The sequence below is a fragment of the Spea bombifrons genome, chromosome 13, assembly GCF_027358695.1.
Source record: "Spea bombifrons isolate aSpeBom1 chromosome 13, aSpeBom1.2.pri, whole genome shotgun sequence".
NCBI lineage: Eukaryota > Metazoa > Chordata > Amphibia > Anura > Pelobatidae > Spea > Spea bombifrons.
Genome location: NC_071099.1, coordinates 13,654,682 through 13,726,770, shown reverse-complemented (window position 1 = coordinate 13,726,770; position 72,089 = coordinate 13,654,682). Strand labels below are relative to the sequence as shown.

Below are 72,089 nucleotides of genomic sequence, written 5' to 3'. Positions count from 1 at the left end.
GTGGTGGATAATGGCCGCCACCAGGACAGTTTTATTTCCTGGAAAACTAGCAATAAACCACCCCAAAAATTAAGTAAGAGCCCATAATGGTGTCCTACAGAAATAGATTCATCCAACGCACATTTACTTTTAATGGAGAACATCCCTTAAAATAATGAATTCCACCGACTGTATGAAGCCAGATCCGGGCCTCCTCTACACAGGGGACTTTGTTTCCCATGCTGAAGGAATTATTTGACTGAACCGGTATGGGGTACGGCCGCAGTATGACCAGAGAGACAAGAAAGAAATTCTGCCGCTTATCGCTATAATTACTCTCCGTAGGATTCTTTGGCTTTGATTCTTGTTGTCGGTTGTTTTCATTCGGTTTTCAGCGGAGAATTTTAATTAAATAGGGGCCGCAGAAATGATTAGGACTTGGCAAGGCATCTACGTGACAGATTACATTAGGAAGTTACTAAAAGCGAAGCTCTTTAATAAAAGAAAACATTGGCAGGCTAATACGGAAGCGATCAATCATAATTCTCCACTTCTAGTTCTTACACATCTTGACGGATCTGTAGAATATTATTTTTTTATGTGATTTTTAATATTTCAGTAAAAATCTACGGACTGGTAGAAATTTCGGTTTGACCCGAGACTACCCTCCTTGGTGTTTAAATCGTATAACAGCAAAGGCATTTATATATTTACTCAACCAATCAAAGGTTTGGGGTCACTCGGCTGTTTTCATGGAAAACAAGGGAATTTCTGGCTCTAACATAATCGCAAAAGGGTTTTCTAACCATCAATTATCCTTTTAAACTTAAAGTTGGATCAGCGAACACAACGTGCCATTGGAACATAGGAGTGATGGGAGTGATAAAGGGCCATTGGAACACAGGAGTGATGGGAGTGATAAAGGGCCATTGGAACACAGGAGTGATGGGAGTGATAAAGGGCCATTGGAACACAGGAGTGATGGGAGTGATAAAGGGCCATTGGAACACAGGAGTGATGGGAGTGATAAAGGGCCATTGGAACACAGGAGTGATGGGAGTGATAAAGGGCCATTGGAACGCAGGAGTGATGGGAGTGATAAAGGGCCATTGGAACACAGGAGTGATGGGAGTGATAAAGGGCCATTGGAACACAGGAGTGATGGGAGTGATAAAGGGCCATTGGAACACAGGAGTGATGGGAGTGATAAAGGGCCATTGGAACACAGGAGTGATGGGAGTAATAAAGGCCCATTGGAACACAGGAGTGATGAGAGTGATAAAGGGCCATTGGAACACAGGAGTGATGAGAGTGATAAAGGGCCATTGGAACACAGGAGTGATGAGAGTGTTCCAACACTGGAAAACCGCGTTGTGTTGGGGTTAGAGAGGCGACACATTTTTCTGCTTTTGCAGGTGTAGGGATAATTTTTCAGATTCTGTCTACCAGGAGTGGTTTTTAATTTATAAGTATGGCTATTTAGGTCCGTGAAAAAAAAATTGTTTTCAACTAAACTGCCAAGTTTTTGTCTAACCTAAAGATTTTTCATCGCCCTTTAAATCAAGGCCTTATCGTCCAACATGGCTGGCACGGATTGAAACATTCATCACTCAAGCCCCGGCTCGGGATCTCGAATCCCGCTGTATAGCGAATTACAATACATTTCCCACGGGAATCCGGTCTGCTACCTTTCTCTTCGCGGTCTTAGGCTTTCTATACGCCTCTGAAAAAAAAACTAAATTCAAAATGGGTTTAAAAATAGACGTTTACTCATTCACCCCCAGACCGAAGAACCAAAATCTTTTAATTTTAAGGTTGACTTAATCTTTCTAACTGTGTAATTCACACGGATCCATCGATCTTGTTTCTATCTATTTAGTTATTATTTGTCTCGTTCGTCGTATTGTCCTGTTCAATCTAACGCGCTATATGTTACAGTCACCGCTCAGAACGCTGTGTCGATTACTTTATTTTCTGCTGAGAAGGCGCTGTTCTCGATAAAGCCAGAAAACATTTATATATAGAGCCGTAAAGACCCAAACCTTAATCAGTCGTTGGTCTCGGCCTATCCCATGCGTGTTTACATTCCCTTAAAAAAAATATCTCACCAAACATACTAAAATTTCAATATCTCTATATTTTATTTATCGATGTGATGGACAGAAAGCTAAAAAAATTAATTCATTTTTTTTTTATTACGTGTCTCTCTTTTCCACAGGACGACTCACGCAAAAGCCAAAGCCGAAGGGGCAGAGCAGGCTGCGCAGGCGGCTAACAATGAGTCCGGCATCGCGAGGACAATGGCCAGGGAACTTTCTCCAGACTTTCACCAGCCTGGTAATGCATACAATAAGAAATAAATACAAAATAAATAAAAAATAAATAAAAAATGCGTCTTCCAGGCTACAGATGTTCCAAGGTTTTCTTTGGAAGATCTTCCTTTATACGCAAGACAATGACTTTCTACAAGACCAGAAACTCTGGTTAGATCATGAAACCCCTGAGTCAAAGTATTGACACAACCTATATGTCCCCTACCTTATTATCCTTTAAGGTCTGGGAGCTGTGTCTTTTTAACCAAAGTCTTTTTTTTTTAGCTGTCTTGAGGTTTTTGGATATCCTAGCTGGTTGTTGTGCACCCCCCCGTCATGTAGAGTTAATTTATCCTCAAAAGGTTAAGGAGAAGACTCCATGTTCTTAGAAAAACTTCTCAACTCTCTCAAATTCCTTAATTTCTTTACTTTTTCCCTTAAATTTTTCTTCTGTCCCTGAAATATAGAGGACCAAAAATCTCATAAAAGCAGACTTGGCTCTGGGTAAATCTCTTATAATTGAGTTTGTAAAGTTGACGTAGGGTTTTGCGTCCACGTGCCCAAGGCGACTAGCACCAATGGTATATCCACATACCTACCAGTCGTATACGTCCAAATGAAAGCAGTAAATCTCAAGAATTAATAAGTAAAATTGATTAAAAATGTCCTTTCTGCCATTACTATATAACTATACATTCATTCTTCATCCATTTGGCCACCAACCTCAACTTTTTTTTTTATTGATCATCACACAACTGCGAGAGTCCATAATTTTTTACCTACTCCAATAAACCTTTGAGCCAATTTGTTACAAAATCAACATTTTAACTAAAGCGTCTCTCCTTTTATTATTTATCATCTTCTAATCACCTATTAAAAAAAGAGCAAACTTTTAATGTGTGTTTTTAGCACCTTAAGATTTGACCACAAAGACAACAGGTTCTTAATTGTACAATTGCCAAGATCATTTTTCGGATCGGGGTTTACGCGGCTTCACAAACAAACATTTTTAATGCATTTTCCTACAAGATATCCTTTTTATCTGTCATTGATCTTCTTCACAGCTATAATTTTGTGAACAGAAGCATAAAGGGCTTTTTTCCCCCTCCAAAGTGCTTTGAAAGTGTAACATAAGAGAAGAAATGTGTAATCCGTGGAAGGTCAAGAAAATATAGCCAAGAAAATATTTTTTTAATGTATATCCTGTAATAACGTAACATGCACCATGTCCACAATGCCAAGGGTAACAATGAATGCATATGAAAGTACGTTGTCTACCATGAATGAATAAAACTGTTAAACAATCCATTTTCAGACATTGTTCAATGTTAAGACCATGCTGATCACTTATCTTCTTGCATTGTTATTGCCTGTAGGACCCGAGTATATCAAGAGGAAGCTGCTTCAGGAGATCATAGAAAATGCAGAACAAATGGAGCAAAAAGAACCAGCGGCTTCAGCTAATAAGGAACCACCTCCAACTCCCCCGGAGAGCCCTCAACTTCATGATAAACAGCCGTCTCCCCGCGATATGTCTCCGGTGCGAACGCCGTCTCCGGCCTCTGCCGAAGCGCCAACAGATGCAAAAAGATTTAAGCAGAGCTCAAAGAAAGAGAGGTTGTTGACCCCCAGCAACTGGAATGGAGAACAGAGCCGTGGTGGAAGTAGGGCTGCTACCCCGTCGAATGTCACACAGGGTAACACTGGCTTTCCGGCTTATAGTACATCGAAGCCGAGTAACAGAATGCCTCCTGCATATGACAAACTATCAGATACCGATGTGGAGTTTCATAAGGGCTATCATAGTTATGCTGTACGGACCTCGCCAGTGACTCCTCCGCTGGACCACGAGGAGAGAGAAGCATTCCCGTCACCTCAATTGTCGCCTAAGGTCTTAACTCCAGACCTGAAAGAACCTGTCAAAGAAACGCTACCGTCTTCCCAATATGGCCAAGAAAGGAAGACCATGGTGGAGCCCCTTATGAAAGCTGAACCTATCAAAGACCTCAAGCCTGATACGTATATGGAGAAGCCTCAGACCAAAACAGTCTCAAAGGCTGATTCTAGAAATGATCTTAACATAGAAATGAAAAGAGAAAGGGTTTATGAGACCAAGACAGTCCAGAAGCCTGAGCCTAAGACAATCCAGAAAACGGAACCAAGAATTGTACAGAAGGCACCTGCACTTAAACCAGACACTAAAGCTGTGCCAAAAGCAGCTCCCCAAAAATCTGAACCAAAGGCCGGACTTAAGTCGGAGTCTAAAGCAATGACAAAACCTGAAGCTAAGAGTCTAGTTAAAAAGGGATCCCAGGCTGCATCGGTAACAAATACGCATGACGAGGTTAAAGAGGTGAGAATTATCATAATATTGTTTTACTTGAAAATAACCGGCGTGATTCCCCACGTTACATTATGATTACGATTAGATAATATCTAAATCAGTGATATTCTACAACAAAAACTAATTTACTCGATCAGCAACCCAAAGGTTGACACTAAAAAGACTTCTATGAAATGTCCGTCTACTTCGTAGCTCCATAACTAATAGAATACATTTCATTAGACGCTTAACTCCCGTAACATAGTTTCCATGGTAAAGCCTAAACGGAAATTGTTCTCTGTTGAGATGACTGTATTGTGATGTAAACATATATATTATTAACGCACTAACAGAAGCAAGTTTAATTATTTTTTTGGCTCTGTGTCCTCACCCGGAATAATCTAACAACACTGAGTAAATTAACCTGAGCAACCTAGTTTGACGAATTGAACCTATCAAGGAAAGTGGTTCTTCCACCGTTATTGTCCGTTCAGTCAAAAAACATTTTCTAGCTCTTGGTTGTAAAATATATACATAGACAATACCTAGGCCAACTCACATCTCGGTGGGGTTCCTTCTCAAGAGACCCCGCCAAGCTCAAGGCAAAGGCCAATGAAGGTTGAGTTGAATTCCGGAACCAGAGGGAGTTCCAAGCGGAACATAGTTGCAGTTGGGTTTCTCTTGAGTTGAGTCCCCAACCAAAGCAAAATGGCAAATGGAGAAATAACGTGGAAATACTGAAGGTTCTCCAGCAGAGATTGTACAGAGGGTTCGGATTGGAGTCGACGCCGATATGTTCTTCATTTCAGCTACCTAATATTTAGTGAATAAACCAAGTCCATTTAGATCTCTCTAACACAGAAGCACTAAATATGGTACTATGGAAGACAGTGAGGCCTAGCATGGAGAAAGACCAATGTAACCTTAAAATTTAGGTGATCCGATACACCCTCTATCCACCAGACTGATAAATAATGGATTATTTCCACATAACGGCGCTGAGACTAATGTCCAGTGCTTCTGCACACATTAATGTAGATGACTTGCAGAACATTTTCAAGACTACGACATATGCTAATAAAGGTCAACGAAGGACATTTGTCTGCATTCTCTCCGAGACAAAGAATATTCATGCAGAAGGCGAGCACGGGATTTACCATTGACCTAAATAGTTTCAAGTATCATGCACATTAATGTAATGAAAAAGCTGACCCAGACGATACACTAATACAATATCATTTATTTCTCTAGTAATGAAAATGAAGGATAAAAATATATACATAGAAACAAATTTAAAAAAAAAATATAGAAAATTGAACGAAATTGGAAATCATTTTTCCGCTTTTCAGGTTTTAGTTTTTCTATATATTCTCTAAAATCTTATAAAACCAGTATAATGCAGATTCATAGAGATGTAGCGTACGGTATGAATTCGAGTGATCAGCTTCTTAAGTCCCGGAATCGGCATATTTTTACTGGGAAAAAGCATTTAATATTGAGAATAAGTACTAATAGTATTCAGCGGAACGTTTAAATAGGTCACATCGGCACTTCTTAGCATAACCCCTATAGTTCCACATACTTTGTTCTGTTAAACTGCCTCTCTCTTATACTTTAAGACATAATTTAATATAATTGCATTTCCTCATTAAATGACTCTGTCTTAGCGTATTAACGGAATTTGGTCTTTTTCTTGGTAAGTATAAGAGCCATACATCATCTTGGTATACATTTCTTGAGTGTCCCTCTCTGAGAACACCCCGTGTCTTTTCCTCGTTGAGCTCCCCAATCTCTATTTCACGTGGTGGCGGAGCGAGACAAATACCGTGAAGGCGGGGCTAGGACAGGAAGTGGAAAGACTGGCCAATGCAAAGATGGCATCTGGCTGGGCATGGGAGGAGCTAAAAGCAGCATGTCAAATATTAGTTTATTTATTGCCATGTTTATCCATGGGTAGCAAAGAAGCAGCAATCCAGCTGTCTGGGATTTGCAAGTTTTACGATGCCCTACAAAACTTTGGCCGACAAGAACATCATGGGAGATGAGGTTCCACAACAGGCCTATTTATATTGTAACTATAGCAACAACATCTGCTCCCATTTATTTTTGTTTTGTTTTTTTTTCTCCATTTTTTCCAGAGACCCGACATCATCATGATCTGCATGGTCATTTTATTGAATATCGGCCTGTCCATCTTATTTGTGCATTTATTGACATGAAGACACACTGTAAGTATCGGCTCCATTAACGGTTCCTCTTCTGTTACCCATCATGTTCCAAAAAGGAATGGTTTAAACGTGTCTCTAATTGAAGTCCTCCAATTCCCAACCATTTCTAAGCCCAGACAAATAGTAACTTGATGTTAGAACCAGTTGACGCTCTCAGTGGTTGACCAAGTCCACCAGTAGATTTAGAACATGGACCTTCGATACATCAATAGATTTGGTTCCTTACAAAATATATTCCGTTGTAACAAGATTGGAATTATATTTATTATAGTTATAAGATGAACAAAAAAGAAAACCCATTAATCCCTCTTCTTTGGCTTATTTCTCCTCGTCACATTGCTTTTCCCCATTGGTTGAATCTAGTTGGTCATTATGAGAAAAAAGAAGTAAGTTCTACTGAAAAAAGCCATTTATTAAACATGTGCTGCCTCGTATACTAATAAACTCCATTGCTTTCATCTCAAATATCTTTTAAACAATCCCACTGTATTGATAAACCAAAAAAAACCCCACAATTTATTGGCAGTTTAGGTAAATATATTAAATAGCGCTAAAAGCTGTGCTCTACGAAGAAGCGTTTATCGATGTTTTTTCCTTATGATAATTGATCTTTATCAAACGCCGCTGACATATTGGTTGAAATGTTTGCTTACGCAGGGAAATTTGTAATGCAAACCATGGATTGTCGATGCAGCTTTTCAGATTCATCACACGGGAAGACTCCAGGACAAGCAAAGCTGGTTTGCACCTTGACGGGTGTTGAAGAAGTTGACCGATGTGAAGAGATGTGGACAGTCGATGTATCTTCACGCCATATTTGCCTGTTCGACTAAATCGACGGTATCAAGCGGATTTAGAATTATTCTTTTTTTTTTTTTTTCGGGGTTGTCACATGGCCTTGTTTGCAAAGAAAAGTTAATAGCGTTAATCACTATGGCAACAACAACAAAAAAATAGAATTTCTATTTTACCTGTGAATTCTAGTAATAAAGAGAAACTGTATCTTTGCAGCACGTGGGTTAGGAAATTTTAGAAATGAAAATATTTATACGTTACGGAACAAAAAGGTGTCCAAAAAGTGACTCATCCATTCACAGCTATTTATATTTTTTAATTTTTTTTTTTTTTTTTTCTGCACACATAATTTAGGTTAGAAATTGGATGTTATAGGAACAAAACAGAGATGATATGTTTACACATTTTCACTTGCAAAAAAAACTGTTAACACATTATCTAACCCCATGTCTTAAAGATAGAATTTCTAATAGGTAGAATTTTTTTAATTATAATTTTTTTTTTTGCATGGCTTCACGCTTTGTTAAAAAAAATTAAAAAACAAAGGTTATGCAAATACAGGAGTGAAGAAAGTGCACATTTTGATTTTTTAAGATGCACATTGCATTGAACACTATTAAAAAAATAAAGAAAACATATATTTATATATATATATTGTCTGACAGAGGTGAAGTCTGCCACTTCTCCAGAAAAGTAGGTTTTTTTTTAAATAAAACACTTATTTTGGTGTTTTCGCGTTTCGGCCTTTTCAAGCTCAGATAGTGGTAAAGATTAGGCGTTACAGAGGACATATACTAAACTACCAATTGGTTAGCAAACCCAAATAATAAAAATAAAAAATCTGAATATTTTTTCTTTTTTTATTCTCCATTTGCTATTGCCTGGCACAATTCTGTTTTAAAACATGACAAAGTTCCAAAACATATTAATTCACAGTGGCATTTCTTTACATTGCTCTTTTTAACCAATTTTCCTTTTTTTGGGTGGTTTAGTACATGGCCCATATAACACTTAAAAAAAAAAAAAACTTTCCATAAGCCACACCCCCTATTGTATTTGGACTCCTATTGGTTGCTAGAAAGTGAACTCATAGCCATACCTGGGAACTTCTGAGCTCCGGCTACCTTGCGGTACACGGCCAACACTGCCCTCGATGGGCAGTCCCATGATGTCAGTGGGCAGTCCTGATGACATCAGTGGGCAGTTCAGATGACATCGGGGCATTCCCGCTGATGTTAGTGGAGCGTTCCCGCTGATATCAGGGGAAACACCCCCATTTTAAGGGGAAATGGGCGGGGTGCAGGGCGTGTCAAGACCCCGCTCCCGCAACAAGGGGGATTCAGGTGTTGACCAGGAGAGTTCCCAGGTATGCTTATAGCAACATACAAAAAATAACAGAAAATTCTATAAAGTAAGTATTTTCAAATGTAAAAACTAAATAATCCCGCAACCCACTGATTGTCGTTTCTGAAAATTAGGTTAAAATGTTCTAAATTCTAAACACACAAACTTTGCATGTTTTATTTTTTTTTATACTTTGTTTTGCATCTGTCATGTTTAAATTCAATATTGCGTGAATATAGTTATTTATATTAGATAAGGCTGAGAATAATTAGCGTTGTTTAAAATGGTGTAACAATTTATGTAGAATTTTCCACTTTTATTCTCACTCCTGTTGGGATATGAATAATATTGTTGCTATAGTTAGATTATTCTGGAAAGAGCTTGAATGTAGTTGACATAAGGAATATCCTTCATTAATGATCTTATTTAATAAAAATTGTGATATAATGGTCATTATTAAATATTTGAATCCCTTTCACTCTGGCGGAACACAAGAACCACTAACCACATAAAGACAGTTGCCAAATACGCAATTCCACTAGCAGTATAATTAAAATAATTAAATTAATTACATTAGAAATCTAATTTTTTTATTTTTTTAAACGCAACGGCCTCATTAGTTTAAGTGAATAAACCAATTAACAAAAGTCAATTAAAATGACCAAACACAAATAAAAACCCTGGAGTAATAACATGCCACGGTACATTCAATCTGCTGTTTAAGATTTATATATTTCTTTTCAATTATGTTTATGAGAAAAGGTATTTTTTTAAAAAAATACAATTTAATTGGAGGGGTTACATTAAATAAATCAAGTTGTAATTTATAAAGTAAATTCCGCAAAAAAAAAGTTGTAATTTTCAAAGTGAATTATTCAATAAATTTCATTAATAAGGACTGAAATTTACTAGAAATCATTCATTCTTCATTGTTTTTGTCTGCTGTCATTCTTTTTTTTTTTCTATTTGTCGGGTTTATGATGGGAACCACGAAGTGTTAATAGTAGGATATCGCAGTCCAACCGGTGGGATAAATCACTGTCCCTTGCCTATAATATTAACCCTATAATAGTTAGGACTGTACCTGGGAACTTTGTAAGTGAGCTGACCCTGAGACTCCTGAAAAGTTAACCCTTTAATAGCTGAAAATGCTGAAAACCGTGATTGCATTATTTATTATCATAAATTTGTTTTAAGGAAACATACGTTATGATGTAACGTACACGGTATCTGTGTCACAAACAATTATGACATAAATGTTTAATGTAATGTAACAAATTTACTGGCCAATTACGGCCCCTGGACAGGTGCTTAATCTGCTTATATGGAAGCACCTTTCCTGGCTGTGGGTATATTAGTTGTAGGTAGGCCCGGACTGGCTATCTGGCACACCAGGGCTGCCTAGTTACTGTTGCTATCGCTCCAGTAGAAGTTTGGGCCCTGCAGAATGCGTCTGCATTCTGGGTAGTCGGAGCCCAGAAGTTCCTAGATATGGGGATGATTCAAGCAGATCTGTATTTCCAAGCCTTGTGGTGGCCCCCAAAGCTAGAGGACTTGGACAATGCCGGTGGGCGCAAGATCCATGTCATCGGGGAAAGCACTCGCTCTGGTTTGACCACAGTAGATGCTAGCCCCCTGGTCCATCAGTGGGCTAGCAAAAGATGAACCAGTTCCCACCTACTTAAATGGTTAAATCCCTTTTCCCAGAATACTTACATTAGTTTTACTAGAAATACATGAAAACTGGACAATTTCCAAAATCGAACAATAAGCTTTAAACTGCTTCCCTAGATACAATTCGATACAATTTTTATTTGGCTTGAATTTTATTCTTTGTCCAGAAAATGCAATTATCGTGTTAATTAATGAAAGCAGAAAGACTCGGATGATTTACTAATAACCAAGGTTAAGTAGATGAATTCAAATATACAGCAGATATATATATACTGTATATGATGAAGAATTTGGGGATATTTAGGGATTTAGGGATCTTTAGGGACGTGGATATCTTTGATGTATGGGTTTAAATGACTGGCAAAGCAAGTATGTATTTATTTTTAGGTGTTTTAATTTAATGATGGGAAGTTTTAGACAGGGATGTCTGGCATTCTGATTGATATGAACGATGGCTTTCATGGGGAGTAGGCGAAAGGTTGCTTATAAGTTTGGCCACAATGTCTATCCTGACGATTCGCCCACGTTTGGCTTTTATATGGCTGCCATAACCAGAATTCTTGGACTTCGGCAAGCGTCAATGCACTTGGAGGGCACAGTGAGGGCATTTCATGGCTGTAGCGTAATGTGACATCACTCCTTTGTCAAAGTAATGGCAGTAAGATACTACCGTATATTATTTTTTCCTGTATATGTTTATACTGTTGAGCTGCATCTAGGCTGTCCTTAGGCAGGGGCAAATAGGAGTCGTACTGTGGCATGTGGTCTCCCCAGGTCTGAGTGACGCTGAATGCTGAGGTATGATGTCATACCCCCGCACTCTGCACGTGTTAACTATGTGTATGTGCTCGCCTGCTGGATACAAGCGTCCGCGTGCTACGTTCTTTCATCACCCGGCTAGACTATTTCTGCTGCGTCCGCGTGTATCCAGCAGGCAGCCATACACGTAACCATTGGATCGGTCATACGGGTAGCGCTTATTGTGGGCGAGAGGTGCAGAAGGCATCGCCCAACCAGGTAATTGCCCAGTGTGCCCAAAATGTCAGTCCGAGCCTAGCATAATTGCAAAATACTGTGTCGTTAACTATCAGGAAATATAGCATATGGTTCATTTTAAGGTTTTCGTGATGTAATAGCGCTACAAAATCTACTGGAGCGCTATAAATAAAAAAATAAAATAATAACAGTGACATCACATGTGGGTGGTAGCGTGATGCTAGCTCTCGTTCCACCTTACAAGCTATGACCTCATAGCCGGAGGGGAATTAAGAGAGAAAGAAACCCGACATAGAAAATCTTTCAAGCATTTTAATTATTTTCTTTTCATTTCTTAATAAGAACTGAAAGTGCCCAATTTGCAATTTTAAGCCCAGAAAAACTTTCAATCTTCTGTATCTCCGAACGAGATAGATACATTAAGATTAATTAGCAATGTATTTGTACTTAAAAATACCTTTTCTCCAGAGTAAGCAAATTACACTTCATAATGGAAATGATAAAATAAGTACATAATGGGTGGTTTGCATTCTTGACTTCAGATTTAAAGCCGGACACCTCAAAAAAATTCTTCAAAATATTTTAATGCCCCCCAAAAATATATATGCGTCGCTTTATTGCCGTATAAAATGTCTTCTTTTAAATAGTAATAGAATTTGGTCTATTTATGCAAAATAGATAATTATAAGATTTGCCAATTATTGCCAAAAGGTCATTTTACACAGAAAAAGGTAGCGCTTTGTGGCAGCTGTGTAACGTCCGCGTGTGCACGAGTGGTATTATATTGTTAGGCGTTTTCATTCATTTAAGTATTTTTCGCAAATTAAATTATTTTACTGATAACACAGGGCAGATTTTTTTTAATCTATTTATTCATTCATGACAGCATCAGCTTTTTTTCCCCTTGGTATTGAAATAACGGAATAAATAAGACTTTCTTTTATGTTTAGTTCTACCAGAGCCTTAACGATTAAAGAATTTGCTAATTTTTGTGCTTTGATGACTTGTGTCTCCACGTTTTTTTTGTTTAAAACCAATAGAATTCTTACGTCTGTGATAAACCGATGGGATTTTGAGATGTCCAATGTAAATTTTGTACATGGTTACCCAAACATGACAACGATTCCCTACAGAATATTGGGAGAACTGAACGGTTCCTAGTTAAGTAATTGAATTCCCTCTTCTCGATGAAATATCAATTTTCCCAATTCTCAAATAAATATAAATGTCATTTATTCTAGAGCTGGGTAAGACGTTGAAAAATGTTACCATGGAAATTGGTTTTCACCCGAGAGTAGTCGTTATATTTGGACATGGTCCTTCTATAGACAATAGTCTACCATGTGACCCGAGAGGACAAATCCATTAACGTATTAACGCCCTGCACAGTGTAGAAAGGAGCTTCAATCTCTTAGGAGAAGAGCCTCGTTCCATAGAGGTAGCTACCATGTATGGGTTAAGTGGGCCTCCTCTGGCAGTTGGGCATCAAACAAGTTACATTGGATGGAACTAATGTCTGTACCCTGCTTTACCTCAGGACGAGACCTTTTTAATGTATTTTCAGGTCTTACAGAGACACAAAGACGACACTTTGCTCATCAAGTAAAGAAACTGTCTCAGATTTCACATTTGTACTAAAACGTTTGTAAAAAGGTCCATAATTGTTCTGTCGTGTTTTTGGACCACATGTAATAATAAACTGTTGTATGCTCACGTTAGAACACGTGTCACGTTTTCTCTTTTTAATTAGACACTAGCGTATCATGTTCGAAATGTACTCACTTGCCACCACACCATTCAAGAACAGCCCCGTAGGGAAAGAATTGGACGGAGGGGCCCCATGAATGAAGTGCCGGACAAGGTACCCCGTGGAAAGCCTAGTGTTAAGGGTTAAGGCATGACTAGGCAAAATTTTAGCACCTAAAGTGTTAAGCCTTTCAGGCACGTGCAAGACCAGACGGGAGGGGGTAATTGCCCTCCCTGAGGGGGTATATAAAGGGGGGGGTTTATGCTATAGGGTCAGCATTTTAAAAAATATTTTCCCGCCCATCCCTCCCTGATTTTTGCATTAGCCGGGGGCTCAGGTTTTTACGCTGGTACGGTGCAGGAGTTAACCATCTAGGTGTGGTTACTTGTGGTGCACAGAGGTGTAAGTGCAGGACACTCCGGGGGCAGCTGCCCCTGTGAATCGTATGGTCGTGTGACTGCCGCGCTGGGGGACGCCGGCAGTTCCAGCAGGGATACAGGTGGATACGCCCATACCAGCAGGTTACTTCATGGTTATGATTGGTTATCATTGTGGTTGTTATTTTGACGGTGAAATGTTTATATACTGGGCCAAAATATGTTTGGCTAATAAACGGTTATAAAGTTATCAATGTTGTAAACATTTAATAAAGGTTGAGTGTCGCGGTGCTGTGTTATATGCGGTCCGCACCGCGGACAAATAAAATCCATAGTTGACAATTAATAAAGTTTTTGAAATAAAGAATTGTCTCTTGTTTTATTTAGAAGGTGGGGGGGGACCGAAACTGGACGCTACTTCATTCATGAAGTAGGAACATCTTCATGGAGTCCATCATCCCGTCACATTTTTCACCTGCTTTTTATATCGTCTCCCTTGGGCAGTTTTGTTTTGACCTGATGAAGCAGGTGATCCTTCTATAGACGATGGTCTTCCATATGACCTCAGAGGACACACATGTGATCACATTAATACCCTGCATACTTTAAGTGATTGACCTAAGAACATGTGGAGATGGATAACCACTGGGCAGCACTTGTGGGTTTAATGATATGTGTCCCACCTAAACATCTAGAGTATTGGGAGATGTATAAGATAGTTGGAGCACAATTTTTTGGAGACGCTCAGACCTTTTTTGGGTTCTTGGCCCAGAGACACCATTGTAGGATACAAAAGTCTAAGGTATAAAGATGCACCTCAGGTTTTGTAATGGCTGACAGTACAACCTACACATAGCAGAGAATATTTCTGTGCTTCCTCAATGGGCTTCAGTGAGCAATAGTACAAATATATGTTGTCATGTCCCAGAACCCTTATTAAATCTCATCACAGAGTGACTCAAGGGATCAGAAGAAGTCAAGAGCCACAGACCTCGCTGTTCAGATGGCCAACTGGTGCTTCTGAACGTTCCTACTCCTATCCTGCGTAGGACATCTTTATTTGATGACCTCAACATTAAAGTTCATGTTGTAAATCTAAATTAATATCTAAGGACTGACCTTTTCGGGACGTACAATAAATTAAGAAAAATAAAATAGACAATTTTATTGGCATTGACTAACTGTCTGGACAGCCCTTGGGCATCCCCAAACATTTAAAAGATGGGAATAAAGAAATGAAATGGTTTTGAATTAGGAAAATGTGATACATTTTGACTTTAGGGCAAAGGTCTACCTAATCAAACGTCTGCCTGGAAGTCGTTTGCTGTTATTATGTATAAATCTTCATTCATCTCTTGATGACATCAGCTTCATCTGAGCATGTCGGACGTGAAGAGGATCACGACGTGGACAGGTCCCTTTTGATAATTCAAGTTTCAATGTGCTGACATAATTGGTATAATAAAGTCCCCAAAATAATAAAAAGTAAAATTAAATAAATTTAATTAATTAAGATAAATCATATCCATGGTGGACCAGAAATGTGCCAAATTCACCCCATTGTTTTAGTAGGAGGCCTCTCCTTCCACTAGTTGGCTGCTTCAAGCAGAAAATCTGGTATGTAAACCGGACCACGGATTGGGCATTTTGCTGCAGCTTTGGGGCTGCAGCTTCTCCTAAAGGTAATACATTTGCATTTCTTGATGGTAAGACTGACCCTTGTAAAGAGTAATCTGGCAGCTAGATCTTTAATATATCTGTTATTAGTTAGGCTTTTTAGACTATATTTATTATTTGTCGTTTCTGCATGTAAGCGTCCATTTTGTCTTCATCAGGACCGCCTCTTCTCCCGTGGGAAGCTTCATTCACTGTTTTGCTGCACAGTAAAGTAGGACTACAAATAGATTTTTGGTGGCGGGTGAATATGGAGCTAACATTTCCAAGCAATTATAAAATCCAAGAGCCACAAATATCTTATTTTAATGAAGTCTTAATTAAAAAAGGATCCTGCTAATAAAACAGGAGGAGACACTAAAAAACAATAAAAAAAAACAGATTTATTATTTTTTATTTATATTTTATTTTGGATCAGATCAGTTGGAGGAATCTGGTAGAATAATAGTCGGATAGGAATGACCTGAAACATAAAATATATTAAACATGAAGCTATTAATATTGAAATGTATTTGAGATTTGTTTGAGACTCAAACTCTTTCCCTCCAAGAGAACTTTTAGAGACTGAAATTAGTCACAGAACCAATTACAACGTCTGCGAATGTGCTGATAACGTCTAATAAAATCCACCGGGAAATTGATTTTTAGGCTGTAATTGAGCACAGGTGAAAACCCCAAGCTGCATCAGCTGCATACTTACCAAAAGGTGACCGTTGGCTTTACCTCTTCTGTTCGGCAGAGATAAGAGTATTACATAATTAATAAAGGTGTTTTCCCCCCAAAAAAGTGTATATGTTAACCCTTGCTCGGCTGGGTTCCGTTACTTTAGCTTAGTTTGTATAAAAGAAAAGGCTAGGATGGAATACCAAATAAAAATAATGAGATGGGGCCACCGCCTTACCCAGCCAAGCGCCATCATGGAAGATGTTATGCTGTCTTCTCAAAGAGATCGTAATGGATATGGAGGCAGCCAGTGATATGGTTACCCCAGCTGAATGGTTGACGGAACAGACACAAAGGTTTCAGCAAGTGCCTTCTTGCCCCATTTATCCATAGGACTCCCAGCTTCTTTGATGCCACATTGCAACTTTTGCCCACCTTGTGCAACCTGAGGGCCAGAGAGCAACAAGATTCCTTAGATTAGTATTTCATGTGAAATTAGTTAATTCCGTAGAAATATTAGAGAATCTAACATTCAAACAGATATGCATAATATAACATAAGGAGAAGAGGGCCCTGCTCTTGAGAGCTTGCAATCTATTAGGATAGGGTTGAAGGACAGATGGTTTCGTTCAGGATGCAGGTTTTGTGTATTAGGAGGATAGATTGTAAGCTTCTACGAATAGACTAGAATAGGTAGAGGAACTTCTGAAAGAGGTAGGGAATTCTAGAGGACTGCATGGTGAAATACTGGAGACACGAGCAGGAGAAATGGTTGAAGAGAGACATCTTGGACAGAATGAAGATACAGGGGCAACCACCGGAACAGGGCTGTGGGCAACTGGACGCGCAGTTGGGACATGGTGTATTTAAGTTGTTTTCTTTCATAGAACAATTTCAATTGAAGTTGTTCCCCCTTTAAATTTCAGTTTAGTTAAAAGACTAAGTTTCATATTTCTTAATTTTATTGTTTCCCTACTTACTGAGTGATAACACCTAAGGCTTTAATTGGAACCCAGACGTATACAGATGGCCGATGTATAAATAAATCCTAATGTCTTCCACGGAATTAAATTATTCTAGGAATCTGTGCGTTAAAACCAGACCGAGTTGTTTATGCAGTATTAAGACTGACATATGGGTATCAAGTCGCACCTTAGGGATTTTTTGAAAAGCAAGATCTTAAATTAGGGTTGTCTCATTTCGAGGCCGCGTAGCTATAGTTACAGTTAGGAATACGAGCGGGGAGTTATTCCCTGAATTTGCTAATTTATTTATAAAGTTATCAAGGAATACGCTTATTTCAGTTAGGATATACACTCAATAGAAATCCTTTTCCGCAAGGCTTTAGCTATAGAAACAGTCGCCCGTAGGGGTTCACCCTCCCCAAGTAAGGACAGTCTAAGGAAATGTAGTATATGCTTTCATCTTACTCACTTCTCCCTTCATTTACAGGTTCCTAATAAGTTAAAAATATACTCCTTTCATTTAATCCCCAATTTGCCCGTTTTTTTCCGGCCAAAATTCAATAGGGAGGTATGAGTTCTGACCATGTCAGCAGATGCTCATGTGTCTTGGGTCAATCTTGAATGGTTGACCAAGTATTCTTTTTTTTAATAAACACCTCCCTGGAAAACAATTTATTGATCTTTATTAAGAACAATCTCTGGACCGCTAGAAAATACGCAGGTGGACATGTGTTTTTTTTTTTAATTATTTTTTCATTATTTGTCTCAACCGAATAGGCTCCATTTTTAGTGGACAAAACCAATGGTGGGATCGCTCGAGTCCAAAGAGCTATAGACTTCAAAAAAAGAAAGGGACAAGATCCAGCTTCTTATATGTACGCAATGTCAATTAGCATGCTTGTTCTCAACGTTTGAAATACTTTGACAAGGTCATCTACTAAGGTGGACATTGTTGGCAGTAACACCCCATCCAGCCAGTGTAAAAGCAACACGTATATCATGTAATGATCTCACTAGGCATTGACAATATCACTAAAGGCTTCTCTCCATTTATGCCCCACCACATCTCCACCCATATGGCCCCCCGCAGAAGATACTTGACTCTAAGAAACATAGAATCTGCCGGCAGAGCAGACCCATTTGTCCCTTCTCGTCGCCAGTTTCTCCTGCTGTAAAGACTTAAACCTTTATCAGTTGGTAGTGCCTTTATCGCATGCACTGGAATAACTTATACCACTTCCACTGGGAGGCTGCTCTATGTTTCTAGAGTTTGCTCTATGTATCCAACAGCTTGAGAAAAGAGGACATCAGTTGGGAGTCCCAACCAACATTGGGTGGGATTGCGAAGGGCGGTTGGGAACAGCTGGCAAACCTTGTGAGCAATAATATAAATAACATAATAAAATAGAACATTGGGTGGGAAAGACATGAAAAAGCTGTTGGGACTGTCGTGCCCGATTCAGGATAGCAGGCATTTATATAGGCACTAGTGTGTACAGCTTCTTTGTATTTGTGTATGAGGCTCCAGACCACAATATTCTCGCAGCTCGCCCGCGCGCCCTTAAAAACATTACATTCTAGTTTCTTTCAGATGTTAGCGATAATAGACATATGTTTAATGATAAGACACCAGCCAATTACTGCTCCATCACTCCGGCTGGAGATCCCTTTGATTACCGCCAAAGTAAATTTCTCAGCCCTTTCATCGGAATGACCTTGTCTCAGCATTTTAAAACGGAATTCCAATTGGAAATATTCAAATCCGATCGTGCTGGAATTAAAATATCAAAGGGCAGTATAATGATCATAAAATTACATCAATAAAAGAAAAAAAGGATATGAAAGCCATGTTTTTGATAGTTTCTCATGCTTCAGCAGCATGCAAGCCTCATTGCTTTTTGACCATAATGACTATCATCTTTTCCCCCGCCATTACGGTTTACTTAACCTTGCTGGGAATGACGGGATTTCACATTTCACCGAGAGGGTCAAATATTTTGTTGTTGGGTGCCTTTAGGTACATCTGCTCCTGACCTTTCTGTCAAGTCTTAGTCGATAAAAGGCACTCTGCAGCTTCCCATACGTCCCCACCAACATAGGACGTTTCACGTACTTTAATAATTGTGGAAAGAAAACCAAATTTTGTCCATTAAAGTAACATGAAAAGGATCAGAAATCCAGCGCAGACGTTGTAAACGACTATTTGTAACGGGACATGCGTTTGGCCAAACACATCTCCTGCAAGCCCAGGAGCTGGTGGGGAGCTGACCAGAATCCAGTAGCTGCCTGGGAATACCAAGCAGCCAGGACAGTCCTGGCCAATTCAGGACTGCTAGCAGCTATGCCTAAATCCTTGTCCCAGTCACACACTGTTAACAAAACCAAGTGTCTTCTGCCAACCTGATTGTCTTATGATAGAATTCAGCCAACATTATCCATTGTAACATTCTAAAAAATAAATGCCCCCAATGAATTGTGAAACGCTGCCTGACTTTTATGGAACAAATGCCCATTGTTGGCTAAGCATAGATGCAGCAGTAAAGTGTTTTGGCCCAGTTTGGGGAGGAAATACTTCTTCCTGATTGGAATCACATCTGAACGTAAGAAAACAATTACCCTGAGAGACTTATTCCAAGACGTATGACACAGCCGATCCTCCGACTCTAAAAATCTTTCCTCATAATCACATTCTTTATATATATATATATAGACGGGGAATTTAACTCCACCCTCTCATCAGCTATTTCCATCCAATGGCCAACTGGATCTGCTTCCAGGCTCCTCCCCTTCCTGATTTCATATCGGCACTGATAAATGAAGCCCTGGGGAGCGTAATTAGCAAGTTACACATCAAGAAGTGAATATTATAACATATTGTATTGAATGAACATAAACGTATTCTTTAATCAAAGCACCTTAAGACCAGACATGAATATTCCTCAGCCGGATTAAGACGTATAATTAAATTAAGCCACAACCCTCGATTCCGAGTTCCGTGTAATTGCCGTGGCTATAGTAACACATAGCGGTAATCAGTATAATTATGCCGGCAGAAATCATCTTGTCAAGTCTGGCTATACCATCGTCTCTGTGATATGTTTTAATTGCCCTTAATGCTATTAAGCGTGCCTTGAAATAGCGGCAATATCCCAGCTAGAATACATTAGGTCAACAGAAGTCGTGAACCGATGCTATCAATATAAAGGAAAAATCAAATTTTAATTATCTGAACTATTGAAAAGTTACTTTTTTGCGTTGAATATTTTGTCAATAATCTGATCCACTTTAATACCCTCCCCCGGTATAAACAGTTAAAAAAAAAAATATATATATATATATATATATTTTAGTCATATTTTTAAACACATTCCAAATGCTGTGCTTTATTTTCAAAATTTGCTTTGTTTCTCACAAATAAATTACATAATTCAGGCCTCGTTTGAAGATTTTCCCCTGGAGGCTGATATTCGAAATATTCTGTTTCTCTCCATTCCTTTCTCGGTTCTACGCGTTAATTTTCATGATTAACGTGAGCAAAATATTTAGTGATCTTTGCTTGGGGCTTTTAGGCCTCAAAACAACGGCTCTGCGTCTGATTTAATTAATCTGCATTTATATAATTATGCATTTTTTTCAACCTCCTGAAACCAATTTGCTCCTTTCCTCGCAGTTAAAGTATACATATCAAACTGAAGAAGACATCTGCGTGTCTATACCAGGAGTTCCTGAACTCTTACTGTTGAACGCTACTTCTAACACAACCCCCACATTTTGTAGCTATTGATATATTAATGTTGGTCATTACCATAGACCTGCGCCAGAGAAGGAACAAAAACTCAACCGGGTCTCACTTCCATGGCCACCGTCCTTTACTGTTATGGAGGCTTACATGGGCCAGTTGAGGCGATTAGAGATCACTTGGTGATCTTCTCCTGGTTTTACTCTAGGACTGGACTGACTATTTCATTTCTATAGTGCCAACTAGACTTATGCACACGGACAATGATTGTCCCTTCTGTAAAAATTAAATTAGGAAGACTTTTTTTATTCTCACTCACTCACTCACTCACTCCCTTACTCTCATTCAATCACTTTCTCTCACTCTCTATCAACATCCCCCTTCTCCATCTCCTTCTCTGCATCTCTGCTTCATCATCTCCATTTTCTTCTCCACTGGTCCATCTACATTATTCTGCCCTCTGCCCTGTACATCCGCAACAGAGTGGCGCCTCCGGACACACCACGGGGCCTACCTCTCCAGTCGGGCTAGAGGAAGTCTCTGGACTCACCACGGAGCCTACCTCTCCAGTTGGAGTAGAGGTAGTCTCTGGACACACCACAGAGCCTACCTCTCCAGTCAGAGTAGAGGAAGTCTCTGGACTCACCACGGAGCCGGCCTCTCCAGTTGGAGTAGAGGAAGTCTCTGGACTCACCACGGAGCCTGCCTCTCCAGTTGGAGTAGAGGTAGTCTCTGGACACACCACGGAGCCTACCTCTCCAGTTGGAGTAGAGGAAGTCTCTGGACTCACCACGGAGCCTACCTCTCCTCTGACTGGAGAAATAAGCTAGTGGTTGTCCCTGTCTTGTGTACGGAGCTTCCTCCCTCTTTACAATATTATGGTCCTTATTATGCTCTTCCACAGTAAAAAGTCTGTTGAAATGTTATTCTTATTTTCTTATTCTATCTAGCGACTGAACTTTTGCCCCTGCACCAGAGACTGTGGTGGATTTGAATTGATAACGTATTTGCTAATATGCATCAGAAGACTGATAAATGAGGAAAAGGAATGGAAAAAGTAGGACAAATATAAAACTAATTAACGCTCTATTATTTACTTAGGTATAGAATCACATTATTTCAAGTCTAAAGATGCATCAGCAAATATTACTCCGTTCATAATGTTATGAGGTCGTCAGATGTCAAGTAGATTAAATATGAAGAACACGTTTTCATAAATCCTCCTCTGTCTTGTTCAGCGGCCATTATTATACATTCCTTTCATAAAATGAGTCTTAAGGGTTCCTTAACGTGCATTACCGGCCTTTCAGCAAAACCACTCAAGCTTTGCCCAAATTTACTGTGAAAATCCGATAAATTTGTTACGGAACAATAACATTAATGGAATTCGGTATTATGTTGATTTCACAAAGATCTTCCATGACAAAAACACATTTGTGCTCATAACTCTGAAAATATTTGTTTTGATCTGTAAATTGATTTTTTGTTGTTGTTGTTGTTGAAAGCTTCATAAGGCGGATCTGGATTCACGGGAATGAATGACAAGAAGCCGGGATCTGATGAAAACGCAAGAACGTTGGGTGTCCTATTTTATTAACTTAATAAATATACATTTCCAAAACAAACAAAAAACTTGTTGGTAAGTAAAAAAGTTGGTAATTTGGGATATTGAAAAAAAATCACCTATACCATGGGACAAGCTGGTGACCCTAGGTCAGTTGTGGATTAAGATCCATCGAGGAACACACTTGCACTCGCTTACACTTATATTTCACATACCTGGTTCTACTTTTTCCAGCCATGTGCCCAGTAGATAATTTGACAGCCCCAGAGATCAGGGCCTCATAGACACGCGCCCAATGGACAATCTGACACTACTGACGTATGTTGCCCATACATTAAACATGTGGACAGACGCCATTCAAGAAACTCATGTAATGGCATTTATGTATTTAAATAGGCAATATATATGTATTATTATTATTATTATTATTATAATGTGTATACCACGGGATCATTCATCTTAACGTCCTGTTCTTAGGATCTGCATGATTTTTCCGCCCCATTATACTGTGAAATAACTGCCCCCCTTTTTGTTGCAAGCCTTTTTAAGGGATGGAGTGGCCAAAAAGAACGTTGGGGTTGTAATGCCATTGACACGTCGCCATTTGTCCAATAGATGTAAATGTAATATTTTATTATACAAAATATAATACAATCTTTTATTTAATAAAATATTTTATTATATATTATATAAAATTCCCACTTTTTAAAGGAGAACCTTACTTTAACTTTGAAATTTATGAATGAAACGTTTCTTTTTCCATAGATATCACTTTTAGATTCCTGAAGTTTTTTTTTTATGAAAACATGCAAATATACTGGAGGCTATATTGCTTTATTCAGTTTTGAATGAATTAATTTATTCTGAATTAATTTATTAATTTATTCTGATCATCTTTTGACTTCAGCCTGCATTAAACTCAACATTTGAATTGTCTTTCAAAGTATAAAGAACAGAACATACCTGAATCCGGATTTTACAAAATTGCTTGATGTCTATATTGGCAAAAATACAAATTTTCCAACCTAACAATATAATACTTGGCATTAAATGCCAATTTAATGTTTTAAGCGTCTAATTAGCTGATTATTCATCAATTTAATGTCGTTACCGCTTTTAATTCACAAGCCGTAAATATATTTTGATCGTCGGATGTTAGGTCAGGCTCCAGCTAAGCCGTGATATCCGAGATCATATAAAAACAGTCATTTATGATGATCCGGGATGTCTGCCAAATTGCACGGCTGACAAGTTATAAACTAGTAGAATATTTGGCCAAAAGAGAACAGAACTGGAAATATCACTTTGCTGATAACCAAAGAAATACCAAATCTGATTAACCTTTAAAATGACTAAAGGGACCCTGTTAGAACGACCCATCAGATGAAGAACTTTAAAGTGTTCCCTGACACTCTTAAAAGTACCTTAATAAGGGACACGGACACCACTTATGTGCATATACATTAGGTCGGACCTGAAAGAGTTAAAATAAAAAAATAAAAAAATAAAAAAAATAATAATAGTAATAATAAAACAATAATAATAATAGTAATAATAAAAATAACAATAATAGTAGTAATAATCATAATAATAATAATAAGAAGAAGAATACGAATTGGAATGGTATGATTGGTCAGATGGGAATGGAATAGGAGTGGGAAATGTTCCGGAACACATTACTAAATATAGAAAAATAGGATTTGATTGATATCTAAAAGCATATGAAATGATGCGTAGATTCCGTACAATAGATATAATTATTTCTATGAAATGAAATTCGTAAACAGATAATGAATAATATAAGAAAAAAAAATATTTATCAAATATCATTTGTCACTTTTGTCAACCGCGTCAATGAAAGTGTATCTGTCCCTTTTCCTAAACCTTACATTTGACAGTTCCGTACATTAAATACACATTTATAATGGATCTATAGATTAAATTTAGCATTGATCAGACAATTCTAAACGAAATATCTTAAAAAGCACAAGCTAAAGTTTGGATGAATAATCCCTCCACAGATTGGCAAATGGTTAATTGTTACTAAAGCGAAACGCGTTTACAAGTAAGGAATTAAAAACTGCGTTTTGGCTTTAAATTTAAAAAAAAATGACCAACATACCCTTCATTAACCAGTGGTTTGGGTTAAACGCCAGCGTTTCTATATTAGAAAAACCATAAAAAATCCCACATATGCGGTAATTCTCCTTTAATACGGCTAAGAATTCATATTTTTAATCAAACCTCAAACAGATGCCTTCCTGTTCTATGCTGTAATGACGATATTGTGATAGCTATGTAAATTTACACAGTGTGTCCATGCCAAGTCTGAAAGATACTCGGGTAATTAAACCTTAATTTATTGTTGTTTAAAATCAAACATCGTAAATCCTCGGTTCGTGACTAATCCGTCAACACTATCAAGTCCGGCAAGTAAAAGGCTCGACCTGAACGAAACCTCGTGGAGGATATTTTTAACGTTATAGTCTGTATGGAGGTCTGATTTTTTTTTATTATTAAATATTATTTATTTTAGTAAAATAATGATAATACGATGTTTTAAAATCCTAAACACTAAAAGGTGAGTTTCACGATTTTCACCTATTGTCTGGATTGGCAGGGATGTGAAATCAGCTTAATTAACTAAATTAAATCAAACTTTAACATGGAATATACAACCTATCATCTAATTGCTGTAAAAGACATTCATTTTACTAATTTTACTGAAAAAGGAAAACTATTTTTTTTTTGAGGAAATGAAAAGTGATTATTTTGAGTTTTTTAATTCACCAGAATAACCCATTAACCACAGATAGAATCGTTCATCTCATCCATTTATCCAATGGGTTTACCAATTTAATTTGTCAAAAAGACATTGAGAAAATAAATTGGTGGTGGAGTGGTGGAGATTTAATGATTTGTGGTTCTAGTTAATGGTGCAATTGTCGGGTTCAGTGGACCTTTCTCTAGGACTGACCCAAGGCAGTGCACCAACAGCCACCCCTTCCCCTGCCGCCATTTTTTCTGCTCCATGAGTATTTATGGAGTAGAGTATGGAGGCCATGCCAAGCCAGCACAACCTTCATGATGTAACCAGCCCATCGAGAAGCACACTGGGGACTCAAAAGGACAATGCCCCCATTTTGCTGCCGTCTTTTCCGGACCCTAGACCTGTGTCACTGAAGTTGAAGGTCTTATAGGCTGAAATATTTAGAACATAGAGAAAAGTTTAAAGTTCATGGTTGAAAATGAGGAGAAAGTAGACTAGAAAGAGCAGCGGGGAAAACATTTAATTTTGTATCTGTTTATATTAGATAGAGTGTAGACAATTTGTTTCTCGAAAAAGCAGCATTTAACCAAATGGAACATAAACCAATTCATTAATTAATCTACGGGCCTGCAGTCAGTCGTGGGGCATAAGATGGAGCTCGAGGGACTTCTCTTGCCAACCACAGACCAAACCTTAGGGAGTTACTGACAGAAGTGAAATGCCACCCCATCAATTATTACAGGTGTCTTCTGCATCAGGGCGTCTTTCATTGTCATGCGCACCCCCTGCCATGAATGATGATCCCCCCTGGGAAAAGAAAATTAACTGTGTTTACAAAGCAGTGGAACATGTTCGATATATAATAAAAATGAGGCCAATTTATGACATCATAACTCTGAGTATGAATCTGCAGGAGATGGAAGGAGCAGGAGAAGAGATCTAGAATTTAAAGTAAGAGTGATAGATAAGTGGAACAGCCTCCCAACAGAAGTGGTAGAGGGTAAAACAGTGAGGGAATTTATGGGATAGACATATGGCTCCTGAATCTAAGACGAGACCAACAACTGATTAAGGTTTCAGTCTTTACAGCAGGAAAAAGGAATGGGTCTGATCTGCCGGGAGGTTCTGGGTTTCTGAACTTGATGGCTATTGAGCCTTGGTCTCTCAAGCCAGGAGATGATGGAAATGGTTCATCCTATGTGCTGTACCTACAGTCCTCTAAACTTGACCATAAGTTCCAATATTACATATGAGCTTGATGTGACATTTTCCTTAATCCATTACATTTATATTAAACTCGTATCTCTAGAACCTCTGGGGGGTTCCTAGAAATAAACCCCAAATCCATCTGCTTTAACTGCCATTGATTATTTTCCATCAAAAAAGATTAAAATGGAATTCATTCCAACGCGAGGACAATGCAATTTTTAAGAACCTCCTTCACATCTATCACCCAACGGGAATGGATATAACTTCTTAATACGCTTTGGCTGTTGTGTCAAATAATCTCTTGATCCTTAATTATTTCTATATGTTGAAAAGCATTTTATTTTAGTGCGAACCAAACATAACATTTTAAGGCACATATCGATCATGGATGATATCTTAGTTTTTCTATGCTTGGCTTAAATTCAACCCACTTGGAATTCTTGTAGGTTGCCAGGTTTTGTGCAGTCCTGTAGACCTTAGTGGTGTTCTGGGTCAACTTGACTCATCCCGAGGAGTCCAAATGATTTTGTTGAGTTAAAGTACTTTTTCAGCTCCACAGATTGAATCTCTGTGGACAGATGAGTTGCTTTTCATAGCGATTGGGTTGAATTGACTCGAAGTGGTTGAGTTGACAGTTGAGCTCACTTTAGTAGATTGATGTGTTCAGTTGAGCTAACCAGAGCAACTCTGCTTGAACGTTTGTGAGTAGACCCCAAAATGAACGGTCAAGCGAGCACGCACACAAAGAGACAAAACGTGAGACAGCCAAAGTACTGTATAAGGGAATAGTTCCCGGGAAATTATTATTGTCAGCTTGTGTATCAGCCACCGAGCGCACAATGATCCTGTTTGCGGTTGGACCGCGACGAGAAGCTAATCTGTTCTATGCAGTTAATTCACACTTCAAACCTTCTATTAATCTGCTGATCGTAGAGCGAGGGGTGGATCGGGAGCGCACGGTTCCTTTTATCAGCCAGCTACCCCGCTGTGTGCCAAAATATCCAAGTCAGGATTAAGGGGAAATGGGTTCGAGTTTAAGACAGACGCAAATAGTAATTTCTTCTCGACTGCTGCTGTACAATGTACACAAATGACAGTATGTTCATTGTAACAGATCCTCGCTGCAGCTCATTATAATCACAGATGCTTCTAGCATACATTGTACACAATATGGCTTTTTAACCCCTTAAGGACAATGGGCGGTCCCTAAACCCATTGAAAACAATGCATTTTGAGCCCGTACATGTACGGGCTTTGTCATTAAGGGGTTAAATACCCCTCATACCCCTCCGGTACAATAGAGGCAGGTGCCTCTTACTCTCCCCTTTTGCCAAACTCTCTCTCTCTCTTTTTGCCTTACGTTACTTTTTCGCATTTCGTTGCTCAAAAGGTGGAGAGATGGAGGGATAGGAGAAAAAAAAATGGGAGACATAAGCTAATGACACGTGAAATAGCTTCCAGGTAGAGATGGTAAGGGGAAAACCTGGTGGGAGATTTAAACAATTTAGGGCAAATGTTAAGGATTTTTTTTTTTTAAATTGCAAATTGTTGTATGCCTTATATTATTAGGAAAAAAATTAATAGAATTCTATTTATTTATATAAATATAACATTTTTTATTATTATTAATTGCATTTTATTCCTGGTCATTATCGCACATCTACCCCAGGCATTTTGAACTCTTGCACCTTACTTACCCCTACCACCTGAGCTTGAAGGCCGTTCCATGTTTTGATCACAACATTTTAATGTTCTAAAAAAAGCCGTGATCCTGGCAGTTCCCCCTTTATCAATAAATACACTAATATTATTGTGTCTTAGAACGAGAGGCAATAATACACTTAAAAGTCACTTTTTATATTTCATGCACACGCAGACACATACAAGTAACCAAAAAATATATTAATTATTTTCCTTTTTAATAATGTGTCAAAAATGGTCAAAAATTAATCGAATCTGTACGGAATAACTGTTTAACTTCAAAAAACAAAATATCAATTAGAGCTGGAGTGTTCGAAATAAGTTGACCTGCTAAATTTTCCTTTTGGCTGCGGTGTCTTAATTAGTATTTTAATATTGAATGAGAAACACAAGGACTTTTCCAGGATTAGCTGTTCTGGACTCAATTAAAATTCCTCTTGTATTTATTTAGTCGCTATTATTTATTTATTTTTTTTGTTGATTTTGCACAGTTTATTCTAAGAGAATTGGTTCCCCACCTGCTGCCCCTTGTTAAAAAAAAAATCAGATATTTAAAAACATTTTTTTTACTTATACTAATTTAATTAAATAGTATTGTTACAAAACAAAATGAAAAATAATACAAAAATAATAGGAATTATACGTTAATCCATATATATGCCCAATAATAAAATGTCTTGCATTATGTATTTAAACCATTAATTGCAATCAAGTGAAGGAAATAAATGTATTTAATTTATTTCATTTATTTTATATTAATTTTATATGTATTTCATGTTGCATGAAAACAACACTCATGTTTTATAAAGTATATTTTATTTTATTAGTATATTTATATATTTTTTTATACTTTCTATATTTGCTATCAGAGCATGATATGTTGGCCCTAATTATGAATACTTAAGTATTTTTTTTTATGCATCTCCTAATTAAATAAAACCGTCTGACTATTGTCTTTTTTCATTTTGAAACATTGATAAGGCCTCCTTTAGAGCAGAAACACATGAAAGAGCTTTTTTTATGCTAATACAGTTCAGCCGTCATGCGTTGGAGAAAAGAAATTGGAGAAAAGAAGGATCAGTTAATTAGAGCGGATGTTGGGTTTTCATGTGACATTAAATGGAAATTAGGCGTATTGAAAGGATAGGCGTTAATATTGTTTACTGTTTCACATCGAAATGCCTATTTGAGTGTGACATTTCAAATATCTGTATGCTGCGCAAGATATTTTGTTCTTCCATTACTTTCAAAAGGAATGTATTTGCAAAGTGAGCATTTAAAGCGTTTTTTTTTTACTATTTAGAAGAGTTGGAAAATATTTTATCTTTGTGTGCTTTAATGGGGCCATTATGTATCCATCACAGAACTAAGAAGTCGAGACCCCCCTATCGTTCCTATATACATGTCCTGGTAGGGCTAAGGGAGGCAGATCCTCAAGTATATAACATTTAGGGGATAGACCCTACCCCTCTAGGTAAGTTCCCTTCTAATATATGTGCTTTAATGTGGCCATTATGTATCCATAATCATAAGTCGAGACCTCCAAGTTCTAGAAAGAAGCAAAAATAAATCTTCTGAGCTCAACGACATATAAGTCATGGAGGTCGTGATGGCCCATGACTTTTCATGACTTGTGGCATGATGTCGGTGAATGACATCAGGAGGTTGTGATTCTCAATGCTTCCTCCAGCTCTATTCTTATCGAAAGACAGAGATGTCCCTCCACTCTTCCTTCTAGAAGATCTTCCCACCAAAAGATGGTCATCAGCCTAGTGTTACTCTGATGTCAATCAGCTTTACTGTGATAAAGAACGCAACCATTGTGACAATGAGATAATGGCTGGATGAGAATCATTATATATTTAAGATATGTCCTGTATAATCTTAGATCTTTCAGCTCATGGTGGCTGCTTCAAGACCTGTTGAACTTGAAAACATAATTGGATTTTGTACTGTAGGGGCACATATTAAAGATACATTTAACGATGGGGTAGATGGTTGGAGAAACTCAGTCAATTAGGGTTAAATAGTTGGGAAAAGTTTGAGGAACAACAGGTAACTAAATGCTCTTATCATATCCCATAGATGATAAGCTCTTGGAAAGTTGACTTTTTTCAACCTCATTAGCGGAAGATTTTTTTTTTTTATATAATGTAACAGAAAACCATTTGGCTTCGAACTTTTACAGATATAGAAACACAAATTAAAAGCAGGTAAGAATCCCAGGCTGTCTCCGTTGGCTTATTTCAGTTGGCATTATACGCACCAGAACTCCATTCAAAATTAATCAGCATAAAAAATTAACGCGGCATAGTTAGGGAAATAAGAGCCTTGAGAGTTTGAAAGTTTGTCAACTTTTAATATTGGGGACAAAGTAAAAAAAAAAAAAGAATAAATATTCATTGTGGCAGATCTAAATTATCCATACATAACAAACGCATCAAAAATTCTGACATTCTTCTAAAAAGGTAAAGAACAACTGTGAGTGCATTATTTTATTCGGAAATAGCTAAAATTTGGGAAAACTTTGCAAAACATTTTAAACTGTTTTAAACAATCTGAAAGTATCTTACCAAACACATTTAAACTTGACATTAATTTAGTCTTTATGTCAAAATGGAATTTAAAGCACCTTAATTCACCTAAAATGAACAAAGTTTAGCATAACCTTTTCCATGAGTAACATAGAACTTTTCTTATTGGGGAAAAAAAACATATTTTATTAAAAAAAAGAAAAGTTTTGCGGTGGCTGATGGGGTGTTGCGGCCCGTCTGCTGCATAAGAGGGGGCAGATTGTCCTGTTGGGTGATCAGGCTCCCTGGTGTGTCACTGCTCCGCGGGCAAGTTGTAACCGGCCCATGTACAGTATTGAGCACAATGCCTGGTATATTACGCAACACCATGCTTCTCTAAAATGCAGCGGGCAGGGATATGACGTCATACCCCAGCACTCAGCATAAAGGACAGCACCCGCGGAAGTAAGTGGTGGGGTGTCAGCCCTAGGGTGGTGCTGAGCCACTGTCAAAACTTTTCAGGAAGGAATACATGTAGCTCCATGTGTAGCCAATGGTGCCCTTAGAAAAACCAAGCATTGAGGCAACACTTGGATCTATTCTGTGCTTTTTCAACAAAAGTTGGATGCAATATTTCCCTTTGACCAGGATTACCCACATGGTGAAAGTTGCCAGCTGCAATGTAGTGGATGGACTTTTTCTCCTACGTTGGTCGTAAGCTATGTTGGGTTTTGTTTGTGAATAGATACCATCGTGCATGGTGGACTTGCTGGTGCACACAATGCGATAAAGAAACATATGGAAATGATACAACTTTATGAAGAACTGATCTAATGCATTACATAATGGCTTTTGTCTACAGTCACCATCCTTTGAGTCATCCACATTAAAAAGGTTGAACATTGCTCTAGAACAACAAATAAATAGTTCAATGGTTCCCACCAGGTTCCACCGTGTAATTATTGTCTTCTTCACCATAAAAATGCAATAGAAACTATAATTGGACACAGCTCATGGCACGGCACGCAATATATCTTTTAAAAACCGACTGATGGTGACTCAGCTTGAGATTTCGGCGTTCATTCCTTTGTTCATCCTTCATTCTAATTCATCCGCTTAAAAAAAACATTTCCAGAATTGAGAGCTTTTTAATCCTCATCTTCAAAGCATTGTAATTAGAAGCCACTGTTGCACTTCAAAGATATCAAGGAATGATGGATCCATTAACCTTTGTACTGTTTGTCTACAAACTATAGTTCTTTAGATAAACAGCGTATAGATCTATAATAAGCAACTGTGTTTCAGAACAAATGTTACCCAATTATTCTGTTGGTAACATAAACAATTAGGAACATTTCTAATCCCTTAGTAGTGTTCCTATACTGTAGTTGGTTGATCACGCCTATGGCTTATAATGTTCTAGATCACCAAAAAGTCTTTCTAGCTTCAAGGAGCAATCAAGATGTCCTCTCTTGAGCAGGGCTCACGAAAAATAAAAAAGTAGACATCATTGGAGGCGTATCGTGGTATGGCTGTGAGCAACCACCAGTGCCAGACTGAGGAAGACTAGGCAGCCCTTGGACCAGTTGCCATATGATGCAGGTGTGGCCACCAAAGGATACTTATGGTAGCACTGTACATTTTTATACTCCCACAGCATGTGGCCATGTGTATCCAGCCAGTGGCCACACACTTCCTGACCCAATGTGCTGCTGGAGCGGCCCTACTGGCCACCGGCCAACTGGGGGTGGGCCCGACAACCACTGTGATCCAGTGGACCACTCTCCGGTTGTGCAATCTTTGTACTCGGTGGTTCATGGGGTAGCAAGAAGATCTGTACCTCTGTAGGTTCATGTATAGTCAGGCTATGTATAGTCTCGAACACCAGCTAGATATAAAAAATAATAAATATTGAGAAAAGTTTGTTTAATTCTTATATTTTCCAGAAACTTACCATGGAATTAATTCCTACAGGTGGACAAATGTTTATCATCCGCACAATAATGTTTCTTGCAAATTTAATAAAGGCTATTTTTATTTCCTTGGAAACCAATATTTGTTCTGCCATAAGCTCCATACCCTGTCAAACTTGTAAATTTAGATTAAAAACCTTCCGTTGGGCTCGCCATTATATTGTTATTAACTGAGGTTTGCAACGCAGGTGGAACACGGCCTAATTGTTTTATTTGTCACGAAGGTGTTTCTAGGAGGCACGAAATCCACTCTAGAGCGGTAGCAATTTCATAAATTTGTTATTTTTATTCACTGTTACATTTTACATAGTTATACCATTTTGAAAGAGTTGTGGGGGCTGGAGATCGGTGGCAATTTCCACCCAAAGTATCATACAACACAAATTAGAGACGCTCAACCAAGAACGGAGAGCCTCTTCATAGCCTGTCCTACGGCGGGTCCCAGCTTGGGAGCATCTCAGGTTTTAGACCATTTTAGGCCATTACAGAGGAAAAATCTCCATCAACATGTCAGTCTGATCCTACCCCAAGGGCAGTCCAGAACTGAGATACGAGGCAAATTTCCCCTCCACGAAGGAACCAACAAACCCCAGACATACGTTTCGGCCTTTGTTGGCCTCATCAGTGGGGTACTTTTTTTAATTCAAGAAAACATTAAATAATAATAGGGGATTGTACCCATTATTTGAACCTTAGAACCTTAACTATCAAGAGACGCTCCATTAGTGTTTGAATTTGTGACACCACCATGTTAATTATCAAAGTTCCTGCACCACTACTGGAGTTGGTGATCCTATCGAAGATTTTCCAAAAAGTAGAAAAGTCAAGAAGTATTTGTGAACCCAACACCAACACTAATCAAGCTCCAAAAGGGGACCTTTAAATTTGAATGAATTTAATGGAATGTTCTAAAATAGTAATATTTCAATGGTTTCTGAAGGTATCACTCTAGCATCTACACTTCGGGGTCAAAAAAAGATATTTTTTGGTTCATTTTGTTGATAGATACAATCTTTGCAAGTAAGTTATTTTGCAAGATTTCTTTTTATAGATAAAGATATTTTCTCGCATACTGCATTAAAATGATCAAGACATGTTTGTATGCTTTATGTATAATTTGTAGCTTATGTTTTTTTTAACCCACTATATTCTATATACTTTTTTACTTTTTTTTTTTACAAAAAATGTGGATTGTGAATTCCTTAATTCCTTACCTATCAATCCTTTCCATCCATCCTTTCTAACCATCCCAACATTTCTATGCGTCTCTATCCATATGTCAATAAATGTACTAACCCCTTTTTATATAATAAAATCAAGAATCATTTTTCTTTCAAATTCCGAAACAGAAAATATATATATTATTGGAACAGACCCGTTAAATTCAATGATTTATTTTTTTGGAAGATCGTTATCATGGACACAACATGGTTACTTCTTATCAACAGAGCGAAAAGGTTACCGGTTACATTTTTTATTCATCCCTAAGGGCTACAACGCAGAAGCCAAATATTTGTTCTTCTCAAAAACCAATTACTTCCCATAGGATCAACCGTTTCATATAAAAATAAAAAAAACCTTAAAGGTCTTTTTTTACAAAGATAGTGACAACATCCAGGGCAGACTATTAAACAATAGAGGTTTTAGACATTATGGCCGCTGGCCTTAAAGTGCCAGCGCCATCGCCAGTTCGAACCCTTGATAAGTCATTATCGTAGACGATATCCCGTGTTTAAAGTTCTATCTATAAGACAACAAACCTTTGGACTATTGTACCTGACAGTTTTTCTGACCACAATAATTTATGTTGTAATTAAAACAGTACATGGGGGGGGGTAATTGAGGTTCATAAAGTGTGCCGGGTCCTGTTTGCAATTGTATGATACAGATGGTTTTAGCGCTTTAATGTATTATTATCATTGAAGTACATTCACCAAGGCTTTATCTTACTGTCCTGAGATTAACAAAGCTACATCTGGTCTTGTTTGTCCTCAAATACAGTGATTTCTCATACTCTCGCTCGTTGATCTATGGGTCCCGAAATAGGTTATCGTAGCCCAGCATTCCTCTGTCCCTAAATGAGAACGGGTAATCAGAACATTGTGGGTCTCTCTGTCATGGGTGAAGGAAATCATTGCTCCTTATGTTCCTCCCTTCCAGGTAAGAGATTTACTCCGTAGGTCTCCTAAATTGAAAAGGATGTTTATGGTTCGTCTACAAGGCTCTTGAGAAAGTGAGCAGTTAATTGTTCTTTTATAGGTTCCCAGCTAGCGATAAGGAGATTAGTTATTTTCATATTCCAGGAGGACCCGAGGTTTTTTTAATTTCTGATCACCAAGACTATGACTGTGCCTTCTGTAGGACCCCTATGGGCATATATAGCTGGAATGGGTTCCACTGCAGGTAATGCAGATAATTTTTGCAGGTAATTTTTCTCATTTCAATAAATAGTTCTGCCGGCTGAGATAACAATGTACTTTCGAAGGGATAAGCGTATCATGAGAACATAAAGTAACAATGCCCCAGTAGGGTGGCTTTTGTTGAATGGAAGCTTTGAATAGCTCTCTCCGGGAAAGTGAATTCATGGGCTTTCAATTAAAATGAAAGTAATCTTATGAGATTCTAACGTATTTGAGGATCGTCCCACTAAAATCTGACACTCACCAAGTTAAGAAAGACCAAAACACCCAAATACATTGAAAATTAGTTCAGACCACCTGGAAGATGGAGTTTGGAGGAATAAGGGATAGTTTGTCTTGGGTTGTTGTAGACACATCTCAACCACTTGGTCTAGAGCCATCTAGAGCTAGATTGTTATGCCAAGTGCCTCTGCCTAGATTCTTGTCACCTGCTCTTGCCTCAAAAATACATTTTTAAAAAGATCTTTAGGGTCACACACTGGAAGATTTTGGGGGATGCTTGAGTATAAGGTGTAGTTAATGGTCAGTTGGATGGGTAATGTTACCATGAATGTTACAATTTAGGTGGACCTCAATGAATGTATGGGTCTACAAGATCTTTCCATCTCTTCTAAGTTGAGCCTAGTTATATCCCCATTGACTTTGACAAGAAACCTGTGGCAGACCATCTTCAAGGGACCTCCGTAGCAGCTATACACTTATCTTCCAACTACTAAGTCTGGGCTAAGTACATCCGTGTATAGATTACCCTGTACCTAGTTACCATGTACTCACATTTACATATAAATTACTCATGTAGCAAAGTTCACCAGTCTGTATGGTTGGTGGCCAGCTTTATGGTCATTGAATTCCAGATTCAGCCAATTCAAATGAATATCTAATTCAAAAATATATAGTTTTAAGATTACCATGTGTTCCTTTCCAAGCAATTCCAGGGTAGCATCGTTTACTGTTGTCGTCGAAGAGACACCGATTTTCTCTTTCATTTCCTTCTTCTGAAGATGGTAGTACACTTAGCACAACGTTTCCCCCCCTACAACAAAATAATGCCAAATAGTACTTGCTGTTCACTTAAATTCACTAAAGACCCAGCAGGATTTGTAATCTTGGAAATGTCCATATCGCTTAAGCAGTAAGTGAGTTATCTACCGGAATCAGCAGAGTGTGACATTTACAATTGGAAAGAGTGAAAGTTTTATTGATTTTTGTGGAACTTAATAGCTATGCCTAGCCACGTCTGAATATTATCGCCATAATTCCCTAAGTATACCCTTATCCCTTTGTTATCCATATCTTATGGGGCTCAAATAGAATTAACTTCAATTGGATAGTGAGGGATTTTCTAAAAACAAGTTTATGTCTGAAAAGTTCTGAAATAACAATAATATAATTATTTTTTGCACACAAAAAAATGAATATTTTAGACCTTAAGAAGGTTACTATCCATCTATAAGTTCTGTCGCAATCATAGTATCTATTAAAAGAAAAGAAAAAAAAAACTGGGGGCAGCCATTTTGTTTTGTAGAAAGTTCTGAGATGTCTCATAGACATCTTGTGTATTTTTGTAGTGGATGACTTTCACGCTGCCCAAACAGAATAGCTTACTGAGAATAGATAAGTTTTAAGTAAATAAAGAAACAGGATGGCACCCAAAAATTATATAAATAGCTACAATGACAACAAGATGGACGCCTAGAGCACAACAAGGTTGTCCTCCTACAGGTCAACCCAATACACAAGTATAAGTGAAAAGTCACTATTCTTGGGTATTGTAAAGCATTATATTGTGAATATCGTCCAATGTACATGGACATATACATACCAGTCCACTTAGAACATTAGATATACGACATTTAGAAAGCAAGTACCCATGAGATCTTCCCCAATGTTGGGCGAAAAGAGGCCCGTGAATATATATCATTTTGATGCATCAATATATATACATATGTTTTGTTTTTTTCTATCTCTAGAACACCTGTCTTTATATATATATCCCATGACGCAGGATTTCACATAGCACTTTAACGAAGATTATTTGCAATAGATACATTCCACTTGAGGACAATAGACAAGCGATTCCGCGGTAAAGAATGTCATTTTAACAAACGCTCCTATCTCCAGTGTTTAACCCCTTAAGGACAATGGGCAGTCCCAAAACCCATTGAGATCAATGCATTTTGAGCCCGTACATGTACGGGCTTTGTCATTAAGGGGTTAAGCTCTGAGGCTTAGTGATACTATAGAGATCTGGCTCTCGCCGTCTTTGAAAATCTGGGGCTATAATTAAGAAAGAAAAAAATAACACACAAAGCAAGACGCGACATAATAGAACTCTTAAGAGATGAAACACGTGTACGCCTCGATCAAACGGGTTGTAATGGTGCTGCGGCGTGCACTTAGAGTGCAAATTATTGGTATGTACATTATTCACGTATATAAACACAGCAATTGTCTGTATTTACAACATTTTGCTTCCTCCGTGAGCGTTCTCGGAACAGCTTAATGTGATGTATTATTTAGGTTTTTTTATAATCTTTTTTTTATCTTTAGAAATAGCTTTCAATAGCGCCGCGTATAAGTCAATTTCAGAAAAGATGTAAATGTGAAAAAATAAAATGTTTCCTTTTTTTGTTGTTGTTTGCTTGTTTGAATTGTTTTTTGGCTTTCGGTTTTCATCCCCGTTGAATTCTTCTGAATAGAGCTGAGAAATTCTGATTTAGAACAGGGGGCTAAAAAATTAGGTTTAAAAAGATTAATTGCATCCTTTTTGGATGGTTATTTGTCATAGTAGTCTGGCTGTTTTATTACTTAGAAACACTTAAAAAGCCTTTTACTGTTTCTATGCCAACAACCTATGAGTTCATCCCTTTGTGCGACATGAAAAATAAGAATTCCCTAAAACTAATTCTGAATGATTCAAAATTTCACAAAATAAAAAAATATTTCCGTTAGATTCAGTTACAAAAGTTTTTATTTTTAATTCAGCGCTTATAGTAGAAAAGTATCTTTTAAAGGGCCACCTTGTGTCTTATGTGATAAAATGGTTTGTATAGACACCGACGCAACTGGCCAATTGGTTTTGACCGGTTTGTCTTATGGACAGTTTCGATCTGGTGATATCCAAGCATTCACCCTTTTCCAAGCTTGGTTAGATTAGAGCCTGGGGGAACTCTGAAGAACTTGGGACCTCCAATGGAGGTCCTATTCAATATATCCAATATCATAAGTTGAAGCCCAAAAGCGTATCTAAGAAGAAAACCTCTCAAGTCAAGCTTCCAACTATTTTGAAGAAGAGATCTGTTAAAATGAAGTCCCTTCCTAAAGACCACATAATGGTTTCTACTCAAATTGGTTAGAATTTTAAGCTATTTCAGTTCTTCTTGTATAATGTTGCCCTTTTATTCTGTATTCCATCCTTTTTTATATATATTGATGTTTAATGAGCGATAATTTGCCATTGACGTACTGTATTTGGTATGATTATTCTAGAAGTTTCATTATGTCTTAGGATACAGGGATCCAAGGATATTCCCTATCATCACTTTCAGGCTGTAGAATTCATATTTTTCTAAGTAGCAATTCCCATCAGGAAAATGAGGATTGCAAAGAAGAAGAGACAGGCCCTTGTACAGTGCCATGCGGATATAATGAAAGGTTCACGGAACGCCAGACATAAATTGATTTGACCTCCTGCTTCTCGAAGGCAGACAGAACACAGAAAATGGATAAAGCAGACATCGAGAATTTTACTTTCCAAAGAAATGCCCTTGAGAGCAGGCGACGGATAAAGAAATGAAAACAATTTGAGGAACGAGACAACGCAATGGGTGTTATAAAAATGACACTAAAATAATTTGACTTGAATGTATACACTTAAAAATAAATTATTCATTCTCATCTCCCACAGATGGAAAGGAAATATTTACGCTATCAATGTATATGGCATTTTTATGGTTAATACAACTCCAGAACTTCAAGTAATAAACTCTGAGAGTCTGGGAACATGAAGGATATACCTCCATTTGTTTTGACGTTATGAGCACCACCTGCCTCCCACTCCTCGCCGGTTTCCTTTCTACTGGGAATCGAGGTATGATGTCATATCCCGGTGCTCCGCTTTTTAAGGAAGTATGGCTTGGAAGGAGACCATGGAGGATGATGATCTCCTTTTTTCACTGACCCAATAGGGTAATCAGACTCCCTATTATGTAGCAGAGGGGCTTTCGCCTCTCTTGACCTGCTGCCCTAGGCCAAAATACGGCACTAGGTATGAAACCATTCTAGCTTTTAATGGTTTGGCCACCACTAGCATTTTTATCTATTTCACCCAGCCTTCTCTTTTTTATTTGTCACACAGATCTTAGTTTTTTGTAATTAAATTTACGTTATTAATGCTATTTTTGATATTTATTATTTTAGAACTTGAGCGTGGCTTCTACTTACTGTGAACTGTGCCGTTTTGTCGTCTGTTGTAGCAGGTGGTCCTGTGGGAGTCTGAATGAGAAATTAATGGTTTTGGGAAGATATTTTGGTTTATAAGCCTTTTTTTTGTTTTAATGATTCAGTCATGGCTGTTCTGGTCAGAGAACATCTGGTGCTATTTGATATTCTGTGTATTTTAGCTTGTTTTGTTCAGGAAAATAATGGGATGCCATAATCACAGGCTTTCTCCACAGAGAGAATGCCAACAGTTAGATGTTAGCATGGAAACCAAAGGACCCAAGGTTCTACACACTGGATCTCTTCTGAGAGGCCAAAGGCCAATGAAAGGAAGATCTGACAAGAGTTGACTGACCTGATTATTAAATAGAAAATCAAGTTGTATTTATTAAGGGTCATAAATGTAGGGTGGGAGGCAGTATGGTCTAAATATTTTGGGACCCTGGCAGCTTTTTGTACCCACTATTATGTCCATGCTTAAGAGAAAGAGTGTCCATGGGCCAATAAGGTTTGCAATCTAACATGGTAAGTGGGAGGACTATACCGCTTCTTGTTCTACTCTTAATTCTTGCCCATCCATGGCCAAGGCAAGAGATGGCCAATAAACATTAGACATTAGGCAGCGATAGGTAGCAGAAAGCTTTGTGGTGGACATTTCATGAAATGCCCACAGTAATTTCAATAAGCCTAGCCATTGGCACAAGTATCCGAAGGCAGTGACCTTGCTTAAGACGAGCCTTAGACCAGCAGGAAGGCCACCAGATGAAGAGGTCACAGAGAATGCAGAGCATCCAGGGTCATCTGGAACTTCTGTTAAACCAAAAGAAAAAAGAAAATATGAAAAAATAATAGTATTCTATAGAAGGGGATTCCTTGAACTTATTGAAACTTATACTATACAACTTATACTTATACAGTAGTCTCCAATCAACTCATCACAATTAACATTTTATCAATCAATTGGTGATACCTATAGTATTAAAATAACCAACGGGAAAATAATTCTAACATATAATTATAAAAGTTATATATTTTCCTTTTGAATATCTTCTCATCTATCAGAAATTCAAGTTCTCATCCATAAACCCAAACAGTTTTATTTTTTTTTAAACCAGGTTGTTAAGTAAATTGGATCAATTATTTTTACTCCTGATCATTTGACCTTGGGAGCTGTCGGCTACAGGCGCACCGTATTAATAACCACACTTTAATTTAGAGGTGTCAGAATGTATTAATCCGTTTCCCAGCCTTCCTTTTCGGGTTAACGTGTCGATATTTGCTGAGTATACGGGTCTAATTTTATACATTTAGGGACATAACCTGCTTTGCATTAAACTTAATAGGAACCCTTGTCAATGACAACATTTAGTCTACCCCCGTAAAGACTGTTAAATAGCCATACAGCTTTTATCATATTGCATCATTAAATTAATGGATCAAAACCGTTGCTAATTTACATTTTTTATTTATTTATTTTATTTTCATTTTAATTATAATTTTTTACTTAGTACTAAAATATAAAAAAGAAGTTTTTTGTCTCAATATTAAGGAGTTTTTTTTATCTCAGAAGAGCTGAGCTCAGCTTTAAGTAGTTAACCCATTATTTGTCTGTGCTTCTCAGTATCCAAAACGCCAAAGAAGCGGCTCAATAGGGTGGAATAATCTTTCAAATTCTATGACAAGCTGGCTGTGCCTATAGAAATATAAATTAAGATGGCTTCTAAGTTTTTAATCCAAGTATTTATGGTGTACATTCTTGCCTCCATGGAGGCGCCATAACTAACTATCTCAAATAAGTCAACGTAGAGTCCTGTGGAGGGCTGTAGCTATTGTGGTTCTGTTGACCAATAGGGTGAGAGTGAAGCTTTTTCCGCACTCATGACAGGAAGTGAGGTCAAAAGCCAAGACAGTTAAGAAGTAGGAATGGTGAAACGTCATCCAACCCTTTAATACAGATGAGACCCGTATGCCCTACAAAACCCTTGAGCTTTCTAAGGCCATTACTTAGTTTGGGGGAGTTTGTTGTCCTATCCAACTTTTTTGAAGAGTCCGTTTCACTCTCTGGTGCCTCGAAAGCCCATCTAACTTTTTCAGCCTGTAACGTAGATAATATTAATCTTTATAAAAGACGTTCTACCAGCTGTGTCTTGGACCGCCTAAGATCCAAACCCAACATCAAGAAAAGAAACAACTTCACTATATGCTTAGACAGCATTGATTTTATTAAGAAACAAAGATAAGACGTAATACGCATACAAAAGCCAGAAGCCGGTTCTTTTGGTTACATTTAACATAAATCCTCTTTGATCAATGGATTCTGTAGGGGTGAAGACGCACATGCAACAAAATGATTATTTAATACGAGGCAGAGATTAGATAGGATGCAATGAAGATGGCAATATCCTTACCAAAATGACCTGATCGACCCCAAATGAGGATTTGGAAATTAGCATATATGTAAAGCAGATACAAATTACACATAAAATATTAATTTACATAGGTTTAATGCTGAATATAACCTTGAAATTCGTTAGAAAGAAATGATACCCTGCCATGTAAAATTTTTATTCAAATTGTCCACAAAATTTCGATTTTACGGTCAGTGGAACGAGGTCCAAACATATCAAACTAAGAAGCACTGGGGAAAAATGTGAGTCCTTGGGTCAGCTCTGTTAAAGGGACACTCGGGCCATCATATAAATGTTAATGCATTTAATAATTCCTTTAAAATCTTCATGAACCCCCCTCCATTGCTAACCTGCTCCTTTCTCAATCCCCCATTTGTTTGTTCTACAAGAGGTGCTTTTGTCCGCACATATCTCGTGACACATGGTATACTCTCTACCAGCTAGCTCCGGCGCTGGCTCGGTGACAGTGGCTGTAGGGGTCTAATTAGATCCCCCCATACGAAGACACAGAAAGTGGTTTATATGAGTGCTTTCCTGGCACTGATTGGCTGTTCAGACAGCCAATCATTGGAGGGAAATGGTGGACCATGTAGAAGATGTTCTACTGAAGCTCTGCACCTGCAGCTTCTCCCTACGGAATTTTTTTTGGCATATTTAAAGAATTCTATTAAAATTGTTGGTACTTTAATACGCATTCTTTTTTTCAGGAGGCTGTCTAGGGTCACTGGAGTGTCCCTTTAAGCAATTCTCCCTCGAACGCATTCCAACTGCGTTCATTGTAATTATTTGTGCATGGCTCATTACAACGCAGTGTTACACATGTTAGGTTATAGCTAAATGCATTTTATCCAAGATCGTTAACAAAATGTATTATCCGTGAATTAATTACCGTTCCCTCTAATGGACTCTAATGCATTGGCTGATTTATGGTCCATTGTTAAGGTGGCCACACAAAATGCGTTTGACGTAAAACAAAATAGTTTTCAACTGATTTAAAGCTCAAAGCAGCTGCAGAATTTATTTTAGAATTTCAAGGCTAAGGAGGCTTTTTTCCTCATCGAATATGTAGTGATTTATTCTTGGCATGATTGGTCAAAACCGCTTTAAACAATAGGCACTTTCTTTAAGTTTTCGAAAAAAATACTTGCTTTTATTATGATTTTTTTTCTTTGTTTTATAGTTTCCAGACCCCATGGATCTAAATGCCTTCAAATAATTTTAAAAAATACAAATATTAGTCAGAGATGGTAAACTATTCTCCTTTTTGGTGATAATGGTCCCCTCGCCTGGGAATCCAAGCCATTCTCACTACGGACAGGGCTCCTCTAGGACTATGCCTATGTGTCCATTTGCCTTTCGTATCAATTATCCATAGAATTCCTTTTAGAATGTAAGCTCACAAGCCCTCATAAGCCCACAATGCTTTCTAGGAACTTGTTACGAAAGTGCCATGAAGCTCATGGGCAGGCTCCTCAACTCCTGTATTATTATTATTATTATTATTACCTTTTATTTATAAAGTGCCAACAAATTACATAGCGGAATATTTTAGAGCCTAATAATAATTGGTTGTTCCTCAATAGCCGAGTAGTAAGCCAACAAGCAGTAATGGTGGCCAACGAAGCAAACCTAATTGCTGTGTCAATCCATGCAATGGCCGTTTCTGCCCCTTAAACTCGGCTCCAATGGAGTCCCTGGAAGATATATTCAGAAGATATGTTCTAAAGATATGTTCTAAAGATATGTTCGAAAGATATGTTAAAAAGAACGTTCTAGTACTAGTGAAATATATACACCTGGCCGCGATAGATGGATGAAGCCAACTGTCCATTCCTAATGGGCTTGGACAATAAACGTAGGAATCGTTTGTCTGGGTCCTTGACACAGAATTCAATTTCACCATAAGACGGCCTTAGAATTAATACACTACACAGAGGAGATCTATCACAGGGGCTGACATTTCAGACAAACTGCTCTGCACTCCATCTTCTCTTCTCCGTGTAACAATCTCACTTTTATCAGTAAAAGAACGGCGCTTACGACAAAGACTAAAAGGAAAGGGAAGCAACCAAACGTAGGTGACAACTGTGTCTTCTGAAAGATGTGCCCCAATTTTCTTAATGAAGTTCTGCAAAAACTCAAGAATTATTATTATTTTTTTAATTTTAAATAATTGGTAAATCTGATTTCCAAAAAAAAAAAAAGATTTATTCATTTATTTGCCCAATTTTTAGAATATTAATAACAAAAATAAAAAAAAAACAACTTACATTTTTCATTCTACAAACTATACATCTATAGTAAAAATGCTCTAAAATTAGGAATTAAATCAATTTGTTTCACTTTATGAATGTTATGTAAACTGTTTCTCACCCTTTGTTTATCCTTCACGATAAATTTTTATTTTTTTATAGGTAAAGTGCCATTAAAAAATAAAAATCAATTTAAAAAAATCACTTACTCTGCACTACAACCCCCGAGCTGTTTCTTAGCTGCTACTAAAGAAGCAAACATTAAATAAAAAAATTAGGGATTCCTTAAATTAGCTTTGTAAATGTTAATTCAACGGTAGAAAAAAAAAAGCCTATTAATTAAGGAGTAAATGGTACACAGACCCCAAAATGTTTCATTTTCTGTTCCTTTAACTTACGTAATACATGGTAGTGTTTTCTATGGACCTTTTCTGTAAAAATCTTCTCCACTCAACAGAAAATAGTAATTTTACCAAAACAACTTTTTTTTTTTTTATTTAACCCATTTTTTCCAGAAATTAATATACCGTATTGGCTCGAATATAGGCCGCACTTTTTTCCCCCACTTTAAGTTTTTAAAGTGGGGGTGCGGCCTATATTCGGGGTCTAGCGCCCGACGCCCGGGACATGCAGTCCCGGGCGCCGGGCAGGCAGCGGGGTTAAGATACAGATCCCCCGCAGCGGTGCAGGGGACCTGCATCCTTCTCCCCGATACGCTCAGACAGCCTCCCCTGCCAGCACTTCCCACGGGGGGGTGCCGGCACGGGAGGTTATCTAAGCGTTTTACCTCTGCCCACCCCCGACTTACCGGAGCAGACTCCCGGGTGTCTTGCGGGGCCGGCGGGAGACATCTACGCAATACGCGTATGCAACTTCCGGTACCGGTACCGGAAGTTGCATACGCGTATTGCGTAGATGTCCCTCGCCGGCCCCGCAAGACACCCGGGAGTCTGCTCCGGTAAGTCGAGGAGGGGGGGCAGAGGAGGACAGCGGCAGCGTATCGCGGGGAGGGAGGACAGCGGCAGCGTATCGCGGGGAGGGAGGACAGCGGCAGCGTATCGCGGGGAGGGAGGACAGCGGCAGCGTATCTCGGGGAGGGAGGACAGAATGGCAGCATGTTTTTTTTGGTGCTTTTTTAAAGAAAAAAAACTTTTTCTTTAAAAAAGCACCAAACTTTTAGGGTGCGGCCTATATACGGGGGCGGCCTATATCCGAGCCAATACGGTATTATAGGTCTTACAAGTATCTTCAAGTTTTTCTTACATAATATACAGACAGAAGAAAGAGCTTCCTGAATCGACTCTTGAAAGAAGAACTTTTTGAGAAGTTTTTCACAACACTGTAGTAACGAACTCACAATGGTGTCACTGGAAATCTATGTATCCCTACCATAGCGCCGGCAGACTTAACCCCTTAAGGACAATGGGCGGTCCCTAAACCCATTGAAAACAATGCATTTTGTCATTAAGGGGTTAAAGAGACATCGGAGAGCCAGACAGTGTATAAATTTTGCAAATATTAAAGATCTTTAGAAGAATTTTTGCTTATTTACATTCCCTCTCCATTCAGGCAATATTTTTTTAAACATTTGTACAACACCATTTCGAATACATTACGTTGACGATTAAAATACCCATCGTAGGACAGCGTCGGAGGTATCATGCAACACTATATGTTCTGGTGGTATCTATGCATTTTTCTGTAAAGTTGACTTTTTTGGACGGGAATCCATTGAGATCCTCTTGGACTGTGAGGTCATGATCCGGGCTTTCGTGAGAACTGTCTTTCATCACGCTGTAGTACACCGGGACGTTGTAGTTGGCCGCCTTCTCTGTCCTTTTCTGCTCGCATTTGCAGAGGTTTTTGAAGGCCGCTCGGAACTTCTGGGACATCAGGTTGTATATGATGGGGTTGATGGCGCTGTTAAGATAGATGCACATTCTACAGAACAGCAAGAACCAAACGTTCAGGTAGGGAGGGTCCATGAAAGAGTTTACCACCACAAGCGTACGATACGGCATCCAGAGGAGGGCAAACAGGATAACAACAACAGCCAGCATCTTGGTTACCTGTAAGGGGGATAAGGAGACCATGATGAATGATGCCTCAATATTTTCAGTAGAACTAGTTCTGTAAACATAGAGACGCCGGTCGGTTTATACGCATACATCTACTATTATAGCAAGACGAAATAGATCTATGGTCTCCTCATTGCTCTGATCACTATGTCATAGTGACATCATGACGCTTCTATAATTAGCTAATTTATTTATTTAGGTTTTCTCTCATTGTTTCTTTTTTTCAGTTATTTTCTTTTTTTTTGTGGTGTGACCAGTGGCATTTTAATGTTCAGGCATTTGCCCCACCCCCACCCCCCCTAATGAACCTTAGGGGGTGGGGGCGGCAAATGCCTGAACATTTAAATGGTGTGGGTTTAGAACTTCTTGTCCTTGGATCTCGGTTCTGATAGACCGTTAACTATATCCTGCATACCATATTTTTTTAATTCTAGCCAATATAAAATGACGATTCGGGTAAATTACATTTAATTAGACTTCACAAATGCTTAATTGTCCATTTTTTTATTTATTAAGCCACCCGTCTTATCGCTCATGTAAAATTATACTTGCAGAAATATAAATTGTAGACGTTGCATTTAAAGCCTGCTGACAAAATGTTTTAACATCTTTTTTGAGAAGAAAGTTTGTATTTTGACAGGTTCTCCTCGTATTTGATATAAAGCCATTGTGCGTGGTGATTTTATTTTTCACAGATGTATCGGGAGAGATCTGCAGACTCCAGTCACCGTCGTCTCCTATTCTTTCGGCGGGAAATGCTCCCGCCTGCTTTGTTGAATGCTGCTCTATTTCAAATCAGGGCCCTGTGGCTTTTACAACAGCGACCTAAATAACGTAAATATGTATTTTCTCTGGATTGTTTGACATTTTCCAAATTGTTTCATTTAGTCGTCTCAGCACGAAAGATTTAAATGGCTTGGCTTCCCCGAAAACATTTCATTTGCTATATGGTGGGTGGAGGTGTGATTATTTCTGTACTCCTATGCTAACATTTGCATGGAAATGATATACTTTAATTATCTTTTATTGTATAAATGTAGTATGTTCTGTGCTATATATACGTTTATATTCAATAATAGACCAATTATTGATATTACATTTCATCTAAATATTTTATTGGGTTTAGAAGAGCACACAGAATAGACACATGGCAATAATTATGTCCGAAGACGCTCCATTCCTTGCCAGGTACCCAGCGAAATATCCTGGCCTAGATCTACTAGTCCTAGGACGGCAGGTCCAGAGGGTGGCAGACCCACTGCCACAAAGCCCAGGGGCAGATCACCATTTCTAGGTGGTCTACCCCTGCGCCGTGCTGTTCCTCAATGGCTCTCTGATCACCCAACCAGCCCCTTTATACTATGGCGGCTATGCCAGTCCAACACAGCCTCCATAGACTCCATAGGCGCCGCGCACCTTAGAGACTTTGAGCGCCGGGCTATGACTTCATCTCCAGGCGCTCCGCAGTAAGGAACCCAAGGAAATTTAAAGCTACTCTACGCCTTAAAGTGCCTTTGAACATCTTCCATACTGCTCCAAACCCCTCAAAGCCGAACGCTATAACATTTCGCAATACAGTCACCCGGCACACAATAGGATCTGTTCATAATGGATGCAAATACACAAAAACAAACAATTGCACATCAAAATGAATCATCCTTTATATATTTTTCCAACTCTGCTGCGTTTATTATAGTAATTCGTCCAACCGACATCTACTTTACCCATATGCTAAAAGAAAGCAGAACTTCCCCTGCCAGACTGCAAACAGCTATTCCACCGCTACAGCCATTATCTAAAATAAAGTAGCTGTAATTAAGTTCTTTCCTGGTAACATTGTGAATAATTTCAAATATCAACACACAGTGGGATCCACATGAAAGTCTCCCTAAGCCGCGCGATGCTCACAGCGGACGATGGCTAACGCCAGCTGTTTAGCTTTCCAATTTAGTCGGAGGCTCGGCGCACGCTTATACGTGTTAGGGGTAGCTGGAATCGAAGCAGAGAACAAAATTGTACGTGACTTGGCTGTAACGAGAGAAATCCTGCTCTGCTTGGCTGTGAAAATACCTCGAGGGTGTCCCTTACGAAATACAAAGTGCTTCTGTGTTGGCCATTGCAGACACACATTTAATTCTAACGCGACTCCCGTGATGCGTGATCGAACATGGCCAGACAGTTTATAAGCACGTAACGAGTATAATAATGATTACGTGGAAGTTTTACATCCTTTTGTTTTAATGAGACTGAGGGGAACAGCTTCGGCGCTACCCCTGATGGCTCAATATTTGGATTTCTTCGATAATCCACTCTGCATTTTTATTGACCGCTAAGAGGGCAAGCGTTTACGCTAATCCCAGTTGACATGCGGTAATAAAAAACGTCTAAATAAAAACAAATGGGCCCGTATTTTAGCCCAGTATCTGGTTTTAAGACATCATCGTCGTGGATCATTTCATTTCTGCCTCTGGGCAGCCATTTTTTGTCCCAATTCACATGCATGACTTTTGAATAAATACAACAAAGAGAAAAGAAAAATGATTAATTTGCTTAAAAAAAAGAGTGTTAGCTCTTTTCGTATATATAAGACTTATTACGTCACAAGGGCCAGGTCTAATTACCTGTCTTTTTTCATGTGGTTGGAGAGGCAATTGCTGAAGTAGACATCAAATGTAAAGTAATGTTTTTAAAAGAAGGAATGCTTTGAAATGACTTCATTTTTCAACCAATTGCTGGAGCTACCTTCTGTATTATTACATATAAAGGGCAACAAAGTCCAAAGACCCAGCTTCCTGTTGAATGCATGATGTCATTGTGTCCTCAGAACCAACAGGAAGTCCCAGATCGCTGATTTTTTTTGGACTATAAAGTAGGATTGTACATTGTTTTCATCTTCCTATGGCTGCTTCCAAGCAATACATTTCTTTAATCTTTAATTTATAATATTCTTTTTTTATATATAAAAAAGCAATCCATTTCTTTTTTAAATTAACATGCTGACCTAACTATATAATTTGAATACAAAAAGCAGCATTCATTATTATTGTTCTGCTTTATAAAACGAGGAAACATTCCGGGATGTTGGAGAAAATAAAATGTGGGGGTAGATATTATGTTCGTTTGAAGCAGAGATTGTTGAGCTTTGCACTCGGCAGCCTCATGCATATGTATCCTTCAGATGTGATAGGGGTTCACTTGTTTCGGCACATTCCTGCGGGATTGTTTTCTGAGACTGTTATTTTGTAGAAGATTGGTTTCCGAGTCTTCAAAAAACATATTCATAGAAAAAAAAAAGTTTCTATGAGGCTTTTGCCATTGTAAAAAGTTTACATTAACATGGAAAACAACGAATGCAGCCACATGATGGAATATTAGAAACACAGAATTTGACAGAAGTATAAAAAATATTCATAGATATATAAAAATCATATATATCACACTGGGAACATAATAAAAGTTAGAAAAAAAACAGAAAAATATGTCAAATTTTATCAACTTTTGGTACGTCAGAGGAGACCAAAACTTGATAGAATTTGACATATTTTTCTATTTTTTTCTTTCACATGGTATCCAATTCACCTTAAGAGGACACCTTTGAGGTCCTGAAATCTTAGTTTTATGTCGTTTTATACCTTTTTTTATTTTGGCGAAATAACAAAAAAAATATTGTTTCCACGAACGGACTTTTATCTCAAATCAGGGTTTATGATGCCTGTTCCTGGGCCCTCTACCTGTTTATCTCACGCATTAAGGGTTAACATGTAATATATGCAGGATTGATAAAAAAAAAAGTAATCTTAATTCTGTTTTCTTAATTGGTTGCAGATTGCTATGTACCTTAGTAAATGAACTGTCGTTCTTTGAAATATATGCGCTATAAAACTCATCTATCTATGGCGGCTTAGCAATTTGTAGAAGCAGTTAGCGCCTTAATGGAAATGGATTAAAGGGAAAGGATATTCAGCTTCTGTAGTAGCTATGTCATAAAAAGGGTACATCCTATCGGTAGAATATGCCAACCAAAATGTCAAAGGAAATTTCTATTGATGATAACTTTTTTTACATTTATTTAATGAACTTAAAAAAAAAGTCTCCGTGGCCTACAGTTATATATATATATATATATATATATATATATATATATACCCTATATATATATATATATATATATATATATATATATACTATAAGCCAACTCTCACAAATGACTTCATATTATTTTTTACACAAAGATCCATTGAATTTGATGGCAGATCAGACCCATTCGGCCCGTCTAGTCTGTTTTTCCGGATGTAAAGACTCAAACCTTTATCAGTGTTTGGTCTCATCTTAGATTCAGGATAGCCATAAACCTATGCATTTATATCCTACAAACCATTCCCCATTTTAGTCGACTACCTCGGAAATAATTAATCACAAGTCCCTCTCTTCTGTTGTCACAGCACAATGCACCCAATGCTATAATGTGCCTAGATTTTTACATCCCAAGTTCATTATTTTACATTTATCAACGTGAAACTGCAGCTGTCACATCCTCTACTAGTCTTCTAATTTACTTAAATAATTTCCCATTTTTCTTTTCACGTATGATTTTAGTTAATTTGCAGAACATTGGAGATCATTATCATCCGTCCTTCTATGCCGGAACTGTGCATATTTCAGAGCTTTTTAGAAAAGACCTTTTAAGTATCACTTCTTGTTTTTTGTCCTTTATGTATAAAAAATTCAATACAACCAAAAAAGACTTTGCCTATCAAAGCTTCCTCTGACGCTCACAAGCTACTGACAATTCCCTGCCACAAACAAATTTTCCTCTCTCGAAAAATTCCACTCCCATGGCAAGAATCATATTTACTTGGCTGAATTTCTGTAGCGTTTGCATCACCTACATTGTGACATTTATGTCATGCGCTGTGTTGTTTTTAACTTACTTTCTCGCAGACATCTCTGTTCCCATGGGAGTTACCATGGAAGCAGGCAAAATTGTGAGTTCTATTATTTTGTAACAAATCCGACAAATAAAAATGATAAATAAAAAAATAAATAAATGTTTAATTTTATTTTTTTTTTAAATATATTTAAAAAAATTATATTATATATAAAAAAATTATATTAAAAATTAAATTAGATATTACATAAAAAAATATTACATTAAAAAAAAATGTACTGTTAATCCTTAAAATACCCCAATTTTGAATATCTTTTTATACCAGCTTTAGAAATTATTCTTTCACCGGTAAGTCTCATAAGATAAAAGGCTGGAGACTGCGTGGTTTATAAATTAAAATGGTAGATTGTACCTGTTATTAATGAGTTGGCTGGTTAACAATATAAGTTATCTGTTGGTTTATATTATGTTTCACCGAGTCCTTTACCTTCAAGAGTCTTAATGGATATTATTGATCAGAAAGTTAGCCGTGGGGGCATTCAATAAGGATAATACAATGGCCAAAGACTAATGACATACTGAAAGACAAAGCGATGGAGTTATAGACAGCTAGGTAGACATCTACCTCTTGAATTTGATTCAGAACTTTTGTTTGACATTCTAAATACACTCCTTTGTTTAAGCTTCTGTTTAAGATCTTGGTTATTATTAATAATGTTCTTGACTAGAATGAATCATCTCCAGGGGTCTTCAGGGGCCAAAGTTTATTCCGAACCTCTCTGGTTAAGCACATATCGGCTATTTAACTGTTAGGTATTCTTTATCTGGTAATTAGTATAATTTGTTGTTTTGCAGTCTCAAACATTGTTGAGTTCTTAAGATCTTCTTCTGTTTAAATCCTTAAGTGGATATTAGTTTGGGCTCACGGTGCTTCCACACGCTCTTTCCAATATAATCTGTGCAGGGATACAGTTTTAATAGAGAGAAATATCCAGCTTCTGAAGAATGATACCGTCCATCAGAAATTGGGCTGTTCCGCTACATTAAACGTTTTGAGCCATGCTTAAAAAGCGGATTCCGAAATCAAACAAAATAAATCCCGCGGTGTCTGATGATTTGAGATGTTTTGTGTTGAATTGTGACAGGTTAATAAAAATCCGGATCCGCTAAACACTTCATTTCATACGCGGTCATTTTCAGTTTCCTCCATTAATCTCATGGCGTTTGGGACAAACTAAGGATGCGTGAGATAATATGTCACAAGTAAAGGAACCATATTTTCTAGAATTTTATAGAAGTTGTAACCTAAATTAATTTAAAAGAGATGCTTTTAGATTTAAGCAAAAGTCTCTAGAACTTATAAAAGGTAAGAGCAGGAAGGACATCAGAAATCTTGGTGCCCCAGGGCATTCTTGCCATGTTCCACCCAATGATCCTCCTGCCACCCTGCCCAATGCTTTCAATGGAGCCATCGGGCCTAAAAGTCTGGAAAAGGGCCACTAGGCTCTAACCTCCAGAAAGGGGTCATCAGGGCACCAAAGCTTGCAAGGATCCACTCCATGGTAGCAGGCTATGAGGACACAGTCATGGGTACCGGGTCATGAGGGCCCAGGCTGGGCTTCTTGCTTTCCAAGGTCTCATTCATGGGTACTGGCCGTAGCCCTCTGATGGTAGTCCTGCCCGGGAGTGCTAACCCTAGTGCTTATAATTGCTTCTTAAGTAGAAAGTAATACGCCAAAAGTCAAACTCGACGTAACCAAACCTTTTAGCGGTGATCCAGTTGATGTCATATATATATGTTTTTATGAAACTGAAAAGTATGGTGAGTTATATAGTTAATTCTGCGAACCTGAATGTCACCAATTTGGAAAACATAGAAACATGGATCAGACCCGTTTGGCCCCATCTAGTCTGCCCGTTTTATCCTTCTGGGAGGTTAATCCATTTATCTGCCATCCTCTAAATAAAGTAAAACACCATTACATCACGTTTACATCACATTAAGGCTGGAATCTTTGGAGACGCGATATCTTGCCAACAGACTGAACTCTCTGTGGTCCGTTGACTCTTATGGTTGGAATATTACATACAATGGACCCCTGACTCAACCCAATTCCCCAGAATTAAGTAGAAAATATCTCTTCAGATTAATATGTATCATGGGCTGTACGGACTCCTTAGCATTCAAGTTTGTGAAAGCCTGTATTGCATTCAGTATTTCTCCATTAGTTATAATCAACCAATTATAGCCCATTTCTGTTTCTTGCTAATGATGTTGCTCTCCGTGACCCCGGAGAAGGGAGATTTTTACCTACAGAATACACATCCAGACAATGTCTGGAAGGAAAAAAATTACTAAAAATCATAACCGGTACTTTTTTCAAAAATAGAATCTTTCCTGTACCTTCATTTCTTAACTTTAATCAGAATTTAGACTACATAGACATAATACATAACCACATGTAAACTCACAGCATTTGAAAATCCTAAAATGTATTTTCTGGTCCATAAAGTTATTGGCCTTCTGTACATCTCTAATTACCCTTTCTGTCTATATTTTAGTGTCTCTAGTGTTTTACCCATTTGTCTTTTAGCCCAGTACTGAGTGGGACATGAGTGAATCACAAACCTACCTTCAAATCTTTGGCTTTTGGTAACAAAAGCTTGTTGGGGTGAGAAAGCGAGAACTAGTCTGCTTCGAGGGTCTTTGAAATTCTTCCTGGCCCAGAAAGAGGTTACTTAAAGAAGTTGATACAAAGACTCTGTATAAGAGACCTCCGAGGTCCCGGAAGCTTATGTGACCCAATAGATTTATCTTACTCTATACCGAACTAAAAGACGGTATCAACTTCGACTTAAGACTCCTTCATCTAATGTTTCTGTGTCCCGACTGCAAAGTTTGATCACGGAAATATGGGATCTCTGCTTAAAATAGTGAGTTTTGTCTTGGAAGTAGTGAGGGTGCCTAAAACCATTTTATAGCCTATTAAGAATCCCATCGTACAATATGACAGCAGAAATCGGCCCCATTCGGCCCCTGTCTAGTCTGACCATTTTTCCTGCTATAAAGACTCAGACTTAGACCAGTTGTTGGTCTCGTCTTAGATTCAGGAGCCATATGCCTATCCCATGTATGTTTACATCGCCTCACTGTATTAGCCTCCAACATGTCTGCTGGAAGGCTGTCCCACTTATCTACCACCCTCTGAGCAAAGTAAATCTTCCTGACATTCCATCTAAGCCTCCGACCCTCTAGTGTTAGATTCTGGCCTCTTGTTGTAACTTTTTTCCTCCTTTGAAATAAATTTCTTTGTTAAATCCCTTTAAGTATTTAAACCTTTTCTGTCACGTCTCCTCTCTCTCTCTCTCTCTTCTCTCCTCCGAGCTCTCTCGCTAACAATGACAAACCTCCCTGTATTCAGTTACATCAAAATATATCAGCTGCGGCATATTCAACAGTTCTTTGTTTACCTAGCATTTTTTGGCACTGAGCATTCAGGAGTATCTCTTCATCGGGTTTCAAGAAACAAAACGATGAAAGAAGCCATGTTTTCGACGGCCTCGCTGAGGAATATAACTATTATTAATGCAAAGAAAAGATTCATTGTATAAACGGTATGTTCGGCCTTTTGTTTCAATCAATGTAGCTGAACAAACAGGACCCGTCCACCTTGTCAGATAATGGATTAGTTCTCACCTTTACTAACCAGTAACCTTGCATTAGACTTAATATAAAAAAAAGTTTCAATAAAGGTACAATTTTGAAGGAAATGGTTATTAGATTTTTAAATTAAATGCAAGATCTGAAACATAAGGGTGCGTTTTGTAGAAACAAGTGTTTTATCATGTGGAACAGGCCTGGATTGGCCATCTGGCACACTGGGGCAAATGCTCAGCTGCACCTACGTCACCGAGCAGCCACTGGCCTTAAGGTGCCAGGTCATCACCAGTCTGGCCCTAGTTCCCGAATGTGATTTACCTCCAGGAGTATAAGCTATTGGTGCCTCAGAAAACCCTAAACATTCAAATAAGTTATTTGAAAACAGGGAGAGGTTGGAAATTGCAAAACATGGTAACCTTGGGAGGACCACGCTAACAAAATGGGGTGTTCTAGGTAAGAGTCTCAAAAGAGTCTCAAAAGTTGACTTGAGAACCTGGCCTTCAATGCATATGATAAACATCTAAAGGAAGACATTGCTGCTAACTAAATAAATGTTTTTGGAGTATTTTATATATGCTTTACTTCCCTATTATTTGGCGTCTAGAGAAATTAGGTTATGGTCTACCAAAATGTCTGCTTCCTTCAACAGGAACTTTTTCTACCTAGGCTACTGGCCAGCATTGAGGAGGTCTATGCTCCATGAACAGTAGAAACTTGTGATAATTGGTAGTAATTTATTAACCCGCCTCAAAATCCATTCAAGTAACCCATTAGGACTTGGAGGCATTTGTGGAGAGATCAAACACAATTTTTAGTCATCTTGTCTTAACAGGTTATAGTTTGGGTTGGGCATTTAGCTCACGATAACAAACAGCATGTGTCACTTAAGAAAGTAGAATCAATAGGTAAACAAAGTTATGGCCACTGGATATTTTTTTTGTCTTGAGACACCATGGGACCTCTCCTTCTGTCCCTATTATGGGTTAAAATGCAGAAAAATGAAAAACATAGAGGGATCTTTTCATAAAGAGGTCAAATGGACAGTCAAGTTAAGGGTTAATTTGAGTGACCAGACTTGACTCCAGTTGCAAGCTCTCACAAAAATACTCACAGACTAACCAATCTGCAAGTTGTTTGAGAGGGAATGTAAGTGGCTGAGACTATACGTTTTGTGAGTTACAGGTGAGGACATGCAAAGCTCAATGTGAATTTACATGTCTTCATCCGTAACTGGCAAAATCAGCATCCCTCACACTACAATATCTATTGAACATCAAAAATAAAAACATATCTGAATGACACAAAATGCTTTCTCGTGGAACTCACTGGTTTACTGAGCACAAAACGGCGGAAAAAAGAAAACGGAAACACTTTTCACTTGGCGAGAACATAAAAAATATCACTGTTTTTTAACAAATGTACTTCACAGAAACAAAGCTTTCGCCAAGCTTTGTCACCTACGTAAAATGAACACTCAAAAGTTTAACCCCCTAAAGGACAATGGGCGGTCCCTAAACCCATTGAAAACAATGCATTTTGAGCTTTGCCATTAAGGGGTTAATATATATATATATTTTTTAAAAAACACATTCGGATCCTGTAATTCCTGAATGATAGGTCATTGGCAGCATGATGCGCCGCCTTATAGAGTGCATAATTAAGATATTATCCTACTGCATCCGCGTGGATCGCTTACAAACATTTACATTCAATGAGCTGACGTACGTCAGGCTATTTTTGTTACAAAAGCAATTAATTTTATTATCTTGTTAAAGAAAAATGTCAAAGTGAAATTAAATTTGGTATGCAGGAGCTGCGCATTAAATTACCCAAAGCTCCCCTATCAAATTAAAACACTATGTTATTTTGATGGCTTTCAATTACACAATGCGACTCAAGACAAGGACAAGGTCTCAAGTATTGCTCTGGTTTGAGCACTGGAGGGTCAATGAAAGGGAAGAGACACTTATTTGCCTCCTTGAGGTTGAGTAGCGATCCTCAGCTACAACCACTTGTGGTTAATTCCCTAAATTAATGGAGTCCCATCACCCAAAAATTAAGGGAAACCTGTTTGAGGAACAGGAGAAAGGTTAGAACCAGAGGCTATGATCTAAAACTGGAGTCCGAGGCTCAGATGGAATGTAAGGAAGGTGGTAGATAAGTAGAACAGCCTCTCAGTAGAAGTGGCAAAGGCATATGGCTCCTGAGTCCACGACCAAGGACTGGTTAGGATTGTAAACTGTACAGCAGGAAAACGGGCGACTTGACGGAGCCGGATGGGTCAGATCTGCCGGCAAATTCTATGTTTCTAAGAAAAATCTCTGTATATATCATGTATATTTTCTCAAAACTTTGTTTCATAGAGTCCTTCCATCTGTTTTAGCTAGTGCAACACACTTTTATTATTTATTATCTGAAAATATTATTATTATTTTTATTATTACTGTTATTATTATTACTGTTATTATGATTATTGTTATTATTGACAGTATGTCTTATGTGAACTAAATATTATCTTACAAAAACAGAATATTGAAATTCTAACTTCAGCTAATTCTGTAGAAAATAGTTCTGTATCATTTGAATAACTACTGTTAAAGACTCAAAGCCTCTACCACTTCTGCCGGGAGGCTCTTCCCATTATTTACCACCCTCTCAGTAAAGTCAAACTTCCATATGTTCCATAAGTTTTAGATTATGGTCTAAGTAACATTTTGGGAAACATGACAGAGCTGCTCTAATATCTACAAGCAGTCATTTTTTTATAGTAGAAACATTTATTCTTCTCCCTTTGTGATGCTGCTCCAAGCCTAATCTCATGAGGTCATGATGAGATCATCTAATCTCGACCCAGGCTCTTGGAGTCTATATCATATCTAAGCCGGGTCAGAAAAGGGTTACTTACTGATCACCATGATGACCTTCCAATCTTATTAACCACACGCCGCACACGTCACACACGCTATTCGATTATCAGAGTTTTAACATGTGACCCTTTTGATTATTTACAGTAAATGGGGAATTGCCGGTGAATATTTTCAGCGCATGGTATGTTAATGGTATTTGTGGATTCATCGACATTTAAAAGAGATCAAATGAAGAGTTAATAATCAATTTGAGCGTATGGAATTTCCTGATTACGTACTAACGATCTCCGAACTCCATTAACTGAATGGCGATCAGCCTCTGATGGATGTCACAATTATCTATGGCTCTTGAGTAGCGCTTTAGGCGCAGGTATAATTCTCAAAGCTTTACCCCCACCTGCGTGTTTGGCGATATAGTCAGAAAATGAATATTATATATTATATAAGAAACCCGCCTCAGTCATATATAATGGGAACAGCCATCTTAACTGGACAGTTTGAGAAGACAGTAAAAAAGAATGTGTATTAAATTATTTTATGTGTACAAAAACGTGGTCCGACAATTCTTGTAACTGATTGGCTGATTGAAACAGCCAATCAGTGGCAGGAAAGTGCTTTAATTGACATCAATGGCAGCGTCTTCCGCGAAGGAACACAGGGGTCCAAACAGAGGCCATAATGCAGCGTTTGCGGAGCCAGGAGCTGACTGGTGGTAAGTATAACCCGGGGGTATAAAAAGGGGCAAATAGATATGGGGATATTCTGAAGAATCTACCCCATTTGTAAAGTGGGGGGGCACCCTGAAATATTAAAGGGGCAATATTGTAGTGAATACAATGGTTGGAGTTTCTCTTTAACCATCTTTAAGTTTAAAGGAATATTTTTGCTTGTGGAAGTTTGCATTTGGGAACAAAAAGGGGAAGAATAACTCATCAATTAACTTCCTGTCCCGATCATTTCTCCCGTTACAAAGGCTTCCGGGTCCCATGGGAACCCAGAATTAAGCAATGTGGGGGGGACTTAATGGACAGATAATTGTACAGATCCTGTGGACAGGAAGTTATCATTGCTGATCCCCAGTGGTGTATTCTGAACCAGGCCAACCAGGCCTTAAAAGGTAGAGCACCAGGATATGATGTCATTTCCCAGCGCCCAACAGGAAGTACAGCGACAAAGAGGGGGCCGATGATGGCGCTGCCCTTGGATAGGTTAATAAACCCCTGGTGCTTCCATTATATAGATATATGTTGGGTTTATAAATTAAATCTATAATATGTAAACCATTAACATTGGTTTATATTTATAGTATCCGCTTTATGAGAAACCGGTACTGGAAAGGCAAGCCTTTAATGAATAAGTAACAGTTCCTAACGCCTTCGTATCTTAAATGTCGTGTTTGCTTTGGATTCCCTGATTACATTAAACCCAGCGGAGTAACAGCTGATAAGGTCAGAGGCTCTCGCACAGATAGCGCGGGATGCGGAAGGGATTCATCTCATCTTCTGCTGTCTCAAGCGATATAATGAGCTTATTAAACGTCTTCTCGTTATACACCACCTGGAAGGGTGTTTATACATGAAACGTGGAACGGCTTCTTTTGGGAAGGTGTTCTTGTCGTCTGTTTACGTCTAATTATTGGTAGAGTTACACCATATGGACAAAAATATAGGGACACCTGACCATTCCACCAACTGGGACTTTTGTGACATTGCATCCAAGTGGTGCCCTCTGCACAGTTTATAACACTACGGATCATTAGTAGAACCAGTGTTGTGTCGCTCCAGCCATTATAAGTACGTATATTATAGCTGCGTGGTTCCTTTAAATAGTTGTGATGCCCCCCCCTTACAAGAATCCCCCCCATATACAATTGCGACCCCCCCCATTGGTACGCACAGGAAGTGCTCCCTTCCAAAGGAGGTGGTTTCCTGCCTCCGAGTGGCTTCAAGCAGCCAATCAGTGGCAAGAATTGTCGTCCCCCGGAGGACCCCCGGGGGGGGGACACATTAAACTGTCCCTTTAACAATTTTACATTAGTTCTGCAGTTTTGACTCTGCCATAGTATTAAGTCATTTAAGGTTTTTTAAAGTAAATATTTAAATAGTGATTTAAGTGAAATCAATTTAAAAATTAGTAAAAAAAACATGAGTGAGTATTTGATGAAATATTATTTTGTGATCATGCTAGACTGGTATTATATGAGCATTAAAGAAATGTTTACACTATTTAATCCCAAAAAAATTCAGCTTAACCCTTAACATGCTTCTTTAACCTTCTAGATCCCAGTGAGCCGCGCGAGACACTGGCCGCTTTGAAGAATTCTGTATCAGGAAGAATCATCTGGACCTGAATTCGGTCCTTCACCGATTGTAAACAAAATGACATTTTTACCTGAATGGCAAATAAATCAGAGCTGACATTTCTTAACATAACAGGGCATCCATAAAACATAACGGCGCGGACGCAGACTCCCCGCATAGCGTCACTAATGAAGCAGAAAATATATTGTGTGCAGGGAAGAATCTGGGCATCGGTGGCAATGATTAATGTACTAACATTAGAGCCATTGTGGCTTTTCTTCATCTGCCTTGCTTTTACCACCTCTGCTGGGATCATACGCCATATATCTACACCCTTTTTGAATGAAAAGGGGTTATGTGTAAAATATTGACAATGGTCAAGCTGTAAAACTGGGGACTTATGCCCATAGCAACCAATAGAATGCTCGATTCAGCAGGAACATTTTACCGGTTGCTGTGGTGATAAGGCCACTTCTCAAAGTTTGTGTCAGAATCATTATTTATAAATTTCACTTTTTTTTTACATTTTTCCTTACTCAATCGCGTTGTGGAGTTACTTTATTGACAGTAGTGGTTTGGAACAAAGGGTAGACAACCGACCACTTGAGGCTCCAGATCAGCAGGGGTTAACAAAATAATAATCAAAAAAAAGAAAAACAACTTAAAAGCACACCGCCATACACCGCGTAGTATTGAGCAGCTGACTAATTCGTATTGTATGTTTTTCTTAGAAATCAATCTACCCTTCAACATCAGATTGTTTGCTTTTTCTGCCTCCATTACCCAAGAGGATTCCTCCGTGAAAAGAGCAGATACCTTTCCTAGGAACATAGAATCTGCCCGGTATTCCTGCTGTAAAGACTCAAACCTCAACCAGTCGTTGGTCTCGTCTTCAGGAGCCATATGCCTGAATTGACCTCAACCACTGGGAGGCTGTTCCACTTCACTACCACCCTAACTAACTAACTGATCCCTCCGTCTATTGATAAATTGAATGGACGCACTCTCGTGCCAGATGGAGATACTCACCTGCTTCCGTGAACTCACGGTGTTCTTGTTCCCCTTACATGAAAGTTTTATGGAGTTGTAGGGTTTCCCATGATGTTTAGAGCTCATCCGGCTAAGATCCTGGGGGTTGGATGGAAGCGGATTCATAAATAATATCCTCGCGATCAGTCCGTACAAAACAGTTGCGAGGACCAGAGGAATCACGTAGAAGATGGTGAAGTCCAGGAAATAGATGGGGGTGTACAAGTTTCTAGATACTCTGTAACCACAGTTGACCTGGACGCCATCAGCGAACTTCACTTCCTTGGTGTCCACCAGGAAGAACCACATGACGCAGTACATGGAGGTGAACATCCACACGAAGGTGATGATCTTCTTGGCTCTCGAAACGGTGCAGATGAACTGGGCTTTAATGGAGTGGCAGATGGCTATGTACCTCTCGACGGTGAATGCCGTGATCGAACAAGCTGAGATATTGATCCCCAGGTACTGAAGATAAGTTATGCAGAGGCAACCAACGTAGCCGAAGACCCAAGACGCAACAACTTCTGAGATGTTGGGAAGTCCAGCGGCCAGCAGTACTATCAGGTCAGCGATGGCCAAGCTGACCAAGTAACAGTTTGTCGGAGTCATCATGTGCTTGGTCCTCAACACAACTAAAACTACCATTATGTTCCCGGCAATACCCACTCCGCAGATTAAAAGGACAAGGAAAATGGTAACCACCTGTACCTCGAGGGCATTTTGGGGCATGTTTCCTAGTGTTTGATTGACCCCAGTTTCGTTATATACATGCGTTTCCAAAGACATTGTATAATTATCCATGTTTTTCCTTAAAACGTTCTTTCTTTCTCTTTTTCTTGCAAATTATCACAGCTCTAGGCAGGTAGCTTTGCAAGGGGGGGATTAACACTTTTTCAAATCAACGATCCCTGTTGAAAAAAGAAAAAAAAACCCACAAATGTTAGTAAATGACCATAGTCTAGTTTTCCTTAAGTGTTAACTGGAGAATATTGATGATAGGAATTGTAGTTAATTTACCGATAGAATAAAAAATTCTAAAAAAAATCTAAATAAAAAATTCAAATTAAAAAATGTTATCAATTACAAAAATTAAGCAAATTCATCAAGCTTACAACTAAAAAGTATACTTATAGGAAAATATACAATGGTGACATTAACTATTTGTTAACCTTCTAATGCAAAATATATACATTTGCCCCCTTAAATTGCTTATTCTTTAGTTTTTCGAAGTGTGATCATTACAGACTATGATACATTGGATCTAGAATTAGATATTAATAGAATATAAATTAGAACATAAATCATTTTTTTTTAAAGATTAAACAAAGTTCTAGCATAATGTAAAACTCAAGATGAATGATCGTCAATGGAATATAAAAAAAAATAAATAGAAACATAATAAGGAAGAATAATAAAGAAAATATATTTTTTTAAAATTTTTTAAATTTTGTTTAAGAAAATGTACCATTTCCAGCTGCGTTGATTGGAGAAGGAGGTGAAATCCTGGGGTATAATGGAAGGTAAGAGTGGAATCCAGTGGTTGCAGGATTCTTCTGAGATGTGATGTTGCCAAGAGAGAAGCTGCCGTTGTTATATATGTGGCTTGCGATGGGAACTGCAGATCAGCACCAGTAGCTTTCGAGACCATGGACAGCAACCAGAGCGCAGCTGCGGCTCGAGCTGAATGAGATACAGCGTTTCTACACATCCTTTCAGATGCTTTTAACCCATTGAGCCCAACAGACTGCATAAACATAAGCAGGCACCCAGCCACGTGTAACAAAGCACAGGAGGGACCTTCTCAAAGAACTAGAGGTTGTAATCTAAAACCAGAGCGTCAGAGGATTAGATTTACTTTACTGAGAGCGTGGTAGATAAGTTGAACAGCCTCCCAGCAGAAGTGGTAGAGGGCAACACAGTGAGGGGATTTAAACATGCACGGGATGGGGATACGGCTCCTGAATCTAAGACGAGACCAACGGCTGATTAAGGTCTAAGCAGGAAAGACAGGGCGGACTAGATGGGGGCCGAATGGGGCCGATCTGCCGGCAGGTTCTCTGTTCCTTCGCATGCAGGAGATGATTGGATTTCCCCCGTGTTCTCTACTAAATGCCCTCGCCTTGAACTCTAAATATTTAATAATGCAATATGCACACCAAAAAAAAAAAAAAGAGGTTAAAAAACACAGATAGTCTTGTTGCGAGAGTTGTTTATGAAATGATAGCCACCTTCTTTTTGAAATATTAATATGGTGTGTGTTTTTCCACAAATCCGACTAAACAGGACGTTTTCGAGCTGCTGCACAGGTGGCGTGGGACTGAAACAGAAGCGGGAGGGTTGGGCGCCATGATAGCCGGGTGAATATACAGAGGGATCCGTTTCTCTGTGTTTACATTTCAGATCTGAGGCCGATCATCTCACTGTGAAGAATCCTCTTTGATTTACTTGATGTGTGGTTGTAAAAGGATAATAGCCGGCTCTCCTGCTTTGCGGCATGGTTGGCTTTGCTTGGTGGCACCTGAGGAACGGACCTCCGAGGTCCCGGCAGCTTGTGTATCGCCTTAGTTTATTAAGTTCTGGCGATATATCGTGAAGGGGAACTGTTGGTGTCGCAATTTCTAACATAAGGCAAATAAAATTATTTCAAGTTCCTATATTGTGCGCTTTTTGGTTGTTAACCAATTTGGAGATATTTTGTTGAAATCTAAAATGTTTTAAAAAAATCCTGGAAAGCTAAGATTTGGGGAAAAAATATGCACATTTAATAGTTGTTTCTGTCCTAAAGTCCTCTTTCTTCTCCTGTCTCTGTTTTTACAAAGGCTGCCTGAACCAATTAGTAGCAATCAACGGGCTTAACAATAGGAGACGGATAACTTAGAGGGGAGCAATAACCATGCGGATCCTAAGGACAGGACGTTGAGATGACTGCTCTCTTGCAGTGTGCATAAGGTGGGATTCTAACACACAACATGCACACACACACACACACACACACATACACATATAAACACACACACACACAGGGGAGGGCTGGCAGCCTAAGGCCTGGGGGGCAAGTCTAGTCAACTGGCCCATTGCACCATCAAAGCGGCTGCGAGCGACATTGAAAGCGGCCGTCGTGCGGCAGTCACTCCACCAGCGCCTAATGAAATTAAAGTATCCGGCGTGCACGCACCGCATGCCTCAGCTCTTCATTACACCCCTTTTAAGACGTGGGAAGAGGAGCTGAGGCATGGCCGTTGGGTCTGACTGCCGCATGATGCAGGGGCGTACCTAGAGCATTTGGCACCTGTGGCAGACCCTGTATGTGGCACCCCCCCCCACACATACACACACTTTAAAACTGCATAGTTTCTATGGTTAGGCAAACATTGACAGGGGTACAGCATAACTGTTATCATTATATACTTAGGGATTATGCGGTACTACCGTCAATGTGTGCCTATACCTTGAGCCAGACACTGACAACCCCTATCACTATATACTAAGCCAAACATTGATGTGGTGTAGGCTTACCACTTTAGTGACTGGCATAGTATATAGTAGGGATGCACCGAAATGAAAATTCTGGACTGAAACTAAAAATTCAGCATTCACTTGGCCAAAACTGAAAAAAACAAACAAACAAAAAACTTTAAAATACTTTATTAAAAGTAACACCAAAATTAGACAAAAAAATCAACAACAATATTAACATATATATATATATATATATATATATATATATATATATATATATATATACACACATATATATAACAACAATCACAATCCTATCATGCCCAGGTTCTAGCATGTGCTGGTTGACTTAGCATGATAGGAGTGTGATTGCTGTTTGCAATTATATATATATATATATATTAATACTGTCATTGAATTATTCTGTCCAATAAAAGTGTTAACACACCGAAGTTGGACCAAAAAATAATTTATAACAGCAATCACACTCCTATCATGCCTAGGCAGCCACTACATGCTGGAATCTGGGCATGAAAGGAATGTGATTACGGACTCCCTATGCCAAGTTATCCCCCAACACTTACACATCCATGCTATCTGAAACCCTCATTCACAAACATTCAGCATAACACCCATCACTCTCACACACTTACATTCAGAATAACACCCATCACTCTCACACACTTACATGCAGCATAACACCCATCACTCTCACACACTTACATTCAGCATAACACCCATCACTCTCACACACTTACATTCAGCATTACACCCATCACTCTCACACACTTACATTCAGCATAACACCCATCACTCTCACACACTTACATTCAGCATAACACCCATCACTCTCACACACTTACATTCAGAATAACACCCATCACTCTCACACACTTACATGCAGCATAACACCCATCACTCTCACACACTTACATGCAGCATAACACCCATCACTCTCACACACTTACATTCAGCATTACACCCATCACTCTCACACACTTACATTCAGCATAACACCCATCACTCTCACACACTTACATTCAGCATAACACCCATCACTCTCACACACTTACATTCAGCATAACACCCATCACTCTCACACACTTACATTCAGCATAACACCCATCACTCTCACACACTTACTAATCCACTCTCTCCTACCTTTTCTTCTTTCACTCTCACTTTTCCATCTCCTCCTCTTCTTCTTCTTCTTCTACTTCTTCTTCTTCTTCTTCCTGTCCTTCCGGCGCACTGAAGACGGTGGGCGTGGCTTCAGTGTTGTGCGCCGGGATTTGACATCAAGTCCCGGCGCACAGCCGCGCGCATCGTTTCTGAAGGCGTGCCGGCATGGTGGCACCCCTCAGATGAGCGGCAGCCGGGGCGGACCGCCCCCCCCCCCCCCGCCAGGTACGCATGACGGCCGCATTCAATCCTGCTCGCGGCCGCTTAGTTTTTAACTTTGCGGCCGCAGCCGCATTGAATGCTCGTCCGTCCTGCCCCCCGGCCCAGCCCGCCCCTGCACACACACACATATACACACACATACATACAGCACTGATCAATGTCCTTTTTTTTTAAAATTAAAATAACATGAAATGGATCAGAAATCCAGCGCAGAGGGTGTTAATGCTGTAAATAACTATTGTAGCTGGAAACGGATGATTTTTAATGGAATATTGTCATAGGCGTACAGCTGCCCTTTATCATACCATTACCCCCATCACTCCTTTATCACTCCCATCACTTCTGTGTTCCAATGGCCCTTTATCACTCCCATCACTCCCGTGTTCCAATGGCCCTTTATCACTCCCATCACTCCTGTGTTCCAGTGGCCCTTTATCACTCCCATCACTCCTGTGTTCCAATGGCCCTTTATCACTCCCATCACTCCTGTGTTCCAATGGCCCTTTATCACTCCCATCACTCCTGTGTTCCAATGGCCCTTTATCACTCCCGTCACTCCTGTGTCCCAATGGCCCTTTATCACTCCCATCACTCCTGTGTTCCAATGGCACGTTGTGTTCGCTGATCCAAGTTTAATTTTAAAAGGCTAATTGATCGTTAGAAAACCCTTATATATATATATATATATGTGTGCTGCTATTGTTTATGAATATATATGTTAACAATGCTACCGCATCTAGAACTGTAAAACATAAAGCTTCTGTTCCCAATTTGTTTTAATCCTCCTAAATTTGACGTATGTGTTTTTCAGCACCACTTTTTTCACATTCGCCGGCCGGTTAACATGATGTGTTTTGCTGCGGGGAATAGGAAAGAACAAATTTGCAAAAAAACCTAATGTCTGTATGAAAAATCCAGTTCCTTTCCACAAGAAGAACATAGTAATTTATTTAATACCATTAAAAAATATATTTTTTTTTTGGAATACAATGTTTCCATTAGAATTTGGGAAAATAAAATATATTTTTTTAAATTAAGATATTACCTCTTTTTTGAGATGGCTGTATTGTAGGTTAAATGCGTCTTTAGAGAACGTCTCACCCTCCAATAAATGGTATAAGGCCTCTGGGAACGCTCATTTGCCCTACTATTAGTGTTGGTTATACAATTTTATATCTCTTTTATATCAATGTAGGTTTTTTTGCCTTGATCTTTGTCAATTGATGTTATTAAACAATAATAGTGTTTTGTTACCTTTTACTGTTCATATCTTCTTACATTCATGACCCTTCCGAACCAGGTTTACCTCTTTTTGTGTTTTTTGGCATAGGCGCAAACTGTAGCAATGATTTTTATTAAAAAAAAAATATATAGTCCTGTATAGATCGCTGATCTATAGTAATCCTCCAAATTTAAACGATGAGAAATTTTAAAAATCATATGGAATCTTTATGGAATTCTTTATGAATACGCCTAATTAAGCTAATTTTGTTACGAAGCATATTTACTATCTATATATCCTACTATCAAAAAGACTTCTCCTTCTGTGGCATACACATTGTACGTGTCATCATACCATTCAGAGCTCTCTTAAAGTGTATTAAAGTCAGTTGCCATGTTGTATAATATATTTATTAATTGGATACCATAGCGAGATAAAAATATATGCCTGAAATATTCACAATAAGTAACATGCACCTTTTTTCAACTAAAAGCGCATGGGATATTTTATTAGTGGATGTTATTGGAGCGGGCTAAAATTAAGTTGTGTACCTACAATGAGTACTTCCACAAAACCAACTACTCTATAGTCCACTCCAGACTTAATGGGGGGATCTAGCTCAACAGAGGATCTAGATCAATAGAAGATCTCGCCTATTGAAGGCCCTAGCTCAATGCAGGATCTGAGCCAATGGAGGCTCTAGCTCAATGGAGGATCTAGCCCAATGGAGGATCACGCTCAATGGAGGATCTCTCTCAATGGAGGATCTAGCCCAATGGAGGATCTAGCCCAATGGAGGATCACGCTCAATGGAGGATCACGCTCAATGGAGGATCACGCTCAATGGAGGATCTAGCTCAATAGAGGCTCTAGCTCAATAGAGTATCTAGCCCAATAGAGGATCATGCCCAACGGAGGATATATCTCAATGGAGTATCTTGCCAATGGGCGATCTACTGAAGCTAAATGAATAATCTAGCTCAATGGAGGATCTAGCTTAATGGAGGAACTGAAGTTAAACTCGACAACTGTCAATGTGCCAGTTAACTTGGTCACACTAGGCACTAGATGCAGTTCTGTGGCATTTGAGTCCCTTTTTGATACACCTGCCATGTTATCTTGTCGAAGTTCCTCAGTTAGACCTTGCTATGAATTGAAACTTGAGTTGACTCAACTGTTGGTTGAGTTCACTTTATTGAGTAAAAAGTTACTCACTTTCTTAGGGTCAAACAAACTTAAATAGGAAAATTATAGGATTCATCATTTTCTCTCTTTCTTATCTTCGTTAATTATAATCTCAACCTCGCCAGTTCAAGATCCTTTCCTAAAAATAGAAGCGCGCGACTTTCTATATCATTCTTTGGGGGTTTTTTTAATACTTGTAACATTAAAACAAAATAAGAATTGGAAAAAAAGAATCAAGTGAATCCCTGATAATTTTGTATGTCATGTTAATTATTCCATAACCCAGGTGAACCACAAGTAGTTGTGAAGTACTTCTACTGCAGTGTCTTTAGAGGACCATGTTAATTACGAAGGCAGGAAACATACGATCAAAGGCCGAGATATGATATTCCACCCATTACCTGAGTCAACAAGCCCCTTGAGATAAAACACATTTATGAATTATCTGTAATATGCATATATCAGAGTATAGGTTGTCATGGAACCTTCGACAAAAAAAAGATCAACACGTAAATTAAGTTTGTGGGCGATTTGGGAAAAACAGTCTGGGTATAATATTTAGGATATCCCTCACTACTAGCATGTTTAAAGGAGATAGAAACCCTAATACTGTATACATTAATAACCCTCCAGGGCTGTATACAGTAATATAACCCCCAGCGCTGTATACAGTAATATAACTCCCAGCGCTGTATACAGTAATACCCCCCCAGCGCTGTATACAGTAATAACCCCCAGAGCTGTATACAGTAATATACCCTCCAGGGCTGTATACAGTAATAACCCCCAGAGCTGTATACAGTAATGTTGGTGACAAAACCCTGACTTTATCTAATTTTGCTCCAATAAACTCCCTTTATCTGCAGATCTGGAGGCCCGTGATATTTTGGGTGACCCTGCTTAAACACCATACAGATTTTTTTGGGGGGTTTATTTTTTATGAAATGGGAAATGTATCAGTTGTCTTTTCTCCATATATTTGTCAGGAAGCAGACATAATACACATTCATTCATTAAGCTCATAAGAACAATATGATTATTATTACATTATTTACATTTCCTCGATGGTAGTACCATGCATACAAAAAAGACATGTTTAAGTAAATATATCCTAGTCTATCATGGGTGAGTGGACTTGAAGATTTATAGGGTAAAGAGATTCCCTGAATGAGATGAATGGCTGAGAAATTATAGCCATAATACATATCACAAGGAAGCGATTATACTGAAATTGCTCAAAAGAGAGGGAAAATTTAGCTTTTTTTGCAATAGAGAAATACTCTAGAATATTTGAGGCAGAGTGTACCACGTTCCAAACACATATTTCTGAGAAATCCATTTTGGAGACAAGATTTTTTTTTTTTGAGGCTCAACTGGAAGTCACTCCAATGCGGGGTTTTTGTCTTCTTCTGGATCAACAGCAGGGTTGAGTTTGACGGGCGCTTCCTTACGTTCTATGTTACTGTGCTACCATGTGAATACAATTTATTTCATAATTGGCTACAAACCAAACCTTCATAGCGCCCAGGTAATGATGCACCCCAAGGGAAACACCATGTTCATCTTCAACCTCAGTTTGTTTTCTAAACCTATTCATTGGTCTTCCTTTGAATTTTCAATAAAAGCCACCGGTTGAGCACATATTTTTTCCCATAGTTGGCACCGTGTATCCTTGACCAACAATCTTGTGTGTAGCCAATTCTTCATTATATCTGCTACAGCTTTTTCAGTAAAGGTGAGACTCTTCCTGAGAGCCATCACTCCAACTAAGGGAAGTCTTTCCGGATCTCGTATTACTCCAAGAAGACCGAGGTCTTTCCAACTCAAGAAGATTTATAGTAACAGAACCTTGACTGATTCCAATTCTCTATGAAGCAGTCATTATTGCACTTTGGTCTCACTAGATATCTCTGTCTTCTTTGGCGCTCAATCATTTCTGCTCTCTTTCCCTCTAAGCATATCCATTAGGTTTCAGACAATGCATCGCTTACAACTTCTTTGGGTAAGGGGGTGAGATTCATTCTCAAATGGTAATATGAACCAAGATGCCAGGTTTAAGATGTTGGAATAAATAGAACATGGACTATTTTCTGTTCTTCCAAGGTAGAAGCTTGAGACCGAGCAGGTGGAATTGGTAGACAATTGTCTACTGGATAAACTCAGCAAGGAAATGTGGGAAGAGTGTCAGCAAGGAGGAGAAGAAGGGCAGAAAAAAGGGACAAAATGATGAAGAGGTGAGTAGGGTGGGCAACTAAAGGGTAACATAGACAACAATTTCTGGAAACATACACTTTAGTAAGGTAAGGATCAGAAGGCAATTAGAAGGGTAGTAAAAGCAGGACATTGAAGAGATAAGACCTTCCGTATAGTTAGACTTTGGATCCTGTGTATATCATTCATACATTCGAGAGTGAAGCTTGTTCCTTATTCTGATAGATAGTACAGTAAGTACAAACACTCAAACATCACTCTGGAACTGAAATCCCCGGACCATATGTCTTTTTAATCTAATGTTTACCTCTTATGATAAGGCACAAGGCATGGATTTATCCCCATAGCATGTAACTAGACCATCTCACCAAATGTCTCATTTCTGTTAAGAACCATTAAGAGGCACTCTTTCCACTGACATGCCAATCCACTATACAATTCGCTTAAATGGAGGGATAACAAGTGTTTGTATCAAAACATTGAGGTATAAATGATCAAAATATATGTTGGGTTCATGGTACGCTCAGCCTCAAAGACAAGCCCCCTCAAAATATTAAGGAGCACTTGTAATGCTAGAAATAAAATAAAGTTTACATTAAATGAGTCATTTGAGTGAATATTAGCATCATTTGGGTGTAGTTGTATTTGAATTCAATGTTTTATCATTTACAGAACATGACCTGCTGTCCCCCCTTGGTTAATGACATGAACAGTAGTAGGGTGACCTACTACACATCTCCTGGATTGCCCAGGACAGTCCCGCAATGGGACTTTATGTCCAAGGTCCCAGGCAGCCTCGCTCTTGGACAATGCATTGTCCTGGAACAAAAGCTATGAGTGAAGAAGCCGACTATTAGGATACCTTAAACCCTTATGTGGATGAAAATTGAAAGGAGCATCTTTGGTGGTCTCTTTAACCTAAAGAGCTTGCAAATTTTGGGGGGTTTCCTAAGAAAATATTCTCTCTTTCTAAAAAAAATTAAATAAATAAGAGAGATAATCCCATTCCTCATTATCTGGCATTTTTGACCAATAAAAAAGATGGACCAACTGAGTTTTCAATTCTTTCTGTAGATCCAAGAGTCATTATGCCCATAGGGACAATAGGTTTCCCGGGAGTTGATCATTAGGGGTTTTGCACAGATTTAAACCTAAGTTTAACGTGTTAAATCGGCCGTTAAAGAGAGGACTTACTTCTACCGTCTACTAAAACCTGGCAATTCGACCTGTCGTCGCTCTCAGTATCCCTCATCTCTACTACTGGTGTGTGGGTGCGGATGGGTTAAACATCATTAAGCTGGGTACGAAGGATTGGATACTTCTGCTATTCTTTTTGGCTATTTGGTCCAGAGTCTTTCCTTACTTCTCTTCTCAAGAGAAAACATAAGACTGGTATGAAAACGTTGAGACTTGCTTATCCTCAGACAGCTGCTCGTCTAGGTGGTTGTTGACTTGCGCTGTATGTGCCCTGAGGTTCTATCATGAGAAGCTGTCCACGCTCATACATGTCCGAGGCAGAAAGTCTTTCCTTTCAGGGCTAATATCTTGTCTTTGGAGGCCATTCTTTCTTCAAGAAAATTCCTCGTTCTTCCCACGAAGACCGTCGAGGAGTCCTACTTGGGCCACCTAGTTCATCACACCAAAAATAAAAACTGTTTTACTCCCTGGAGGGGATCTTAATATGCTTTATTTGAATAGTTAATTAAATTTACATAA

At 38.6% G+C, this 72,089-nt stretch overlaps 2 protein-coding genes across 3 annotated transcripts in view; one reads left to right on the top strand and one right to left on the bottom strand.

Moving 5' to 3' along the window:
- Window positions 1-9,083, top strand: part of JPH2 (junctophilin 2) — a 24,301-nt gene extending 15,218 nt beyond the window's left edge. The window contains exons 3-6 of one of the 2 annotated variants that reach the window (XM_053452987.1): window positions 2,198-2,316; window positions 3,668-4,644; window positions 6,753-6,842; window positions 7,537-9,083. In XM_053452987.1, the coding sequence (XP_053308962.1) occupies window positions 2,198-2,316; window positions 3,668-4,644; window positions 6,753-6,833 (1,177 nt within the window). In that variant the 3' untranslated portion in view covers window positions 6,834-6,842; window positions 7,537-9,083. Of the gene's footprint in view, window positions 1-2,197; window positions 2,317-3,667; window positions 4,645-6,752; window positions 6,843-7,499 lie in introns of both variants that reach the window. The other variant, XM_053452986.1, reaches the window with a different exon arrangement.
- Window positions 9,084-45,549: 36,466 nt separating this feature from the next.
- On the bottom strand, window positions 45,550-62,568 carry LOC128471132 (thyrotropin-releasing hormone receptor-like). Its single transcript, XM_053453000.1, has 3 exons — window positions 62,358-62,568; window positions 60,890-61,800; window positions 45,550-46,135 (listed from the first exon to the last, which is right to left on the bottom strand). The coding sequence occupies exons 2-3, from the start codon at window positions 61,691-61,693 to the stop codon at window positions 45,725-45,727; spliced, it is 1,215 nt and encodes a 404-aa protein (XP_053308975.1). The 5' UTR covers window positions 61,694-61,800; window positions 62,358-62,568; the 3' UTR covers window positions 45,550-45,724.
- Between the last annotated feature and the right edge of the window lie 9,521 nt (window positions 62,569-72,089).

Coding starts and splice junctions, on each gene's coding strand:
- LOC128471132 (XM_053453000.1), bottom strand. CDS start 61,693: ATGGATAATTATACAATGTCTTTGGAAACGCATGTATATAACGAAACT. Junction 46,136..60,889: donor CCGTGAGTTCACGGAAGCAG/GTGAGTATCTCC, acceptor TCCCCCTTACAG/GTAACCAAGATGCTGGCTGT.